This window comes from Macaca mulatta, chromosome 15, assembly GCF_049350105.2.
Source record: "Macaca mulatta isolate MMU2019108-1 chromosome 15, T2T-MMU8v2.0, whole genome shotgun sequence".
NCBI classification, from domain to species: Eukaryota; Metazoa; Chordata; class Mammalia; order Primates; family Cercopithecidae; genus Macaca; species Macaca mulatta.
In genome coordinates, this window is record NC_133420.1 from 46,381,642 (window position 1) to 46,453,730 (window position 72,089).

The following is a 72,089-nucleotide window of genomic DNA, read 5'->3' on the forward strand; positions in this document are numbered from 1 at the left end:
TTATATTTACAAAACACAAGAAGTCTGTCCAGCCATTTTGGTTTTGTTGTTACACTGTCCATAATGAGATCAGCAGAAAGCTAAGTAATACACAAGTTTACACTTCGGCAGTGCAAAGGATGGCATCAACCAAACTTCATTAAACAGACCAACAAGTACAAACATGGTGAGCAAAGTTCAACTCAGGTCATAGTGATTAAAAACAAAACATGTAGTGGGTCACAACCAGACTGGTTTTAACTGTGCAACTTTCCTCAGGGAACAATTCCCATTCACAGAAAGAAAGGAATATGCATCCAAGCCTTTGTTCATAAAGAAAATGCCCTTCAAACAAATTCATCATAAGGCTAAAAAAAAAAAAAAAAAAAAGGAAGAAAAAAGGACGAAGCAGTTTGGCCCAGAGAAAAGCTTAAATACAATGTGTATACACACTTATAGATATGTTGCCATTTAAACCATGGATATAGACATATGACAATTAAATGAATTGGCTCAGTAGAGTGAAAAGTGTTTTCTATGAATATGTAGTTATTGCTAATATGCTACACATTATGCTTTGACATGGAGACTGTAGTAACTCAGAATTTACAGCTGCCATATTGCCAGTATTAGCCCTGCAGTAGGCATTCCTATGGACAACATGCCATCCAATCCTGAAGAAAAAGCAAAACACCACTACTAAACAAAGAAAAGGCTTATGCACTGTCCCTTACATTTTTGTTTTTTTTTTTTTTTAAAAAAAACAAAAACAAAAACAAAACAAAAACAAGTCCAGTTCACCACAAGTTAAGCACAACCTGGTGAGCAAGTTTAGCGGCATGATGGGGAGAAAACAGTGGGGTACAGCATGCATTTACAACCAGCACTGATCTAGTCTATTTTGTCATATAAACTGGAATACAAAAATCCAATTTAAATAAGACTAGACTAACTATAATAGTAAAAAAAAAAAAAAAAACCACACACAGTAGACTTAGTTTGATACTGATTAATTTTAAGAGTAAACTCATCTTATCCCCTCTTAATACTCTACTGCAATTTATTTATTGATGGCTAGAATATTTACTGACTTAAAAAAGATATTAAATACTTGTATCATGAAATTACATTCTTATTAACAATAAGACATACTGTGTAAGAAAATAGCTCATGTGTGAAATGTGTCTGAAATGCATTTTTTCCTTACAACTATCAAAACATCCACTCACACTAAAACAAAACCACTCCCAACCCCCCCCCCCGAAAAAATGTTAAGGGAAGATGGGGTGGGCTGGGGCAGGAGCAAGGAAGGAAAAGATTTAGCTATACTAATTACAGCACAGTGATTAACAATGGTTCAAGACAGAACCAACAAGAGTTGGTCAAAAAGATGCCTTCAATACATGGCTACAATTAAAAACCAAACTCAGCCCCTTTTGGTTCATTGCAGTGAGACCAAAATATCTCTCACAGATTCATATAAATACTAGACTCTAGCTCTTTTATTTATTTATTTTTTTAAGTTTTTCTGTTTGTTTCTGCAAGGCCTAGCTACCTTATTACAATTTATATTTGCTCTGCAACAACTACAAGAGGTAGGCATAAAGCATGAAAAAGTTTCTCAGTTAGTACCTCGCCGTGTGTTGTTCACTGCACTAAACCATTCACTTTGGACATGAATAGTCATTCCTTCTAGTCTCTTCTAAACCCTAAAGCAAAGCTGCTGCCATCCCACCCGTAAATGTTCTAAAAGAGTGTACTCACAAATAAGAAACTTTCTCTACTGAAGGATACTGTCATAGTGTTTGTTGCAGAGCATCTATATATATATTTATTTATTTTAAAAAAATAAACAACAATGAAGAACAAACCCAGGTTCCTAGAACCAATTCTCTTGATTCTCTACTTCCACAAAATAAAGTGTATCATTTGGCCAAGACTACAGATGTGTTTTTTTTTTTTTTTCACAGATGCAAGTGCCATGCAAAATAAATTAAAGAACAGATACCAAAACATACATGTGATAAAACTACAGAAGGTAGATCTTTAAAAGCATTTATATAAACATAATTTATAATACTTCTCTTTTTTCCTTTATATACAGTCACAAAGCTGTAGTTATACATCTAGGATTTCCTCTGCTGTACCCCCACAGCGTAATCTGTAGCGACCAGTTCTCCAGCTTATAGTTGGGTCCCATAATGCAGACAAAAAAATGTATATTGTCATGGATTCGCGGATGAACCAGGCGACTGCATAATCAAGTTTTGAAAAACACAGTGTGCCACCCTACGAATGGAAAAACATTTTTTTAAATTTCACTCACTGTCAAACTAAAGACATGGCTAAAAAAAATTGCATTTCACTTTTCTAAGTATACTATGTAAAATCCAGTCTGCTTCCTTATGTAATTTAACTGCCATGTTATACCATTCAAGAAAACGCCAACTGTTACTAGAAGACGCATGAAAATAACTGCTATCTTAATGTATGATTAGTTTGAATACTCACTGATTTAATTAACTTCATGTTTTTGGAACCTTAATAAAAGTGATTATATAACCAACAGAAAGTTGCAAATCAACTTAAGTTTTGTGTCAACATCCCACTAGAGAAACTGATGTTCAAACCTGAGACTAACTTACAATGGGAAGCTGAAGAATGGCTCAGATAGATTTTCTTCAACTTTTTCTAAATTCAAATAGTTCTAGTTCCACCAAGTGACTGCCAACCTTTTCACGCCTATCCACATACCTGGACACCCCTGAGTTGAATGTAGTCAAATATAAACCATGCCAGGCAATGACACATGAAAAATACCATAATATCCCATCTGAATACATGGTGGGCTGCCCAGCCAATAATTAAACTGGCAACAAAGCATTCTGAAATTGGCTCACAAATTATCGTAGCAGGAAGCATGTTAATTCGTAGTTTGGTCCACCTAGAAAAACAAAAAGCATTTTCTTTAAAACAACATCCTGGTTACAAGACAAATCCATTTTTTTCTCCCCCAAATAATCAGTTTTTTACCTTGTGATAGAAAGGCCATTCTTTTTAAACTCTTTTTTTTTTTTTTTTTTACTTGAGATGGGGTTCTGCTCTGTCACCCAGGCCGGATTGCAGTGGCACACACTGTAGCTTCAATCTCCCAGGCTCAAGTGATCCTCCCACCTTATCCCCACCAAGTAGCTGGGACCACAGGTGCACATGAAAACCATACTTGGCTAATTTTTCATTTTTTGTAGAGTCAGGGTTTCATCCATTTTGCCCAGGCTGGTCTCGAACTCCTGGGCTCAAGCAATCCTCTCGCCTTGGCCTTCCAAAGCGCTGAGATTACAGGTGTGAAGCACCACACACAACCTACATTTTTTTTTAATGACTCTCTTTTCTATTTTTGTCTAGGATGTCAAAGAAAAATGTCTATAAATTCATTTGTATGGCCTACGCTCTGATGAATACAGATTATAAAATTTAATCAGTATAGAAAGTTAGAAAATAGAGATCAGCGTATTAAAAAATTCAGTCTCAACGTCTCTCTATTGAGTGCTTTCAGTGTTATACAGAAAATAAAACATATTTAGACATTAAATTTATCTTAAACACAGAAGTTAAACTCTATTTTCGGGAACTAAACAAAAATCTAACCTTTAGGTATACTTATTTAACTACATTAAACCTGTAAAAATTACTAACCCCCCCACCCCACCTTTCCTTTTAACGAAGTATAAAAAGAAAACAGTTGATTTACCTGATCATTCTGGATTGAAACTGAGAAATTGAATATGAGCCAGAGTTTTGCATTGCAACTTGAGTGGACATTGCAAACCTCCAACCTCTGAAAATTAAGACAATTAGAAAGTAAGTTATGATGAACACATGCAAGCGTAACTGGTTATGCATTCAGTAATCATTATAAAGACCAGGCAATTGCCGGGATGGAGGGTGAGCCCAGCTTTCAGGATTAGCACACTACTTAAGGTCTACCATACGTATGGATGTTTCAGCAATTACGCTAGACCATGACAGCACCATCTAAGAACTAGAATTGTACCCTCCTTACTTTACAGTTTAAAAAACTTAAAATGCAGTCATTTGGAAAAACAATGGAGAGGTTCCATATTTAATAGATGAGTCTCTGATGACTACTAACCAAACAACAAACAAAGTTGTGTGAATATTCAACAAGACATGTAAACAGAAAGTGGCATTATGGGTCTCATGGGAGACACCAGGAAACCATGAACCACATTAACACAATCACGACAGAATTTTTATTTAAAACACACTTTAGTTTTTTTAAAATTAAAAAAAAATTCTCACACAAGGCAGTGATCCCCTTTAAAAACAAGTATTTTAGGTTGGGTGCCGTGGCTCACGCCTGTAATCCCAGCACTTTGCGAGGCCGAGGCGGGCAGATCGCGAGGTCAGGAGTTCAAGACTAGCCTGGCCAAAATGGTGAAACCCCGCCTCTACTAACACACACACAAAAGTAGCTGAGCGTGGTGGCGGGCGCCTATAATCCCAGCTACTTGGGAGGCTGAGGCAGGAGACTCGTTTGAACCCAGGAGGTGGAGGTTGCAGTGAGCCGAGATTGTGCCACTGCACTCCAGCTTGGGCATCAGGGAGAGACTGCTTCAAAAAAAAAACAAAACAAGTATCTTGTGATACAGAAATGCTAAGTCAGTCATATGAATTTTTCAGTGGCTTCTTAGCAAAGTATTGTATAATTCACTGACAAATTTCAAATTTTGAAATGATAGTCTTTAAATTTTCACCTACTGGTTTATTTTTAATAAATAAAAATAACTGATAGTTTTAACTCTTCTAAAACACAGAAATTTATATCTATACAGTAAAAATTCTAATCACAAAGAAACTTCCTTTTAATCACTTTAAAACACATTAACTTGAAAAATGCAGAGGAATCAGAACATTTACTTTCTTCATTAGTACATACCTACAATTCTATAATTAGAATATGAATTACTCTCTAAAATTATTGATCTGCTGGGTGTGGTGGCTCATACCTGTAATCCCAGCACTTTGGGAGGTCAAGGTGGGCAGATCACTTGAGGTCAGAAGTTCAAGACCAGCCTGGCCAACACAAAGAAACCCCATCTCTACTAAAAATAAAAAAATTAGCTGTGCGTGCTGGTACATGCCTGTAGTCCCAGCTACTCTGGTGGCTGATGCACGAGAATCACTTGAATCCAGGAGGCAGAGGCTACAGTGAGCCAAGATTGCGCCACTGCACTCCAGCCCAGGTGACAGAGCAAGACTCTGTCTCAAAAACAAAAATAAAAAAATTCAAATTGACCTATTCTGTACTTACTAGCAAAAAAATAAAATTAAATTAAAAAGCCCTAATCTACAGGTTGAACAAAAAGAATAAACCAACAGAAGTTATGTAATAAAAACACTATGGCTTCATTTAGTTCTTACCGGTCAGCTATCGCTTTGGCCATAAAGTAATCTTCGGCAATGTACTGAGCAAAAGCTATAAGTCCTCCTGCTTGATCTAACACGTCTTTTCTCATTAAACAAGACATTCCTGTCACACATTTGAAGCCAGTTACATTGGCAGAGATATAGTATCTTGGATGTGAAGTTCCAAAATATACCTGCCCAAAAAACCACAAATGTGTACAATTAGAATTTCACATTAAAAGTATGGTGTTTATGAACTGTTTTTCCCAATGTTTTTTAAAAGTATGATTGAATGAATATCCTATTATTCTTATGTAAACTACCTGAATACAAAGTGGTATACAATATTGCTTTCATAGTGCAAGCACACTTAGTAATCTAAAAATGCATCCAAATAAAACAATTTAGAGACAAAATAGGGTAAAAATATCACTCATTGACATACAAAAGATGAACAAATATTGAATGTATCTTATTTTTAGGGTGTTCATGTAAATATACACACACATCTACTTTGTTTACTTGGATCAATATACATATTTGTATGTTACATATATGTGTTTATATATACATACATGCATACACATACCACCCATAGGTCTATCAACCTTCAGGACGATCCTATTTCTTTTTTGGGGGGGGAAGGGACACAATCCTATTTCTTAATTCCTTTTCTTGCATCCTTTTGTAGCTAGCTGCTCCCTCTCCCTTAGTCACTAAGACTCTTCCCAATTTCCCCATTTTTTTCAATGTATTTTTCATAAGGGGGATACTAAAATTCTCTCATCCCCTACTGCCATTTCTCTACATATACTCTGAAGTCGTAAGATACATAAGCTGATAAATCAATGGTAGAAAAGGACTGTTATTACCCTACTTAGCAGACACAAAATCCTATTTATTATTTACACCTCAGATATGTCGCCTTTTCTAATTAGCCTGAAATAAACAGTAGTGATCTTTCTCAATGTCTGGAGTTACACACACAGTGCAGCGCAAGACAATTCTAAGGGGCAATTAAGATTATGATTCTTGCTACCTACCCTGAACCCAGACTCCAGTGAAGTCCTAGTGTTGGTAGGACTGAATCGAACCTGGCTTCTAAGAACAGAGGCACACATCGTAATTCCCTAGCAGTTACTGAGGTCTTAGGAATGAGCTGTTAGTCACTGAGCTGAATGCACCCAGGATTTCTTTACAGCTGAGAATGATTCATTCTAAGTATGGCAGAGTGACTGCCAGAGATTAAACCTACACTAAGGGGATGGGTGTATTTTGGGAGATGTTTATTGACATATACATCATGGAGATGTTATTGACATCTATACCAATTTGGATATTTCTAAGACAAAAATACAATTTGGTATATTAGAATAGATTGTATTTTATTTTAAAGCGGCTACTCAGTTTCTTTTTCTAAACAAAGATTCTGGCATTTAAGACTAACAATTTCTTGCAGTAGAACAAATACATTTACAGGCAATATTAAGAAAGAGCTCACAGTTCAAATTGCCAAAGGTCACACGCAAGTTCCCACAATGTACCTTTACCCCCTCAGATATGTGGCAATCATAAGACTGCAATTCAAGAGAATATAAATGCAGATATGCTTAAGAGCAAGTTGACATATTTAAAGACTGAAATCATGTATCTGTCCTTGTAACATTACAAAAAATTTTTCCTCCCAAATGTTTAACAGTACAGGAATGATTAACTCAAGCATAGGACACACGCAGGATAGCCTACAATACAGCCAATAAAAAAGCTATTAATGATATGGGAAAAGCTTACAAAGTCACAAAAATAAGATATAGATTACTTTTAGAATACTATCTCAACAATGTTTTCTAAAGAGCCCAGAAGGGAGGGGGGGAAATAAAGACTCCAAAGTGCCCAAATGATTTAACCTTTATTTTTAAAGACAGAAACTTCTGGCTGGGCGCGGTGGCTCACGCCTGTAATCCCAGCACTTTGGGAGGCTGAGGAGGGCAGATCATGAGGTCAGGAGATTAAGACCATCCTGGCCAACACAGTGAAACCCTGTCTCTATCAAAAATACAAAAAATTAGCCGGGCATGGTGGCAGGCACATGTAGTCCCAGCTACTCAGGAGGCTGAGGCAGGAGAATGGTGTCAACCCGGGAGGCAGAGCTTGCAGTGAGCCGAGATAGCGCCACTACACTCCAGCCCGGGTGACAGAGCGAGACTCCGTCTCAAAAAAAACCAAAAAAACCCCCAAAAAACAAAAAACTCCCAAAAAATCCAGAAACTTCCTGTAACTGTTAGGGTTCTAGGTTGTTGGTTTTTGTTTTTTTGCATCTTATACTTTTCCATTATTTACAGTTTCCTATGCATGTTACTATTTCTAAGGTGGAGAAAAAATAAAATGAAAACATAACTTTCTCAGACAATTATTAGAAATATGTTTTAAAAGGACATCAAATGGGTTTTATAAGGACTTGTATGAATAAATTTTCTTTTCTGTATATTTGAAATACTTTGTGATATTTTAAAAAGATTCTTTTCAGGGCTGGGAGCAGTGGCTCATGCCTTTAATCCCAGCATTTCGGGAGGGCTGAGGCAGGCGGATCACTTGAGGTCAGGAGTTTGAGACCAGCCTGGCCAACATGGTGAAACCCCATTTCTACTAAAAATACAAAAGTTAGCCAGGCGTGGTAGCACACCTGAAATCCCAGCTACTTGGGAGGCTGAGGCAGAATAATCGTTTGAACCTGGGAAATGGAGGTTTCAGTGAGCCGAGATCATGCCACTGCACTCCAGCGTGGGCAACACAGCAAGACTCCGTCAAAAAAAAAAAAAAAAAAAAAAGCCGGGGGCAGTGATTCTTTTCAGATTGAACGTTTGAAAGAACAATATGAAGAACTGAACTCTAGAACTGGAAGTGAATACTACAAGGCAGGAGGTTAGACTGTTCAGCTGGCAGTAAGACCACAGGCATTTCCTGAGCACAGCTGTTCACTGCCAGGGTACAGTCAGGGGCCCAAGAATTTCCTCACTAATGAAAACAGCTGCTCTCAACTCAGGGCTTCTAGAACATAGCAGGTTCCGAAATGGACTTAATACAGTTAACTTGAGATACCTAATTCTTGCTCCCATAGCCTCAAGCTTCTGGGAGATGAGGGGGCTGATACCACGAACATGATTTATAACCACCATACTCACCTGCTCTAAGGTGGCAGCAAAGCCCTGTCTGTCTGCCACGTAAGGCAGCCCGTGAACCAAGCCTACTTTTTCTGTCATTTGATTCACCATGTCAGTCAGTGTATCTGGAATTACTACAATTTTAAAAAAAGGCAGAGAGGGGGAGAAAAGAAAATTTCTTTTTAGTAGAATGCCCACTAATATAAAATATATTTGGTGAATTGTTATTAAACTCTTAATAAAAACATTATTTTAAACATATGGCTCTAATAAAATGAATCTCCACCACCTTTCTGAGGAGAATACAAAATTTCAAAAGGGCCTGATTCTTGAAAGCTAATTCATACATTTTTTAGCCCAGTATATACCTACTATGTACCAGAGGCAGAATATACTTTGAAAAGTATATACCAGGCGCAGTGGTTCATGCCTATAATCCCAACACTTTGGGAGGCCAAGGTGGGTGGATCACGAGGTCAGGAGATCGAGACCATCCTGGCTAACACAGTGAAACCCCGTCTCTACTAGAAATACAAAAAATTAGCCGGGCGAGGTGGCGGGCGCCTGTAATCCCAGCTACTTGGGAGGCTGAGGCAGGAGAATGGCGTGAACCCGGGAGGCGGAGCTTGCAGTGAGCCGAGATCGCGCCACTGTGCTCCAGCCTGGGCGACAGAGCAAGATTCCATCTCAAAAAAAAAAAAAAAAGAAAACAAAAGAAAAGTATATACCTACTATGTACCAGAGGCAGAATATACTTAGTAAAAGATTACCCCCCTGTCGGAACTTCTAAATTGGAGTAAGGACAATGTGTCCTAGTGGAAAAGGTTCAGGAGCAGAGGTAAAAGGACCTCAGTTCTCGTGCTGGCTTCTCTACTCTCCAATCATAGGAGATGAGACTACTTTCTCTGTGAGTATCAGATTTGCACACCGGAATGGAATGTGATTATATTGAACAGAGATCTGTACACTGAAAAACATACGATAGTGAATAATTGAAGATAGCAAATATGAAGAAGGAACATCATCTCTGACCAGGAGTTGATAGATTTGTAATAGTCCTGATTAACTCATAGGAGTGCGACACTTATGTTCATTTTCTAATTTGCATTTTAAGCTGACAAAATATTTAAATTATTGCCCAATCTTTAAATAGCAAACATCTCATATCATTTTTACATGACTTTATTTTTCATTTCCTCCAAGTCTTTAAGAACTAAATCTACTATATAAAGAGAAGTTGTATTTGGACTTTAAATACTCATTCTAGGTCAGCGCTTCTCAACTGGGGGCAATTCTGCCCCACAGGGGACATCTGGCAACATCTGAAGATATTTTTGCTTTTACTACTGAGAAGGGGATACTACTGGCATCGCATGGGTAGATACCAGAGATGCTGCTAAACATCCTAGAAGACAGCTCCCACAACAAAGCCCAAGATGTGAATAGTATTGGGGTTAAGAAACTTAAGGCAATTAGAATATAACAAAATATTATAGAACACTGAAACTATTATAAGTGTTCACAAACCCAAGTTATAATTTCAGTATATGAAAGGCTTCTTGCTAAAATCATTTAAGTAAAAAGTCATGCGTATAGTCTGGTAAGTGTACGTGTTCTAATAAAATATGCACCTATTAATTTCTGTCCCTGTGTGAGACAGTGTATTACGCAAGCCGAAACACATTAAAGGTAAGTGTCAGGCAAACAAGGGAAAAGTTACACCCATGGGAAAGCTTGTAGATTATATAATGAACCACGACCATTTTTAATTTAATGGTTGAAATTTTCTCTTCAAAATGAAAACATTTTAATACATGCAACATTCTAGTTTAGGATGAAAAAAATCAAAATCTTAGTAAGCATTAACTGGATGTATCACCATGAAATAATGATGAAATAAATTACTCTTTCAGGCAAATAAAAAGAACTCATGAATGTATCTGCAGATTGCTTTTAGTATTTTTCTTCAAATTAATAGTTTCATAAGATAAATAAGAAAAAAACCTCACCTCTTATTCCACTATCACAAATCCATATAAGATCATACTTTGCAACTTCATATCCTGGCATTAAATTATTAATTTTAGGATTAATGCCAACCTTTTTACCACCTAAAAATGTAAAGATACAATAGTAAAAGATTTATGCAACATTAAAAATATAGTATAAAGATACATGATAGAAATGAAAAGTACTTGCATATTTAACAATTCAAATAAACATTCTTTCATATTATGTAACATTCTCTATTATTCATAATAATATATTTAGGAAAAAACTCTCCATTTTCAAAAGGAAACCTGTATCATTTACCTTTGAAAATTCACTGTTTCACTTTTTCTAATTCTTAAGTCCCGGCCTTAATAGTTAAGTATGAGTCAATATTTAACGGCAATTGTACAACATGGCAACTATAGCTAACAACAATGTATGGTATACTTGAAAATGATTGAGAGTAGATCTCTCACCACAAATACAGTATAAGTACATGAGAAAGTATACAACAATGTGTTGTTTACTTGAAAACTGCTAAGAGAGATTTCCCACCATGAATAAATATGTGCAGAAATGCATATGTTAATCAACTTAATAAGCTATTCCACAATGTATATATATATTTCAAAACATCAAGCCGTACACCAAAAATATATACAAATTTTATTTGTCAATTTAAAAAATAATCCTAAGGAAAAAAGCTATAGGTGTCATTTTGAAGCTATAATTAAAACAGTATAAATTCATAAATACAGTGAGATGATATTTAATAAAGACATATTAAATATAAATACACATGGCCGGGCACCATGGGCTCACGCCTGTAATCCCAGCACTTTGGGAGGTCGACAGGGGGTGGATCACCTGCCACCTGAGGTCAGGAATTCGAGATCAGTTTGACATGGTGAAACCCCATCTCTACTAAAAATACAAAAAAATTAGCTGAGTGTGGTGGCACATGAGTGTAATCCCAGTTACTGGGGAGGCTATAATCCCAGCACTTTGGGAGGTTGAGGCAGGTGGATCACCTGAGGTCAGCAGTTCGAGACCAGCCTGACTGACATGGTGAAACCTTGTCTCTGCTAAAAATAGAAAAAAATTAGCTGGGCATGGTGATGCACGCCTGTGATCCCAGCTGCTCAGGAGGCTGAAGCAGGAGAACTGCTTGAACCCAGGAGGAAGGGGTTGCAGTGAGCTGAAGTTGCGCCATTGCACTCCAGCCTGGGTGGTAAGAGCAAACAATCCGTCTTTTAAAAAAAAAAAAAAAAAAAAACAAAGAAACCCCATAAATATATGATAGTAAATAGTTTAAGATCGCACATGTGAAGAATGAGCGTCTCTGACCATGAGTTGATAGATTTGTAATGGTCCTGATTAATCTGCAGGCGTGCTACACTTACATTAATTTTCAAAATTGCATTTTAAGCTAATAAAAAATTTAAATCATTGCTCTATCTTCAAATAGCAATGATCTGGTATCGTTATACATGACTTACTTGTTTTCTAGAGAGATCACATCAGTTCTATGTTAAAAAAAAAAAAAATTAAGGGCAAACACACCTTAATAAGTCTTTAAAATAAGTCTGTAGGCTTTTGGAAAAATACCCTTCTTGTAATATAATAAAAGTGAATTATATCATTCACTCCAATTATAGTCAATAAGATACAGAAAACACCACACATTTAAAATATTGAAGAAACAAAAGATAACAGACCCTCATGTCTGATTAATGGGAAAAATATTATTTTTTGTGTGACTTTGTTCATCTCAGATATGAAAAAACTTTGTTTTTATAACTTTTCTCAAAAGGACATAAACATATTCAGTACTCCACCAAACATGTTTAAAACAAACATGGCTAACACCTTAATCTTCAGTTCAATGCAGAGATTACTGATACTTTACACTAGCAATGGAAAATGGTTACTACAGAATTTACTTACCTATAAACAATCTAGCATCAACATTTGGATATTTTCCAAGAAGCTTCTTACATACATCAATGGCTGGATCATCATGATCTTGTACACAAAGGAGTACTTCATACTAGTCAAAAAGCATTGTATGTAAGTTAAATTCTTTAAAAAACAAAAAAGCACTTACTAGCATTTATTGATTGAACAAAAAGCACAGGAATAAACAAGCAATTGTATTACGCGAAGTTTCAAAAGACAGCATTCACAACGGATGCAAACACTTATGTGTTGCTTTAATGGAATGAAGCTTTAATGGAATGAAGCTTTAATGGAATGAAGCTTCTCCTGATTAGGAGCCTATCTGCAAGCAGAAGAAATAAGGAAGAGACTGGCAGTGCCCACAACTGCAGTCTTGCCATTCCCAGATAGAATCTCCTAGGAATTAACTGGATCTCAAGCTTCTCCATGGCCATCACTACTGAAGATTCACTAACTGCTCACAGGGTGCCTAGCAGAATAAAAAGTGACATTAAAAGGAAGCAAAATAAACACACCCTCTCTGTAGAAGCTTTGTCTCTACACTTAATATTATTTCATGAAGGTACAACAAATTTCATATAAAATCAAATTATATAAATTTAAAGGGCCCTTCCAAATTCATCACATGAAAAGGACAAAGTAAGATTACACTTTTTGTTTTATAACTTTATGAAACAAAAGAGAATTTGATTTGAATGGACATTTACTATCTTGAAATGAATGTTTAGTCTTGTAACTAAGAAAATACCCACAACTTTATTTTGCCCAGTGCTATGTTTAGATTTTTAACAGTAAATTAAGAAAGGCATTTCTTAACACTTGCCTAGCTGTGACAAAATTACCCTGGGGCTGGGCAAGGTGGCTCATGCCTGTAATCCCAGCACTTTGGGAGGTTAAGGTGGGAAGACTGCTTGTGCCTAGGAGTTCGAGAGCAGCCTGGGAAAAAAGGCGAGGCCATGTCTCTACAAAACATTTTAAAAATTAGCTGGGCACGGTGAGGCATGCCTGTGGTCCCAGCTACTTGGGAAGCTGAGGTGGGAGGACTGCTTGAGCCCAGGAGGTTGAGGCTGCAGTGAGCCAAAGACTGTGCCACTACGTTTCAGCCTGGGAGACAGAGTGAGACCCTGTCGCAAAAAAAAAAAAAAAAAAAAAGGAAAAAAGAAAAATAAAAAAAAGAAATTACCCTGGGGCATTTATTTTAAAAAGAGAATTGGACCCTATTCTAGACTTTTGAGTCTCTGGGGTGATTTGACATGCAGCCAGATTTATAAAATCCTGAGCTGAACCCCTAAATTTCCATTAACAATTTTTTTTTTTGTTTGAGATGGAGTCTTGCGTTGTCGCCCAGGCTGGAGAGCAGTGGCATGATCTCAGCTTACTGCAACCTCTGCCTCCCAGGTTCAATCGATTCTCCTACCTGAGCCTCCCGAGTAGGAGTAATTGGGACTACAGACGCCCGCTACCATGTCTGGCTAACTTTTGCATTTTTAGTAGAGACGGAGTTTCATTGGCCAGGCTGGTCTGGAACTCCTGACCTTGTGATCTGCCTGCCTCTGCCTCCCAAAGTGCTGGGATTACAGGCGTGAGCCTCCGCGCTCAGCCAACAACTAAATTTTTTAAGTATTTGTCCTTAACATACAAAAATACTACTCTATTATTTGTAGGATATGTATTCTAAGCAGTGATTTTTTTTTTCCCCCCAGAAGTGGTAATAAATTCATGTTGACTCAATGACAAATTTCCTACCAAATCTTTTCTAAAACTGTTTGAATGGCCAGGCACGGTGGCTCATGCCTGTAATCCCAGCACCTCAGGAAGCCAAGGCTGGTGGATCACTTGAGGTCAGGTTTCTGAGACCAGCCTGGGCAACACGGTGAAACCCTGTCTCTACTAAAAATACAAAAAATTAGCCAAGTGTAGTGGCACGTGCCTGTAATCCCAGCTACTTGGGAGGCTGAGGCAGGAGAATCACTTGAACCCAGGAGGCGGAGGCTGCAGTGAGCCCAGATCACGCCACTGCACTCCAGCCTGGGTGACAGCGTGCGACACAATCTCAAGAAACAAAACAAAACAAAACAAAAAGACGACAACATAAAACTGGTTGAACATTTTTAAGCACAGAAGGGAGGTTAATTATGTCCCTGAAAGCATAACAAAGCTAACTAACTCAAGAGAATGACAAAGTCTGTTATATTTACTTTCACTGATAAGCACACACAAGTAAAAAGTAGAAATAAAATGTTTATAGTGCTTGTGAGCATAATAACAATTGTTTGCCCACTACCTATAATCTCAGCAAAAATTGTCAATAAAAAAATTTGTGGGCCAGGCATGGTGGCTCATGCCTGTAACTCCAGCACTTTGGGAGGCCAGGGCGGGTGGATCACCTGAGGTCAGGAGTTCCGAGGCCAGCCTGACCAACATGGTGAAACCCCATCTCTACTAAAAATGCAATAATTAGCCAGGTGTGGTGGCATACGCCTGTAATCCCAGCTACTTGGGAAGCTGAGGCAGGAGAATTGCCTGAACCTGGGAGGCGGAGGGAGGTTGCAGTGAGCTGAGATCGAGCCATTGTACTCCAGCCTGGGCAGCAAGAGTGAAACTGTCTTGGGGAAAAAAAATAAAAATAAAAATAAAATAAATTTGCAGTTGATCACAAAAGAACCAAGACTAAAGTTAACGAAGAAGGTTTAGCTAGCAAGACTTTTTTTTCAAATGAAAAACATGGGCCGGTCGCGGTGGCTCAAGCCTGTAATCCCAGCACTTTGGGAGGCTGAGGCGGGCGGATCACAAGGTCAGGAGATCGAGACCACAGTGAAACCCCGTCTCTACTAAAAATACAAAAAATTAGCCGGGCGCGGTGGCGGGCGCCTGTAGTCCCAGCTACTTAGGAGGCTGAGGCAGGAGAATGGCGGGAACCCGGGAGGCGGAGCTTGCAGTGAGCCGAGATCGCGCCACTGCACTCCAGCCTGGGCAACAGCGTGAGACTCCGTCTCAAAAAAAAAAAAAAAATGAAAAACATGTTTTAATAATTAAGTCGATGGGGAAAACAATGTCTATTCTCCTCGTACTTTCTACCTACCTACTGCTGTTATTATCTATTCTATCCAATATCCACCTCTAATGACTGACCAAACTTGCCACGCAAGAGGTACTGAAACCAACTTGACAGTTACCTGGTCTCCAGAGACCAGATAAAATCTGAAAATGGAAAGAGCCCTACTTCTACCATCCTCCTGAAATTTCCTTAAGAGCTGACTCTAAGTCACGAAAGTGTCAGCCAGCCTCCCATTCAGACTCACAAAACAATGTTTGGTTGAGCCACCAAAAAGGCAACAACCTTCACAATAATGATTAGAGAGGTTAAGTGACTTTTCAAAGGACAAAAGTAACAATGAGCTTTCCTACTATAGGAGGCTGCTCAGCAAGGCTTGCTCTAAAGAGTTCCTTGTTTTCCCAAACATAGCATAGTTTCTTTAATGCTTTTTTTTTTTGAGACAATGTCTTTCACTGTCACCCAGGCTGGAGTGCAGTGGTGTGATCTTGGCTCACTATAGCCTCAACTTCCCAGGCTCAAGCAATCCTCCCACCTCAGCCTCCCTAGTAACTGCTGGGACTACAGGTGTGCACCACCATACCTGGCTAATTTTTGTATTTTTAGTACAGACGACGAGCTGGTCTTGAATGCTTGAGCTCAAGTGATCTGCCCACCTCAGCCTCCCAACATGCTGGTATTATAGGCATGAGCCACTATGCCTAGCCTTTAATGCCTTTTTAATTCTATTTTGTAAGTATGACTGCATATGATGAAAGGAAATGTTTATAAGTAATACAATTCCATAAAGTACAATAAAAAACTAATCTCAGCTTTTATTTTCCCCAGCAAGAGAAAACTTTGTAAAAATATAGTACTAGATATATACTCAATGGGAAGAAAAATGTTATACTAGTGTTAAGTAGGGAGGTCATAAGTAAGGGAGGTACAGTCTGCCTTTATTCAGATGCAAGGTTAAAAGTTTTAATTTTTATTGATTACAGTGCTTAAACACAATTTTTAATTAAAAACAAATACTTTCTGATTAGCCAGAGCATAAAAGAGACTCTCATATTCATATTATCCAAAATAAGTTCAGACTCAAATACGTAAGATTCATTTGTTTTTCATATTGGAAATTACACCAAATTGGAAGCAGCATTCCAAGTATTTTCTAAAGTATCAGCTTTTAACCAGGAATCGTTTTTCAGCTATCAGCTCTGTGTCTTCACAATTTGATCAGATATTTTATTTGCTAAGAATCCCTGTATTAAAATTGTTAAATCAGGCCAGGCATGGTGGCTCACACCTGCAATCCCAGCACTTTAGGAGGCTGAGGTGGGTGGATCAACTGAGGTCAGGAATTCAAGACCAGACTGGCCAACACGATGAAATCCTCTCTCTAATAAAAATACAAAAATTAGCCAGGGGTAGTGGCATGCGCCTGTAATCCCAGCTACTCGGGAGGCTGACACAGGAGAATCGCTTGAACCCAGGAGGTGGAGGTTGCAGTGAGCCAAGATTGTGGCACTGTACTCCAGCCTGGGTGGCAGAGCAAGACTCTGCTTCAAAAGGAAAAATAAATAAATTAATTAATTCTATAATTGCAAAAAAGAAAAAAAAATCATAGTTATGATAGGTTCACTCTGTTAATAACTCTGATAGTTAATTTAGGTATTCTTCACATGGCCAGAATGTACTGAAGTAAAGCCATCAAGCCCCTTTAGATGCAGATTACTGACTATTCCTGCTACTGCTTAATCTCTCCCCAAATCCTTTCTATGCTGGTGACAAATGAATGTTCAATGTTGTGGAAAATGAACTGCATCGCCTTTTCATTCTTTTATGTCTTCCCAAGGAATGAGTATCAGTACAAAAGTAGATCTGTAAGATGTATACAGCACAGAGATCTTTCAGGGCAACTAGTATAGTCTTACAAAAATTGAAACCTAGAAATTCAGAGCAAGTACCAGTAGTAGCAAATTTTCTTGCACATGTCCAAAATCAAATAAAATTTTAAAACTCCAACATATGTTCTATTATTTCCCCCAAATGGCCTCTGATGGTCCCAACTGAATACGAGAAGAGAAAGTTATGTCCAAAATGAAAACATTTCCATACTCTGGTAAAACGATGTTCATACCAGGCAAAATGCAAATATGAAAGGACACTGCACCTGGCAGTCACGTAAATGTTTATTTTGTGTCTCCTTGACTTCGTGGTGACACAAATGCCTTGTCCGTTCACACTCAGATATGCGTGATTTCAGTGGTTTAACTTTAGTCTCCTGTGGAACATTTGTCATTGTATTTGGTTTTTACAAAGTAAATAAAATGCTGTGAGATCAAACATTTCCCTTAGATTGCAGGTACTTTGCACTTTTCTGCTTTCCAAATGTTCTATTTATACAGCTAAATATACTTTTATAATTAGAAAACAAAATTATGTACCAACAAAGAATAAAATAATCTGCAGATACTATTATTCATTTTACAATGAATGTCAAAATAGCTTTCTCCTCAACCCACTTAAATGATATAACTAAATGGAAAAAGAACTACTACTCTAAGTGAAAACAAGAGCTCTTGAGATCATTCTAAACTGTAATTTCCAAAAAATGTTTTTATTTCAATTTTTTAATTTTTATTTTTTTTGAAGGTGGGGTTGCCCAGGCTGGTCTTGAACACCTGGCCTCAAGCAATCCTCCCACCTCAGCCTCCCAAAGTGCTGGGATCACAAGCACAAGCCACCACGCCTGACCAAAATCTTCGTTCACAATAAATCAGTTATGGAGTCATTAGAAATGTTCATAATCAATGGATACATATATCCCTGGGGCTACTTTTAAAAATTCTTTCAGTACGACATGGTGGCTCACGTTTGTAATCCCAGCACTTTAGGAGGCTGAGGTGGGGAGATTGCTTGAGCCCAGGAGTTCAAGACCAACCCCAGCAACATGGCAACACCCTCTACAAAAAATACAAAAATTAGCCAGGTGTGGTAGCACATGCCCATAGTCCCAGCTACTAGGGAGGGTGAGGTGGGAGGACTGCTTGAGCCTGGGAGGCCGAGGCTGCAGTGAGTCATGACTGTGCTACTATGCTTCAGCCTAGGTGACAAAGCAAGATACTGTCTTAAAAATATATATATATATATTTATACAACTAAACCCCTCACTAATTTCCTCAAGCATTTAAGTCCCATGACTATTGTCTCACAAGCACCACAACATAAAAATTCCATAACCAATTTTAAGAGTGGTTGAATGGGGAAAATGAAAGAGGACAGTTAAAAACTGAAATGCGAGATTAAGCTTCACAATGATAATGCACAAGACTCTAAGCTATGCTCTAAGATTCATTCATAATCAATAAAAAATTTCTTTCATTCATAAACATTAATTCTCCTTTGCATCTACTTTTACAGAGCTTGAAAATCTTTCAGTTTTCTCACTGCAAAGCTTATTTTACAATTAATTTTATTTATATCCTTCTTTCTGAATTACAAAAGGCTGTTTCACATTTTTTAGTCTGAAAAAACAAGTATATACAATTATATCTTATTTTTTAAAAAACTATGTATTTAATTGATTGACGTTAACACATTTAATTCAAATTTCTAAAATTATTAAACATATAAACACAAGCTAGAACATACAATTTTTTTGCTTCAAAACAGCTTTCAATACTCCAAAATTGGCTTCTAAACTCCCAAACTCCAAAGCAGTAATATAAAAACACTAAAAATACAACTGAATGATACTCATGTCTACCTACTTAATAAGTGCTGCATTAAGGCTATCACATCTGTGTCTTCTCTATTCTTTTCATTGGTGCTACCGAGAAAAATAAAGGCTAAAAGAAAAGAAATAAGAGCATGAAAACCAGTCACCATGAGAAGTGTAGTGTGCATATCATCTTCCTTCTGACTATTTGAGCTACCCTGTCCAAAAAAATTAAGAGGGATGACTCCCCAGTAGCAAAAATAGCTATGGAAAAACCGAGGCAATAGGGTAAAAACTGAGGCAAGTGAATAGAGACTGCAAAGGGAAAATTAAACCGTACTGAGAGTCAAGTGGGTAGAAGCTTAAAGACACATTCTTCCCACAAACTGATCTGTTACCACTAAAATGACCTTTCAAAAGCAGTGTCTCAAATAAGCAATTTAATACAAAGCTGCTGTAAAGCTAAGTACGAAAATCAAAGAATATTAAGTTCTTCTAAGAAACTACAGGTGGACTACTAAAGCAAAGTGATTTAAAAAAATACTTTCATCTCAAGAAAACCGGAAGTTCTCCAATTAAGGGAGTACACTGAGTTTATAGATATACAGATTATAAAGACAAATGGCATAAGCAATACAATTAGCTATTAAAATCAGAACAGTAAGGAAATTAAAAATGAGGTAAGATGAAACCCTACCTTACCACTAATTGTAATCTACTCTCGGCTCAAAGCCAGTTTCTCCAAGGAAGTCATGTTGCGTTCTAGCTATACTGCAACCCATTTCAGACCACTAACATTGCTTTCTCCCTCTCCTTGTCTCCTCTTCCTATTGTTCACATCCAACTCTCATGGAAGAAAATTTTTATTTTCAAACTACCAGGCACTTGACATTGTCTGAGTTTCAGGTTTACTCAGGGATCTCTACTTCACACGGACATACAGGTGGTTAGAAAGGGAATTTATACCCCTTCCTCATTACATTTCTGTTCTGTGATGACTACTACTAAAGCTTATATTTTATGAGGCCAACCTCATCATGAATTTTTAATACCTTCACCTTTTACAGTATTAAAATCACTAAAGGTTCATCATGAGGGGAACAAAACAAAACAAAAAACCATAACACTGTACTTACTTTGGGATAATCCAATTCAAAGAATGTTTCCAGGTTGTTTATTAAGTTAGGATCTACTCCTTTCAGTGGTTTCAGAAGAGAGACACCTGGGAGCTTGCTATAAGGCTGTTTGTCAGTTGCCTTCTTGTTGAGGTGTAATCGGCTAAAAAGCAAATAATACAAAAATTATTTCTATAGAATACATTCGTGTCAAATCAAAGCACTTACAAGCTATCAATAAATCACTAAATTCTAAGTTAAGATTTTTAAAAGTTGACATCTTTCTAAAAGAAGATCTAAACATGAAGGGAAGTAGCACCAGGTAAGCATGACTTTGAATGTGGCCCAACACAAATTCATAAACTTTCTTCAAACATTGTGAGATTTTTGTGATTTTTGAAAGCTCATCAGCTATGGTTAGTGTTAGTGTATTTTATATATGATCCAAGGCAATTACTCTTCTTCCAGTGTGACCCAGGGAAGCCAAAAGATTGAATACCCATGATGTACTCTCTGACTATTGCTGTACTCACAGAACTACGCCAGGCACAGTGCAGACATTTCAATAAAATACATGGTGAAGAAACGAATGGCAGTGTTAGCCCAAAGATTAACTCCTCTTCCTCTTAAATTGCCATCGAAGTGGCCACAGAACTATAAAAACAGGTAAAATAAAACCCCGTCTGCAGCAGAAAATTATGAAAGGATAACCAGAACTTTCTGATAAATTTCTTTGCAGGGAGATAATACAGTTAAAAGAAGTATCAAGCAGTGTGCACGGCAAGCAAGATAATGGGACAACTGGAACTCCCAATATTAATAAGGTCAGAATGGCAGAGGTAGAACAGAAGGAAACTGAAAGAAAGAAAAAAAACTAAATGATGAGAAAAATGTCTATTAATGACACTGGAAGATATACCAGTGCCACCGTTTCACAGATAAGTGGCCAAATGGCCAACATTCTCACTGCTGGTCCATTGCAAGGATGCTGCAGCACAGCAAGGCTCCTAATGAGAAAAGCAACGCCAGGTGCGGTGGCTCACGCCTGTAATCCCAGCACTTTGGGAGGCCAAGGTGGGTGGATCACTTGAGGTCAGGAGTTCGAGACCAGTCTGGCCAACACAGTGAAACCCCATCTCTACTTAAAAAAAAAAAAAAAAAAAAAAAAAAGCTGGGCGTGATGGTGGGTGCCTATCATCCCAGCTACTCGGGAAGCTGAGGCAGAAGAATCGCTTGAACCCAGGGGGTGGAGGTTGCAGTGAGCCAAGATTGCGCCGCTGCACTCCAGCATGGGCAACACAGTGAGACTCTGTCTCAAAGAAAAGAAAGCAGCAATGCTGGAGAACAGACAACATGCCCCAGTTAACATCAGGCTGTCGCAACAAGATGCCATTCAGTATAGTGGTGGTTTCTAAAGGAAGCCACTGAAGGCTTCCTCCTACTTCTCATAAATACATGACGAGTACTTCTCATAAACAAGTCTCCAAGCATTCGACAGTAATTAGACACTAGAACAATCATGGGTCCATCTGCAAGATATTCTAAGACACATGTTCTTCCACATTTTAACATCTCTGACATCAATGGTACCTTACAATTGCTGCCAGCCAGATGGCAGCTCTGACTTACTGTGAAAATCAACCAATGAGAACTTTCAGATGATCAAAAAATACTTGCATCAACACATCTTGATTTGATAAAATCCACTATTAAACTGGGAGTGACTTTTGGAGGGACACCAGTACCACTACCCAGACCAGTTAGCCATGGGTTTTGGTCTCTAACTAAGGCAAGTGTGTGCTGTAGCAAATATCTAATGTTTCAGATAAAGCCATACAAACAGTTTTATACACACATGAACAAATGCACGCCCACACACACCAGGTTTACAATGGAAAAACTTAAAAATCAACAAGAAATTTCTAGAACAGGGTGGAATCAATTTCTGATACACCAAGTAACAGAAAACACTGGAGCACCATCTATCGCAGTGCTACTCAAAGTGTGGTCTGATCCAGTAGTTGCTTTTTACTGGTTTGCAAGTGAGAAACAATTGAGTGAAACCTTTTAGAAACTTGTATAGCAATTTAACATTGCCATGACATCAAGCATGTGATCAGCAATTTATTTTTATTGTAGTTACCAAAGTACTGGCTCATGGCAGATTGGAAATTTTTTTTTTTTTTTTTAAAGACAGAGTTTTGCTCTGCCATCCAGGCTGAAGCGCAGTGGTGCGATCTCAGCTACTGCAACCTTCACCTCCCGGGTTCAAGTGATTCCCCTGCCTCAGCCTCCCGAGTAGCTGAGATTCCAGGTATGTACCACCATGTCCAGCTAACTTTTTGTATTTTCAGTAGAGACAGGGTTTCACCATGTTGGCCAGGTTGGTCTCGAGCTCCTGATCCTACGTGATCTGCCCACCTCAGCCTCCCAAAGTGCTGGGATTACAGATGTGAGCCACTACACCCAGCCAGATTGGAAAAATTTTAAAGAACAACTGCTTTGCCATAGATAGTCTGGAAAATATTGATCTACAGAGTTCATCTAGAGGACCAGATGGGCAAAACCATGATCTAAAATGCATATAACCACAAAAGTAATCACTATTCTATTTCTAACAAAATAGCAGACTAGATGCCTGAAACCTACCGGGTAAAGAACATCTAGACTGCTGGGGAAAAAGTTTATATTACACAATTAATTGATTGAAAAGGAGATATATATATATATATATATATATATATATATATGAGAGAGACGGGGTCTTGCTCTGTTGCTCAAGCTGGCATGCAGTGGTATAATTATCTACATCTCCCAGGCTCAAGCGATCCTGCCACTTCAGCCTCCCCAGTAGCTAGGATGACAGGTACACGCCACCAAACCAGGCTAATTTTTAAATTTTTTTTTATGGAGATGGGGTCTCACTATATTGCCCAGGCTGGTCTTGAACTCCTGGGCTCAAAGAATCCTCCTGTCTTGGCTTCTTAAAGTGCTGGGATTACAGGCATGAGCCACCACGTTCAGCCCCTGAACTGGTAATATACTGATATGGCTCAAATCACTAAAAATATTAAGAGGGTCTGATAAAAGAAATCTGCCACCACTACCCCCTCATCTGCCTGTTTCCATTACTGCTTCCCTAGCATTACTAGTTTCTTGTCCTTCCAGAGGTTTTAAAAATGCATATACAAGTCAAAATACATACACATATTTATGGTATACATGAGTTATATATGTACATATTCATAGATATAAACTTTTCTCTCTTCCTTTTTAATACAAGTGTAGTAAAAGCATGTTTTACAATACATAATTGAACCGTTAGGAAAATAAAGAGAAGAGTCTCTAAGGTCAGAAAGGAGAAAAAAATCTCTCAGCGAGTGAGTGCTGGAGTCCATGCTTGCCTCCTGACCATCCACTGGTCCCTGGTGACCTGGAGATGGAGAGAAGCCTGAGATAATACTGACAGTACAACTGTTCTGAGAGCCTTGTGTAAATCTGGACTTCCTGAAAGGCAAGCAGAAAAATCCTGATCCATACAGGGAAGATGCAGATGCTGTCTATCTTGGATTAAGTCCTCAGTGAAATAGAACAAAAGAAAAAAGTCTTGGCCAGGCACAGTGGCTCATGCCTGCAATCCCAGCACTTTCAAAGGTGGAGGCAGGTGGATCACTTGAGGTCAGGAGTTCGAGACCAGCCTGGTCAACATGGTGAAACTCCGTCTCTACTAAAAAAGACAAAATATGGCCAGGCACGGTAGTGTGCACCTGTGGTCCCAGCTACTCAGAAGGCTGAGGCATGAGAATCCCTTGAACCTGGGAGGCGGAGGCTGCAATGAACCGAGATCGCGCCACTGCACTTCAGCGTGGGTGACAGAGAAAGACTCTATCTAAAACAAAAACAAAAACAAAAAAGAAAAAAGTCTTCTTGGAGAACACCTAACCACGTGGGTTTGGGCCAAGAATGCAACCTCCCTGTACCTGAACGAAACCCAAGAGAAGAGAAGGAAATGAGGGAAATCATCATATATGACCACAAATAATATGAAAAGAACCACACAAGTTCTAGAAATGACAGTTATGATCACTGACATCAGAAATTCAAAAGACAAGTAATACAGAATCCTGCATACTCACAGCTTACAAAAGAATTGGAATCTAGATTAGAAGAAGCTACCTAGAATGCAGCCCAGAGAGGGGGACAGGCAAAGACACAGAAATGATGAAAAAGTTTAGAGATGTGGACGACAGAACAAGGTCTAAAATCCCAGTGATTTTTATCTGTTGGTCCCACTGTGTGATCCTTAAGTGCTATTAAACTACCAAAAACATGCAGGTTAACTGCTGACCAAATAACAGAGAAACCTGGCCCACCAATAATCTCAGTGCCTGTGGCAAGGCTTTCGGTTAAAAACAGCAGCAACAAAGACCATCTAAACTGTACTGAATAGTCTAGAGGTGATTACATTTTGGTAAAGTTTAAAGTAGATCCTATTTTTCCCTTCTCCCAAGATGTTTTACTTTAAATACCATTAGATACACCTTCTCCTTTGAAGAACTTTTCGTGTTGAGAATGCAGTATTTTATCATAGACTCATTCTGACTCTCCCAACAGCCACAGAGGTTTATGGATGAAGAGAATTGTTAAGTACTGTGTCTGACATTTCTACTCAAAATAAGCCAGACTATATCACAGGACCTTTAAAAAAACATATTTGTGCCTCCCCTCTGTCCCTGTCTCTCTCTAATATTTTCTTTCCAAAACCCAACGGATCAGTTTGTTGTGTACCCCCTAGGGTACAAGATCCTACCTCGCAGAATACTGTTTCAACTTACATAATGCAACCAACAAGGCCACGTGGTACAAATTACTTGAAATGTTTGTCAAAACAATAAAAGAATATCCATTAGGTCACCAAATGAACAAAACACCTGTAGCACCATGCTTGGCACACAGTGGTACTCCATGACTACTTCGCAGTCACTTACTGAACAACATCTTTAGAGCCCCGAATGTACACTAGTCATTATCATATGCACTAAAGATGCAACAAGCAACAGGTGAATTCCCTGCTGTTGAGGAGCTGTGGCTTTAATGGGGAAGTTGGGTTGCACATGCCCAGAAAATCTTCTCCTTACAAAACTCTTAATAAACATGTCAACAAAGCTTTGCTCTGGACCATCGTTCCACACGTGGAAACAATGCCTTTGGGCATGACTAGTGTGTTGGACGCCAATCTACAGATTTCTACATAGAAATAATGAAAGAGTTTGAGATGTGGATGACAGAATAAAGAGCTCTAAAATCCCAGAGATTTTTTTCAAAAATTTTTATAAAACCCCAGTGATTTCTTTTTCAAAATAATTTTTTAAATCCCAGTGGTTTTTTTTTTTTTCAAATAACGAAGTTTCCAAGGTCAGAAGTAGCCTTGGGGCTGGTGCAGTGGCTCACGCCTGTAATTCTAACACTTTGGGAAGACGAGGCAGGTGGATCACTTGAGGTCAGGAGTTCAAGACCAGCTTGTCCAACACGGCAAAACCCCATCTCTACTAAAAATAGAAAAAGTAGCTGAGCGTGGTGGCACACACCTATAATTCTAGCTACTCGGGAAGCTGAGGCACAAGAATGACTTGAACCCAGGAGGCAGAGGTTGCAGTGAGCCAAGATCGTGCCACTACACTCCGGCATGGGTGATGGGGGGCGGGGGCGGAGGGCACTGTGATCAATTGCCTAGTGTTTCAAAAAGGCCTCAATGGTGGAGACCTTAAAGTGGGGCAGGATTATAAGTGGCTCAGACAGGGTCTTACAAGTTTTACTGGTTTCCAACCAGTTTTTCTTTTAGTGTCTCAGATCAGGGTTTCTGCATTTCCTAGACAGTATGAACTTGAGCCTATGATTCCTACACGTTGCACAAGCTTTCTCATGGGTGTCCATTTCCACCCTCAGCCTAGGGCAGACGACTTGCTTTCCAGGTTCTATACTGGGAATCCAGTTCTTACCTTCCTGTAATGCATTTGGCTTGCAGCCTTGACCTTTTTGTTGGGGAAGTGGTGTGAGGGGGTACTTTTTATTGATACATAATGTACATATGATAAAGTCACATGTAAGTACACAGCTCAAAGAATTTTCTCAAAGTGAAACTGCCATGTAACCAGTACCCAGATCAAAAAATGGTGTTAGTAGAACCCCAGAAGTCCCCTCAGGTCTCCTTCCATGTACTACACTCCCCTCAAGGGTACTCCCTGTCCTGACTTCTAACAGTACAGACTAGTTTTGCTGGCTTTAAATTTTTATATAAATGGAATCCCATAGGATGTATCTTTTCTGTCTGGCCTCTCTGGGTTGCGTTATGTTTGTGAGATTCACCCATGTTGTTACATTTAGCTATCATGTATTCACTCTTGTTACCAGATAGTTTTCCTAATATACCACACTTTATCTACTTTCTGTGGATGGATGTTTGGGTTGTTTACAGTTTGAAGTTATTATAACTAGTGTGCAGCACTGACTCTGTCCTCACACTAATACTAAAAACCCTACTCTTCCCACCACCCACCAAGCCTTCAACTTTTGGACAAGATGAAGAAACACTAACTGGATTTACTCTCTCCCACCTGAAACAACCAAAAAATCAGAAAAAAATACAGGAGACAACAGTTTTGAAGATATTGGACATCAAGCAAAGGAAGAGAGTGATTCCTATGACACAGAAAATAAGGTAGGCCGGGCAGTGGCTCATGCCTGTAATCCCAGCACTTTGGGAGGCCAAAGCGGGAAGATAATGTGGGGTCAGGAGTTCGAGACCAGCCTGGCCAACACGGTGAAACCCCGTCTCTTCTAAAAATACAAAAAATAATTAGCCAGGTGTGGTCTCGTGTGCCTGTAATCCCAGCTACTCAGGAGGCTGCACAGGACACTCACTTGAATCTGGGAGGCGGAGGTTGCAGTGAGCCAAGATCGTGCCACTGCACTCTAGCCTGGGCAATAGAGCAAGACTCCATCTCAAAAAAAAAAGAAAAAAAAGAAAAAAAAGAAAAGAAATTGAAGAACTCAGTCAAGAGTCCAGAAAAACAAAAACATCCAGCACCCAACACGGTGAAATTCAAAATGTCTGGCATCTATTAAAAAATTTCTAGCCATGCGAAGAATGAGGAAAATACGACCAATAACGAGAAGAAATATCAGTAAATTGAAACCTCCCCGGGATTCAAATTAGCAGACAAGACCAACCCACTACTTTGCATTCCCTCTTGGTTTCTGGAATATGCAGATTTTCCTTTCATATTTTCAGGCTCTGGGTGTATAAGTGTCTAATCATTATAGCATTTCCATGTGTTAATAGGAGAGGTGGTTCTCACATGTACACAGGCCACCTCTCATTCAGAAGTAAAGTCTGTACAGGACGCTGCAAATGCAGTGTGATACAGACTATCGTCAAAGTATGTTTAGAACACTTTGAGAGAAGAGAGATGGAAGCATCCAACTATTTCTAGGAGGCAGTCTTTCTAGACTTTCACACTCCAAGTGTGGCCCATGGACCAGCAGCATTGGCAACACCTGGGAGTTTTTCAGAGCTTCGGAATTTCAGGCCTCACCCCTCAGAACTACTGAAACTGAATCTTCAGTTCAGTAAGATCTGTAGGTGATTCACAGGCACACTCAAGCTTAAGCAGCACTGCTTTAAGACTCATCTCCGCTATAAATTCTTCGTGACTTCACAGACAAGGCTGAAAAGGCCTGGAGCTCATCCTCTAGGCAAGAAATAACCATGAAAGACTAAAAGGAAGCAACCAGGATCATTTTTGTATTTATAGAAGTTAAGAGAATAAAGTACAGGCAGGGGAGATGGAAGGCAAGGGAAAAATATTACAAAGGTCCAAAAGAAAGAGAGAGACACACAAACCAGAAAGGTATAAGAAACAAGTGAAAGGCTGGGTGCAGTGGCTCATGCCTGTAAGTGGCTCATGGGAGGCTGAGGCGGGTGGATTACCTGAGGTTGGGAGTTCAAGACCAGCCTGGCCAACGTGGTGAAACTCCGTCTCTACTAAAAATACAAAAATTAGCCAGGCATGGTGGTACACACCTGTAATCCCAGCTAATCGGGAGGCTGAGGCAGGAGACTCGCTTGAACCCAGGAGGCGGAGGTTGTGGTGAGCCGAGTCTGCACCACTGAACTCCAGCCTGGGCAACAGAGCAAGACTGTCTCAAACAAAACAAAACATACACACAAAAGAAACAAGCGAAAGAAGCAAAGTCAAGAGAGGGTGAGAACTCACAATCAAGGAGCTTAGCCAACAACTGATGAGGGTGTTGGTGGAGGGGGAATGAGGGAGAATGAGGGGTATATCTGGATCAGGTTATGGTAACTAATGGTGCCATTCATAAAATCTAGGCACAATGAGAGATGGGAGAGAGTAATGAACTTTTGAACGTACGAACTTTAAGTTACTCTTAAGACATCAAGTGGTGATGTCTCATCTAGGAGACCACAGGTTTGCAACTTTCGGTATAAATAACGCCCACAGGTAGAGATCACAAGTGAATGAACCAGATGAAGAGACTAGGAATCTGCATTTTTCACAAGCATCCCAAACGATAAAGGCTGGCAGTAACCTACACTTGGAGAAACACTACAGTAGAATATAAATTCTCCAGAGCCCAGCAAAGCAACAATACATAGTATGTTCTCAATTTTTAAAAATAATTGTGAATAAATGAAGAGTAAATAAGTAAACAGATACAGAGAGCTCAGCAAGTAAGGTTAGCCTAGAGATAAAAATATAGAAGCCATCCACTGTAAGGTAAATACACAAGCTCTCCGAGGCACAGCATTCTCAGAAGATGGCCAAGGAATATAATATTATTGAATCAGTAATGCATGAAGGAGAGGCCAGGCACAGTGGCTCATGCCTGTAATCCCAGCACTTTGGGAAGCTGAGGCGGGTGGATCACCTGAGGTCAGGAGTTCGAGACCAGCCTGATCAATATGGTGAAACCCCCGTCTCTACTAAAAATACAAAAATTAGCCGGGCATGGTGGTGCGCCTGTAATTCCAGCTACTTGGGAGGCTGAGGAAGGAGAATCACTCGAACCTGGGAGGCAGAGGTTGCAGTGAGCCAAGATTGTGCCACTGCACTCCAGCCTGGACGACAAGATCGAAACTCCCTCTAAAACAAAAAAAATAAAAAAATAAAAAAAAATAAAGAGTGATGCATGAAGAAAACTAAAAGTGGGGATCAAAGAACCAGAAAGACAGCCAGGGTGCAAGTAAAATGACAGAAGGGTTTATCTGGCCAAGCTGTTTTCTTTCTCAAAGGGTTCAAGAAAGAGTAACACTGAATGCTGCTGGAGAGACCAAGATAAGAATGGAAATGTTCGGTAGATTACATATGTACTTACTGCTATCTCTGAGCACTTTTGGCAAGAATTGGGGCAGTTCATGGAGGATAACGGTAGAGAGCTAAAAATGGGTTAAAAAGTAAATGAATGGGAGCTGAGATGTGATAACAGTAAACAAACACTAGTTTCTACTGAAACCTGCCACTGAGTGAAAGGGCCAAAGAGTGGAACAGAGGGCTTCTACTTTAAATTTTTCTAGTTTTTTTTGAGATACAATCTTGCTCTGTCACCCAGGTTGGAGTGCAGTAGCAGTCATAGCTCACTGCATACCACCGCCTCTGGCTAATTTTTAAAAATTTTTTCTGTGGCAATGGGGTCTTATTATATTGCTCAGGCTGGTCTTGAACTCCTGGCCTCAGGCGATCCTCCCCGCCCTGGCTTTCTAGTCGAAACTCCCCCCCACCCAGATGAAGTTTTGCTCTTGTTGCCCAGGCTGGAGTGCAATGGCACAACCTTGGCTCACTGCAACCTCCGCCTCCCAGATTCAAGCAATTCTCCTGCCTCAGCCTCCGGAGTAGCCGGGATTACAGGCGAGTACCACCACGCCTGGCTAATTTTTTGTATTTTTAGTAGAGACAGTGTTTCCCCATGTTAGCCAGGCTGGTCTCAAACACCTGACCTCAGGTGATCCACCTGACTCGGCCTCCCAAAGTGCTGGGATTACAGGCGTGAGCCAACACGCCCAGCCTCTAGTTCAATTTTTTAAAGACTACTTGAAATTCTTTAAAAATTCAAGAAGAGCTAGCCGAAGGGCAAAGGGATAAAAGGAAAAAAGTAATTTAAGCATGATGGGATCCACAGTATGAAGTAGGAGCTAAGGTCATCCACCAAGAACGCGGTAGAATGAAGATTTAGAAGAGGTTTTTTAAAGTGATGGGTATCAGAGCAAACTACAGAAAAAAAAAAAAACACTGCCAGGCAGCACTGCATGCAGGTTTAGCTGAGCCCTGAGACTACCAATGTGTAGTAGTATTAGTCCACATGGCTGTGTGATTACCCTCTGTAGGATTTTCAAAGTTGAGCAGCTATCATTATTGGATGGATTCAGGATAACAGGGCAGACTGACACGAGGTGAGGCAAGAGGCAAGATAATGAAGTGATGAACTGTGGGCTCTGGGCTAAATGGAGAATTAAATAAAGCCAAGAGGTGGCAGGTGCTGGACACAACTGTGGACAGACAGCCCGTGGCAATCATTCTCAGTCTAGGCTGCACATCCATGTCACCTAGCGAGTTTTGAAAATACTGATGCCTGAACCAATTTCACCTTGTCTGTAGGGGTGAGCCCCAGGCAGCAGTCGTTTCTTTTTTTTTAAGCTCTCGATGTGACTCCATAGTGCAGTCAAAGTTGACAATCACAGGTCTAGAAAGACTAGGTGACTGAAGAATGGAAAAGGCCTATAATCCTAGCACGTGTGGAGGCCGAGGTGGCCAGATTGTTTGAACTCAGGAGTTCTAGACCAGCCTAGCCAACATGGTGGAACCCCATCTCTACAAAAAAAATACAAAAATTAGTCAGGCGTGCTGGCATGTGCCTGTAGTCCGAACTACCCAGGAGGCTGAAGTAGGAGGATTGCTTGAGCCTGGCAGGTCAAGGCTGTAGTGAACCATGATGGCACTACTGCACTCCAGCCTGGGTAACAGAGAGAGACCCTGTCTCAAAAGGAAAAGAAAAAAAGTCAAGGTGGGAACTTTTTTTTTTCCCTGAGGCAGAGTCTCGCTCTGTCACCCAGGCTGGAGTGCAGTGGCACGATCTTGGCTCACTGCAACTCCCGCCTCCAGGGTTCAAGCGATTCTCCTATCTCTGCCTCCCGAGTAGCTGGGATTACAGGCACCTGCCACCACACCTGGCTAATTTTTGTATTTTCAGTAGAGATGGGGTTTCGCCATATTGGTCAGGCTAGTCTCGAACTGCTGACCTCAGGTGATCCACCTGCCTTGGCCTCCCAAAGTGCTGGGATTACAGGCGTGAGCCACCGCGCCTGGCCTGTCTCATTTTTAAATAACTTCTTCTACAGTTTTGTTGTCAAATTTGGCTTTTGCAAGAGGAAAGCCCGGGATGCAGGGAAACCTACTGGAGGCAGGTAAAGGTTAAACAAGGAGGGTGGACTCCTTCCTCTTCAGATGGCGGGAAGAAGCCTCTGCAGTAACCTTAATACAGCTCTTCAGAAGTGAGGCACAAGAATTTCACTCGGCTGGGTACAGTGGCTCATGCCTATAATCCCAGCACTTTGCGGGGCTGAGACGGGGGAATCACTTGAGGCCAGGAGTTTGAGACCAGACTGGCCAACATGATGAAACTCCATCTCTACTGAAAGTACAAAAATGAGTAGGGCGTGGTGGCGCGTGCTTGTAGTCCCAGCTGCTTGGGAGGCTGAGGCACAAGAATCACTCGCACCCAGAAGGCAGAGGTTGCAGTGAGCTGAGACCACACTACTGCACTCCAGCCTGGGCGACAGAATGAGACACTGTCTCAAAAAAAAAAAAGAAAAAAGACAGAATTTCCCTCTAGGTTTCTAAGGAAGACTATGAATTCCACAAGGGCAAAAGTTCACCCTGCTTAACAGCCCCAGAATGTGTTGTTTTTATAATTCCGCTGTGTGGTTCTGCTGAACCAATTTATCTGACTCTAGGAATTTATCTTCCCTGCTCCATGTCACAGAGCTTGTTAATATTTCGTGTAAAATTAGGTTCACTGCTATATCAGCAGGTCCCTAACTTCACATAGTCCATGCCAGCAATTTCCAGTGACTAATGACCTTTGTTATGTTATCACTCATGACTGTATTACTGTCTGTTTATAATCAGTATGTCATGACCAATTTACTACATATAGCACGTATTTCAAAAATGGTATTGCTTCAAAATGGGCTTCATAAGCAATAAGTAATGCATGTAAGTAATGTAATAAGTAAAGCACACCTTCTTCTGCAAGCTTAACTTTGCTAACACAAATTCTCTCACAGAAGGCAAAATAACCAATAGTGAGTTATCTCTACAGGAAAACAAATTCTGCCCACTGGACAATGGGCTTACCACACTACAGAATGTAAAAGATTCCACCACCATAGAAAACAAATAGGAGATGGCTGGGTGCCATGAAGGGCACCTAACCCAACAAGGAACTAAAGTCCAAAATGACCTGAATGAGTAGGAGTTAATCAAACAAGAAAAAAGGAAGGAAAGAAGGAAGAGAAAGAAAAAAGAAAGACAATTCCAAAGAAAGCACACTGCACGTTTGGGGAAATGCCAGTTAACACAACGTTGCTGAAGAAACAGGAACGCAGGGATGGCCCAGCTCCTACAGAGCTGTGCTTGTCTCATTAAGGAGTTTGAACTGTAACCTGCAGGCAATGAGGAATCATGGTAAGATTTTAAGCTACTGTGATCCAAGATTAGTAATCCAGAAGGATAAAGGCTACAATAAGAAATATAAAATTGAAGGGGCACAAGGCTGCAGACAGAGATACCAGTGAGTAGACATAGTTTCAATATCTAGGGTAGATATGAAGATGTACTGAACTAATTAATGTCAGAGAGAAAGGGAGGGATAATGAATCAATAGAACCATCACTGAATATGAAAATCTTACAATTTCCACGTTGCTCTTTTTCTTTCCTTCAACTTTCAAGTTCAGGGTACATGCGCAGGATGTGCAGGTTTGTTAACACAGGTAAACATGTGCCATGGTGGTCTGCTGCACAGGTCATCCCATCACCTAGGTATTAAGCCCAGTATCTATTAACTATTCTTCCTGATGCTCTCCCTCCCCTCACTGCCCCTCACTTTGCTCTTTAAAGCTATCACACTATAGTCTAATTCTGTATCTTCCCAAGCTCAGGTTAAACGGGCAACTGCTGAACTGCCTTAGTCATTTCCCTGAAAGTAGCCCTGTAGCAATGATCCTGACTGATGAACGTTTGACCACAGTCCAAGGGCATCCTCAGGACTAAACCCAAAAAAGACGTTCTCAATTTACATTCCACTAAGGCTCAGAACACCAAGTATTCATGAATTTAAGGCAAAGATCATACTAACTAAAAATAATATCCCAAATGCTAATATTTACATTAAAAACACAACCAGTTTTTGACAGGTCATTTATCGCAGTTATCCTGACACAATGAGTATGCAAATTCCATTCAAAAACTATGCATTGGGTATTGAAGTTGCTGTACATTAGAAACAGCATATTTGGGCTGGCTGCAGTGGCTCACGCCCGTAATCCCAGAACTTCAGAAGGCCGAGGTGGGGGGATCACTTGAGCCCAGGAGTTTGAGACCAGCCTGGGTAACAAAAAGTAGCCGGGTGTGATGGCATGCACCTGTAGTCCCAGTTACTTGGGAGGCTGAGGTGGGAGAATTGCTCGAACCTGGGATGTGGAGGCTGCAGTGAACTGTGATCGAGTCACTGCACTCCAGCCTGGGCAACAGAGAAGACTGTCTCAAAAAAATAATAATAAACAAAATAAAGGAAATATGTTTGCAGAAAACAGAATTAACTTTAAAAATCTTAAAAAATCTCCAGGGGGCCAGGCACGATGGCTCACACCTGTAATCCCAGTACTTTGGGAGCCAAGACAGGTAGATCACTTAAGTCCAGGAGTTCAAGACCAGCCTGGGCAGCATGGTGGAACCCCATATCTACAAAAAGCACAAAAATTAGCCAGGTATGCCTGTAGTCCCAGCTACTTGAGAGCTACTTAGGAGGCTGAGGCAGCAGAATCATTTCAGCCTGGGCTGTGGTGGTTGCAGTGAGCCAAGATCGTGCCATTGTACTTCAGCCTGAGCAAAAGAGCAAGATCCTGTCTCAAAGAAACACACACACACACACACACACACACACACACACACACACCTCTCCAGGTAAAAGGACCTCTGTTTTACTTGAGGGTAGCTAATATTTAAGGACACACAAATTATTTCCACACTAGCCTAGCACCTCCAGTAGAAAGATAAAGCCTGATGCTAAACATTAGGACCTTATGTACACAGGGAAATAATAATAATCTGAGGTGGATGGGATAGGGGAGAGAGCATGAAGCAAGGTTTCTGCTCAGATCATTTCATCATGCAGCAACATGGCTCCCAAGGGCTAAAAGGGAAAGACGACCACCAGTTCTAGACTTTTACACAATTTCGGCTCAGGCCCCAAGCTATCAAGCCACACTAGCGCTCACAAAGAAATAAAAAATAATTAAGAAAAATAACCCATAAAGGCTATTCAACTTGCCAAGGCTATAATCTTTAGTTACTTTCAGGAAATCTTCAATCTCAACAATAAGACTCTTGAATATGAAATGTATCTAATCTGAATGTTACCTTTAACACTGTAGGCAGAAATCCTAAAAACATCTGCCATCTAAAATAGGTTAAGAAAGGGCAATGGAAGCTTTGAAACATACCCAAGTAAAAAGCAGAATTTAGTCTATAATAAAAATATTTCGAAACAGTGGAATAATCAAATAATCATTTGATAAGTAATTTTGGACAAGTCTCTAAATACTTAGAAGGAACTATAATTAGGGCTCTAGCTCTCATAAAACGAAGTAAAATACTGGGTGAATTAAGGGTAATATGTGAAAAAATTAAGAAAAAATAAAAATACTAAGAGGAAGCGGAGACTAACATATATAGTAATTTGGAGGAATAAGGAAGATATAAAAATTGTAAGTTAGAAAACGTAAAAGAAACAGAAAGACAGGCCAGGCGCGGTGGCTCAAGCCTGTAATCCCAGCACTTTGGGAGGCCGAGACGGGCGGATCACGAGGTCAGGAGATCAAGACCATCCTGGCTAACACGGTGAAACCCCATCTCTACTAAAAAAAATACAAAAAACTAGCCGGGCGAGGTGGCGGGCGCCTGTAGTCCCAGCTATTCGGGAGGCTGAGGCAGGAGAATGGCGTGAACCCGGGAGGTGGAGCTTGCAGTGAGCGGAGATCCGGCCACTGCACTCCAGCCTGGGCGACAGAGCGAGACTCCGTCTCAAAAAAAAAAAAAAAAAAAAAAAAAAGAAACAGAAAGACCTATCTACCTAAAACACACATGCGCAAACACTGTTCTCCATGTCAAATATATGTACAAAGTTAAAAGACAAATAACAGATTGGGGAAAAGAATGCTACATATGACAGATAACAGAAAAACAACCTTTATATCACAAAGATGAATTCAGCAACAGATTGCAGCACAGGCAGGATTATGAGTATGTAATTTACATCTAAATGTAACTAGCATATAAACGTATTTTAAAAGTGCTCAATGTAACTTTAAAGGAATGAAAATAAAAACAGTGAAATGCCTGCTACTTAGTGTTTGTAAGGCACAACGGGGCTATCATACAATGTTACCAGGACTGTGAATATATATAACATTTCTATGGGGCCAATATGTATCAAAGTTTAAAATGTGCACCACTTCTGGCCCAATAATTCCTCTTTCGGAAATATAACTAAGGAGATCATTTCTCAAAGATGTATGCATACAAATTCATCACAGTGTTGTTTGTAATCTAGATAAATTGGAAACAACCTACACATCCATCAATAATAATAAATTTCAGTACCTGGTAAACTAAAATATCATGCATCTATTACAAATGATGTAGAGATCATACAGATATTGACATGAAAAAAATGGTCATGACATTTTACAGGATAGTTCCATGTGAACAGGGGCCTTGGAATGTTTGCTCTTCATTCTTCCAGCAACTAGAACAGTGCCTTGCACAAAACGGCTTTTCAATAAACATTTATTAAAAAATGAACTTTAAAGCAGGTTACAGAACAATAATCATAATATAGCCCTTTTCTCTCTTCCCCCTTCCCCTCCATCCTTTGCTCTCTCTCACACACACACACACAAATTGGAAGGACAGTCACAAAAGGTTGACAAGGTAATGTACTTTTGGTGTGTGCATGTTTTATTTTTCTCCATCCCTATCTATTGCATAAATTCCTTACACGGTAAGCATTTTTTATTTTTATGACTGTAAAAAGTAACAATTTTTTTTAAAGGAAAAGAACTCACATATTTTAAATGAATTCCAGAATGTGCTCAGTGACTAAGCTCACAAACTCCAAAAACTAAAGTCAACAATATCCAAGTGGCATGTTTTCTTTCACTTTCAAAGAAATATCAGTATAACTTGTACCAGCAGCATCTTTCTTAGTACCAGGAAATGCCACACTGTACTAATAAAATACAGTGTTTCCAAAAGCAAAGGCACACTTCTTCCGCAGTAAAAAGGAAAAAACAAAAACAAAAACAACTAAAAGTAACTAATTTCTTAAAGTCTCTTCCACTAACATACACTCTATTCTAGTTCATGGTAACGATTACTATATACAATTGTTCTTTTTCTCACCCAGACTAAAAATCCAAGTGAATCGATATCAGTAATGTGCTCTATATAATTTTTTCATTTCTTTACAGAGGCAGACTTCACCTTAAACAGTGGATATACCAAACTAGCCACATACCCCATGTCTCTATTCATGCCATCACCCAGTTCTATTTCACTTACATGCTTCATCACAATCTCATAACCTTATTCAGATTTTATCTGCTTCTTCCTTCTAGAATGTAAGCCCCATGAGGACAGGAATTGTGTCCTGCTCACCACCGTGTCCCCTGGCCAAGAATAGTGAATGGTATCTAGTAGGCCTCAAGAAGTATTTGTTAAACAAAAATGAAAAGATGTGGCGGGCGGGGGGTGAGTACAAATCTACATAAGACAGTAAGACGAGGAATTGAAAAAAGGAAAGAAAACCACGCTGATATGTACAAGCTACAGGACTCAAAGCTATCATGCCAGCTCGCAGGTTTGGTGGACATTTTTCAGGGTGGACAGGTGCTTCACACCTATCTAAGCGCACAGAGCTCTTCCAGGAAGAAGAAAATCCACAGGGAGGTGTCCAGAGAGCTGTGAGCAGCTCCCAGAAAAGTGGACACAATCACCACCCTAACAGAAACGTGGCCCAGGTCGGAAGAAAAAAACAATACACCATACATCTCGGCCCAGATGAAAAATCACACGAATCCCCAGCACAACCAAACCGATCCACCACCTTCATTCAGCCTGACATGTAAGAGCAGTCTCCTTTCGCCTGGCTGGGCAGTCACCGGCAACCCAGCAAACCCCTCCCTCGCCCAACACTTTTCCCTCTCAAAGACCACCGCCACTGCCGGTCCGAGGGGCGAGGGAACGGGGGGGGGAACAGCCTGAGGATCAGCTTTCTCCACCCCCGCCCGAGCCCAGTCCCCTTCAAAGCACAAACATTTCCCATTCTCGCCTGTCCCCGAGGCCCGGACCCCCGCCCGAGCCCCTCCTGCGGTCCCTCACTCACGTGTAGATGATGGCCATGAAATGCATCAGCCACAGCACCAAGAAGAGGACGAACCCGAAGACGGCCATTCCCTCCAGGGCCAGGTCCAGCAGCGCCATCCCCCGGCCCGCCGGCCCGGCCCGGCCCGCTGCGGCCGCCAACACGGACAACCCTCCCGCAGGAGGAGGACAGGGTGGGCGCCCGGTGCGGGGGCGCGGGAGGCGAGAAGAAGGTGGGGAGAGGAAGGGGCGGAGGGGGGTGGGGACGCAAGGGGCGGGCAGGGCCTGCGCGCCCCCGCCCGCGCGCTCTCGCCCGCGCGCTGCCTTCGGCGCGCTCGCGGGTGGCTGCGGGTGCTGCGGTCTCCCGGCTCTGGTCGGGGCAACTGCGGCCCCACGCCCCGGCTCGCCTCTCCCGACCCTCGCTGCCGCCGGCCAGACCCTGCGCTCCGGCACCTCCGCCGCCTCTCCGTCTCGCCGCTGGGCTCCCGGCCGAGCAGCTCCGCTGCCTGGCTCCGCCGCCGCAGCTCCGCGCACTAATCAAAACCGGCGGCTCGCGCCCCACTCCTCGGCGCGTCCCGCCCCCGGAACCGCGGCGCCCGCCTCTCCCAGGGGCGGTGCCCCCGCCGCTCCACGCCCACCCTGCCGCCCGCGCGCCCGCTGCGGCGCCGGCGAGAGCGCGCCGGGGAGATAGTGTCCTGCTGTCCGCTGGACGCCGGCCGGGCTTCCTCCGGCTCCTGGCTCCGGCTGCCGCCCGCCTAGGCGGGAAGCGTTGTAGCCCTGGGCCGAGCTCCCTTGGCGGCGGTGGCGGCTCGGGACCCTGTGCATGGCCCGGAGGCTGCTCTCCCTCCGTCCGGCCCTGCTGTTCCCGGGTGCCCCAGAAAAAGACGCGGGTTCCGGGCAGCTGCCGGAGCTTGTCTCGAAATCCCACTTCCAACGCCGCGTCTGCAGCCTCCCCGCCGGGCACTGCTCGGAGGAACCAGGCCCTCCTCCAGGCCACCTTCCTGGGCGCAAGGGTTGCCCATTGCCTTCCCTCTTACTGCTTTTAGTGCTGTGAGATATTGGATCAAAAGGGACCTGAGAGTGAAATAATCTCCATGCGCCTCACAGATCTCTAAGCGCCTTGGCGACCGTGTGTATTATAAAAAGAAAATCTCAAACTCAGAATTAAAGAATCAGTTGATTCTGAAATCCCCTAAGACTGCTGTCCAATACGGTAGCCACATGTGGCTAAGTGAGGGTTGTTGGAAAGGCAGCTCGCCACTCTGTGGAATACAGTGTAAACAGTACACCAGATGTGGAAGACCATCTCGTTAGTAAATTTTATATTGATTGCATGTTGAAAAGATAATATTTTGGACATATTACATTAAATTAGATAAATTATTAAGTTAATTTCTCTTTTTAAAGACTTTAACTGTGGCTAACTACTAGAAAATTTTGATTGTATATGTGGACAGCACAGCTCTAAAATGGAAAGAAATGCCACTTGGGTAGTAGGGTAACTATTTGTCCTAATTTTAAGTAATTCCAAGAAGATGCTAGTACTCCATGTTTCTGTTTCTTCAATCTAGATGAGTTTATGCTATTTCTACATTGTTTTATGTTTATTGTTTCAAGTAATTTCCTTTTAAATAATCCACGACCTCCCTTGAGAGATTTCAGAATTGAATTCAATTTTGAAAAGAAGCTGTGGCCGGGTGCGGTGGCTCGCGCCTGTAATACCAACACTTTGGGGCCGAGGCAGGTGGATCACGAGGTCAGGAGTTCAAGACCGGCCTGGCCAAGATGGTGAAAGCCTGTCTCTACTAAAATTACAAAAAATTAGCCGGGTGTGGTGGCGGGCGCCTGTAATCCCAGCTACTCCGGAGGCTGAGGCAGAGAATTGCTTAAAGCTGGGGGGCGGAGGTTGCAGTCAGCCGAGATTGCGCCGCTGCACACCAGCCTGGGTAACAGAGCGGGATTCCGTCTCAAAAAAAAAAAAAAAAAAAAAAAAAAAAGACAGAAAGAAAAGTTGTTTATTATTGCTGTTTATGATAGTTAATAGTGACTGAATGATCTACCTCAATCTGCAAATAAATGACAAACTACAACTAGAAGAGTTAATGTCCGAACCATTCCTCGATTAACATCCTTGGTTCCACTGGTGTAGAATCAGTGGGAAAGAACAATGCTTCGAAATCAAATTCCCGCTGTTAAGAGTTTCTGGTTGATAAAAATAGCAGGATTGAGGGCCAGGCGCAGTGGCTCATGCCTGTAATCCCACCAGTTTGGGAGGCCCAGACAGGAGGATTGCTTGAAGCCAGGAGTTTGGGAGATCAGCCTGGGCAACATGACGAAACTCTGTCTCTACAAAACAAAAACAAAAACAAAAACAAAAACCAAAGCAAAACAATTAGCCAGGTATGGTGATGGCACCTGTAGTCCCAGCTACTGGGAAGGCTGAGGTGGTAGGATCACCTGTTCCTAGGAAGTGGCGGATGCAGTGAGCTGTGATCGTGCCACTTGACTCCAGCCTGGGTGACAGTGAGACCCTGTAAAAAAACACACAAACAAACAAACAAAAAAACCAGAATAGAATCCTGATACTGAAATAACATTCCAAACAAAAATTTACTGTTGTAGTTAATTCTAAAGCACACTTCAAAAAAACACTAATAAATTTTAATTTCTCTGAAATGGAAATGCATCTCATCGTCAATGCCATATTACAATTAATTAGCGTGTGTTTTATCTTTTTCCCTTTTTTTTTTCTGAGATGGAGTCTCGGTCTGTTGCCCAGGCTGGAGTGCAGTGGCATGATCTAGGCTCATGGCAACCTCTGCCTCCCCGAGTTCAAGCAATTCTCCTGTCCCACCTTCCCGGGTAGCTGGGACTACGGTGCATGCCACGACGCCCAACTAATTTTTGTGTTTTTAGTAGAGACAGGGTTTCACCATATTGGTCAGGCTGGTCTCGAACTCCTGACCTCAGGTGATCCACTGGCCTCAGCCTTCCAAAGTGCTGGGATTACAGGCATGAGTCACCGCGCCCAGCCAATGGCTTGTGGGTTTTTTTTTTACTCAAATATAAAATAATAGTGCATCTTAGTGATATATAAAATAATACTGCATCTTATAATTAAATGCCCTCTTAGATTTAAGGAACTACACCAATTGCTTAATTTAAGCATTGTTTTATATTCTGCATTTTTTGAAAAAAATGTTTTCTGAAACCTTACAACAAAGGATTTTATACAGTATGACCAATAACACAAAAAAATGAGGCCAAAGAAATGTGAATGTAGATATTCTTAAGAGTTAACAAATTTGCTAAATTGAGTATAATCAGTAGATTAAAGATCAGTTATATTATACTTGACCCTAGTTAAACTATGTTTACCCAAACTTCGTTTTAAAACAACAGCTTTAGCAAAGGGAAGAGTATGAAAACAGTATAAGGATCTGTGGTTGCCATGGAGCAGAGGAAAGGGACAAATAGATGACAGAGGATTTTTAGGGCTGTGAGTGAAACTATTCTGTATGATCCTATAATAGTGTATACCTGTGAATACGGCGCTCTGGTGCAGGATGTTGATACTGTAGGAGGCTTGTGGAGGGAATGGCAGGGGGTATATGGGAACCCTCTGTACTTTCTGCTCAGTTTTGCTGTGAACTTAAAACTACTCTGAAAAGAAATTTTTTAAAAATTTAGTGTACAAATATGTGTATAAAATTGGAAATGCCACAAATGTCTGAATAAGATGTACCAGTTTGTGGCTGGGCACAGTGGCTCAGGCCTCTAATCCCAGCATTTTGGGAGGCCAAGGTGGGAGGATCACTTGAGCCCAGGAGTTTGAGACCAGCCTGGGCAACATGGCGAAACCCTGTTTCTACAAAAAATAGAAAAATTAGCTGGGCATGGTGGCGGGCAACATGGTAAAACCCTGTTTCCACAAAAAATACAAAAATTAGCCAGGCATGGTGGTAGGCACCTGTAATTCCAGCTACTCGGGAGGCTGAGGCAGGAGAATCACTTGAACCTGGGAGGCAGAGGTTGCAGTGAGCCAAGATCTTGCCACTGCACTCCAGCTTGGGTGACAGAGTGAGACTCTGTCTTAAATAAATAAATAAAAAATAATTACCAGTTTGCCATCAAATTCCAGGGTTTAGCACCTTGTGGACACTTAAATATTTGTTGACTGAATGAATAGATAAAATGCTTATTTATCCATTGACAGAAGTCACTAGAAAAATTTCAGTGGCTTCTGAAATTTTCTGGAAAAATTTCTCAGCTTTCTCCTTTATAAAGATTTTTAAATGGTTTTTCTTTGTGAGAAAAATACACGTTAACTTCCGTACCTCCTCCTTTACCTTATAAAATTAAGCCAAAGAATTAGAGTAATTACATAGTAGTTCAACTAATCACGCCCTGAAGACCTACTCCAAAGCCCATACTCTACTTGACAGTCAACAGCATAATTTTTGGCTCAATATCAGACATATTTTCCATCTTTGTCATTGTTATAAATAATTTTTCATATAAACATTGTAAAGATCACAATTCAGTTTTCTCTGGTGAGTGTATTATTATTTTTAAAAGATAGGCATACTGCAAATTTTCAGCCCTATAAAAGCTGAAAAAATAAGGTGAAAACAAGGTGATCCTCCAGAAATGGAGTAAATTTGAAGTTTCATAAACAAAGTTAGAATCAATTAACATGAAATTTGTGGTGCTAATGCCAAGAAAAAAATAATTCTTGTCTTTTTTCTAAGCATGTTTAGAATTAAGTAGAAAAATAATTATCAGCTCAGGTGATTAACTTACATTGGTTTGTTATGCATGAAATGGTAACTTTGTAAAAGCCTTCAGATCCTAAGATACTGTGTTACTGTAAATTGCCTTTAAATGATACAAAGGTTCCGGGCAAATTATCAGTTCAGCACCTAATCTTGATAAACCACTGGTATCCTGTATTTATATATGTGGGTGTGGTCCAGGGGAGTGACTAGAGTTGACTAGAGTTTACTAGAGTTCATGTTCTTCTCAGCTGCTATGCTAACTCATATCCAAATGCCTAATTAAAATCTTTTTTTTTTTTTGAGATGGAGTTTCGCTCTTGTCGCCCAGGCTGGAGTGCAGTGGCGCAATCTCAGCTCACTGCAACCTCCATCTCCCAGGTTCAAGCGATTCACCTGCCTCAGCCTCCAGAGTAGCTGGGACTACAGATGCACACCACCACGCCCAACTAGTTTTTGTATTTTTAGTAGAGACAGGGTTTCACCATGTTGGCCAAGATGTTCTCGATCTCCTGACCTGTGATCCGCCTGCCTCAGTCTCCTAAAGTGCTGAGATTACAGGCGTAAGCCACCGCACTCGGCCTAAAGTCTTTTTGTTTTAATCACATACTTGGCCAGACACGCCTGTAATCCCAGCACTTTGGGAGGCCATTGTGGGTGGATCATGAGGTCAGAAGTTTGAGACCATCCTGGCCAACATGGTGAGATCCTGTCTCTACTAAAAATACAAAAATTAGCCAGGCATGATGGTGCGTGCCTGTAATCCCAGCTACTCAGAAGGCTGAGACAGGAGAATTGCTTGAACCTGGGAGGCAGAGGTTGCAGTGAGCCGAGATCACATGCCACTGCACTCCAGCCTGGGAACAGAGTGAGACTTTTTCAATAATAAATAAAAAATTAAATTAAATTAAATCACATACTCATTTTTCTTTTAAAATTTCATGCTTAATCTTGTTTTAATCCATACTTTCCTCGATCGAACCACTAATGTTTATTCTTAACGGAAGCTAAATTCAAAAGATGTTCAAATATGCCCCATGTAAATATCAACTGTTTTTATCTTTTCGTTTTGTTTTTTTTTGAGACAGGTTGCAGTGAGATCACACCACTGCACTGCAGCTTGGGTGACAGAGCAAGACTCTGTCTTAAAAAGAATTACTAGTTTGCCATCAGATCCCAGGGTTTAGCACCTTGTGGGCACTTAAGCACCTTCTGTCACCCAGGCTGGAGTGCAGGGGCATAATCACGGCTCACCGCAGCCTCGACCTCCCAGGCTCAGGTGATCCTCTCACCTCAGCCTCCCAGTAGCTGGGACTTCAGGCACCTACCACCACATCAGGCTAATTTTTTTTTTTTTTTTTTTTGGGCAGAGTCTCGCTCTGTCACCCAGGCTGGAGTGCAGTGGTGCAATCTTGGCTCACTGCAAGCTCCGCCTCCCGGGTTCACGCCATTCTTCTGCCTCAGGCTCCTAAGTAGCTAGGACTACAGGCGCCCGCCACCACATCCAGCTAATTTTTTGTATTTTTAGTAGAGACAGGGTTCACCGTGTTAGCCAGGATGGTTTTGATCTCCTGACCTCATGATCCGCCCGCCTCGGCCTCCCAAAGTGCTGGGATTACAGGCGTGAGCCACCACGTCCAGCCTATTATCTTTTTAAAAGTGTTTTTGGAAATTTCTTTCATTTTAGGTAGATAGTTATGACTCATTCTAGTTTATTTAAGCTCATAATGTTAAAATCTTCACCTAGACTATGCAGCTTGTGTATGTGTGTAAACAAACTCAGTAAGTTTATTATGGAGAGAGATTGACTAATATTTACGGAACAAGGGAACATAAATGACATGCTAGGGAAATTATTTAACCTATTAACTTGATTTTCACAACAGTCATAAACTGTACAGTTAGAACCCAAAAAGATTATGTTAAATGCCCAGATGACATTCAATAAGTGAGAACGATGGGAGTTTGGACCCGGCTCTATCAGACTCCAAAGCCAATGCTATTTAAGTAAACAAGTACAGTATTGAGTTAATTTAAACAACATATAGTAGATGTTCAACTCTCAAAATTCAATTTGCAAAGTAGATTTTGGTCTAGCATTATTTAGTTTGATAACCAATGTAATGTATACTTCATCATCTGAGATTTAGGAAAGTCAATTTCACCATCTGAGACTTAGGAAGGTATATCATGTTTTTCTGCTAAGATGCGCTGGAAATTTAAACATCTTGCCCTTTCCTTCGACCATATAATTTGTTTCAGTTAAGAGGAATTTTATGAAACATAATGTCATTGCAGAACAGTTCATTAAGGGCACAAAAAAAAAGTGGAAGAATTTAAAAGAACAATCTTTTTCGTAAGTGCTTTTTTTCTCACAAAATAATTCAGGAAAATTCCAACAAAATCTGTTTATTATTGTATCATTTTACAGAATCACCAACAATATAATTAAAACTTGAATTTAACATTTACTAAGAAACAAAGGCTGTTACGATAAACTAGACCTCCTGGCTTTAGAATCTCTACAAAATACTTTATCTTAAGAATGCTTTGCTTTAGGTTACAGTATAAACTATTGGCTAAGCCTGAATACTGTGAAAGCAAGACAGGCCGAGTTTGAATTCTAGTCCACCATTTACTAGCTATGTGACCTAAGCAAGCACTTAACCTCTCTTGCCTCAGATTTTTTATTTTTATTTTTATTTTGTAGAGAAAGGGTCTTGCTATGTTGCCCAGGCTGGTCTTGAACTCCTGACCTAAAGCAATCCTCCTGCCCTAGCTTCCCAAAGTGCTAGGATTACAAGTGTAAGGCTCTGTGCCCAGCCTCTTGCCTCAGTTTCTTTGTCTATAAATAGGTTGTTGTGAGGACTAAACAAGTTAACATACGTAAAATATTTATAACAATTCCAGGGACATGGATATAAAGTTTTATTATTATTCCTTAATTGAGGAAGTACATTCATTCTGTCTCATTTCATCTACATTACTAACTTTTGTTTTCGCTATTTCTCCCTTTACTGTTTCAACCCATAAAAAATAAAATTACCTATTAGAAGGATTTATCTTTGGCAAATTATTCCTTGTGACAGAGCATACAATACTTTACAATTCTCAAATATTACACAAACCATATTATATTGTAGATCTCATCTTCTTGCTGATATACCTGGAGTAGTCAATCAGAAACAAACGCAATTAGATGACAATTGTCGGAAATAGGAGAAATATAATTAAATAGTAAAGTGCAAACCAAGATACTTTTATTCTATGGGAAAAATACATTTCAGGCCTTGAAAGAAAATATTTGCTACAAGTCAGCATAATATTAGAAAGGTACACAAATTGGCCTTCTGATGTTAAGAAAGTGATATCAAATAGTCTTTAAACTAGTTTTGGTAATAAGTACCTCATAAAATATAATTAAATGCATCAAGATTAACATGAGGCAAAGTTTTCAGAGTCAAGTTTACATAAATATATTATTTTTTGAAGCTCAGAATTGGCAAAAGGTGTTATAACATTTACACAAATTGGTACCAAACTAACAACTAATTTGTGAAAAAGATGCATCCTCCCCTAGTCTAATAATTTTATAGTTTGGAAATCACATCTGATTGTTTTTAGCCTTTTATATCATTGTAGGTATAAATTTGAAGTGTTGTCTAAAACGTGAAAAAGCACGAAGCAATGCATTTTGCAATACAAGGAAATATAAACAACTATTAGGGCCTACCCTGTCACATAAGCTCATGCCTAAATTCAATTGCCAACCCACCTTAACTATTTTGGGATCCCTCATTAACAGTCATCAACAGTTAATGATGGGAGCCATCATTAACAGTCATTTCCTCTATAATGGAAAACACTGAGCAAAATTATTAAGACTGTTAAGATGACAAAGTAAACAAATTAATGGATTTTCTGTTTATTTTCCTTTATTCCTCAACAAATATTAAAATATACAAGGCAGCCAGGCATGATGGTCATGCTGGTAATTTTAGCACTTTGGGAGGCCAAGGTGAGAGGATCACTTGAACGCAAGAGTTTAAGACCATACTGGATAACATAGTGAGATCCTGTCTTTCTTTTGTTGTTTTTTTAGTAAAAAAAAAAATACACACACACACACACACAACCTATACATACATGTATACACACATGTATACACACATGCACATATACACATGTACACATGCATATACACGTACATGCATGCACACATGCATACACATGTATACCCATGCATACACACATGCACGCACATGTGTATACATGGCATATAGCCACATATATACACCTACATGTACACATACATGCATGCACCCACGCATGCATACAAACATGTATGGATGCATGTATACACACAGATATGTGTGCTTGTATATGTACATGTATGCATGCATGTATACATGAGGCTGAGAGCACCATGGCTCATGCGTATAATCCCAGCACTTTGGGAGGCTGAATCTGGCAGGTTGCATGGGCTCAGGAATTAGAGACCAGGGTGAGCAACATAGTGAAACTCCATCTCTATAAAAAATGCAAAACAGCCTGCACCTGTAGTCTCAGATACTCAGGAGGCTGAGGCAGAGATTGCAGTAAGCCAAGATCACTTGAGGTCAAGAGTTCAAGACCAGCCTGGCCAACATTGTGAAACACTGTCTCTACTAAAAATACAAAAGTAGCCGAGATCATGCCTCTGCACCCCAGCCTGGGCGACAGAGTGAGACTGTCTCAAAATAATAAAATAATAATACAATAAAATATGTGATGTTCCAGATACACAGTATTCTCATGCTTTGGATACAAAGTTAAAAATAACATAGTTTTTTTCCCCCCTGGAGAAGTTTCACATTCAGCTAAGGAAGAGAAATGCAAAAATGTATCATTGTAATGCAATGAGTGTTGATATAGAGGTATGAGAAAAATTGGGAGTTGGGAATGATAACTTTTATTACAGAAAGTCTAGAAAGACTTCATGGAGAAGGTCATCTGGGTCCTGAAGAAAGACTAAGACATTGCCAAGAGTGAGGAAAGTGCAACTCAGTGCCTATAACCCCAGCATTTTGGGAGGCCGAGGTGGGCAGGTCACTTGAGGCCAGGAGTTCGAGACCAGAAGTTCAAGACCAGCCTGGCCAACAGGCAAAAACCCATCTCTACTAAAACTACAAAAATTAGCTGGGCATAATGGCAGCTACTCGGGAAGCCGAGCTACTCGGGAGGCTTGAACCCGGGAGGTGGAGGGTGCAGTGAGCTGAGATCGCGCCGTTGCACTCCAGCCTGGGTGACAGAGCTAGACTCCATCACAAACAAACAAACAAACAAATAAACAAAGCTTGGATGGCCTTGAGAAACAGTTGACCTGGGTTAACTAGTAAATTCATTGATCTGTAACTGAAAATCCGGTTATGGGGAGTATGACCTTATGAATGACCATCTAAAGCAGGACTCTTTTGAGAAAGGAGACACTATTAATCAGGCTAGGAGAAACTGAGGCTGTCACAGGGTCACACCCTATATAAAGGAAACAAGAGTCAGGCACAGTTCAAAAATGGAGTTCTTATTCCATTTTTCCTTGATAGTCTTGGCTCGCCCCTTCTCTATGCGTCAGTTTTGTCTTTATTTTATTTTATTTTATTTTTGCAATAGAGTCTCATTCTGTCTTCCAGGCTGGAGTGCAGTGGCAAGATCTTGGCTCACTGCAACCTCTGCCTCCTGGGTTCATCGATTTTCATGCTTCAACCCCCCCTGAGTAGCTGGGATTACAGGCGTGCGCTAATTTTTGTATTTTTAGTAGATACAGGGTTTCACCGTGTTTGCCAGGGTTGTCTCAAACTCCTGACCTCAAGTGACCTGCTGCCTTGGCCTCCCAAAGTGCTAGGATTACAGGCGCAAGGTACTGCATCCAGCAGTTTTGTCTTTAAGCTGACCTCTCTCATGGTTTTAAGTCAGCTGCCAACAATTATCAGTACTTCACATCCAGGAAGAGAGAGCAAGTGTTAGTTATGACCTAACAAAAATCTTAAGCCTTTTTATTTTTCTAATGGTTACCCTTGAATACCATTTGTTAGGTTATGGCAAGGCAGACTAGAATAGTCAAATTAGAATGTATTGAAGCTGGTAGTAAGGATAATTCCATCCAAACTGCAAGACAACTTTGTAATGAATGGGGGAGGAATAGAATTGGAAAGATAACCACAATAGCCACCACACTGAGTTTTTCCAAAACAACAGAAAATTTCCAGGACATCTTAAATATGAAAGATTCCAGGTTAACTCTTCCAGCTTGTTATTTTTCTAAATAATAGTTTTATTGAGATATAATCACACACCATAACATTCACTCCTTTAAAGCATACTGTTCAGTGATTTTTAGTATCTTCACAGAGTTGAGCAACCATCCCTACCCAACCTTAGAAGATTTTCTCACTGCAAAAAGAAACCTCACACCCATTAGCAGTCATTCCCCATTTCCCCTTCCCCCAGCTCCTGACAACTACTAATTTAATTTTTTTCTATATAGGTTTGCCTGTCTTGACTATTTCATAAAAATGGAATTGATGGGCCGGGCATGGTGGCTCACACCTGTAATCCCAGCGCTTTGGGAGGCTGAGGCAGGCGAATCACCTGAAGTCAGGAGTTTGAGACCAGCCTGACCAACATGGAAAAACCCCATCTCTACTAAAAATACAAAATTATCCGGGTGTGGTGGCGCATGCCTGTAATCCCAGCTACTTGGGAGGCTGAGGCAGGAGAATTGATTGAATCCAGGAGGCAGAGGTTGCAGTGAGCCGAGATCATGCCATTACACTCCAGCCTGGGCAACAAGAGTGAAACTCTGTCTCAAAAAAAAAAAAAAAAAAAAAGGAGTTAACTTATTATGCAGCCTTTTATGACTACCTTCTTTCACAGCATATTTTCAAGGTTTATCCATGTCCTAGAACATATCAGTACTTCATTACTTTTGATAGCCAAATAATATTCCATTTTATGGATATTGTTTCTCCATTTATTAATCGAGTTGGATTTGGGTTGTTTCCATGTTTTGGCTATTATGAATAAAGCTGTTATGAACATCATGTACAGGTTTTTGTATAGGCGTATATTTTTTTATTTCTCTTGGGTATATACCTAAGAGTGCTGAGCTGTATGGTAACTTTATGTTTAGCTTTTGGAGTTACTGCCAGACTCTTCTAAAGTGACTGTACCATTTTACAATCCCACCAGCAATATATGCCAGTTCCCGTTTCTCCACATCCTCACCAAAATTTGTCGTAACTGTCTTAGTAAGTGTGAAGTGATTTCTCACTGTGGTATTGATTTGTATTTCCTTAATGGCTAATGATGTTGAGCATATTTTAATGTTCTTATTGACCATTTGTATATATTCTTTGAAGGAATATCTATTAAAAATCCCTTCTGATTTTTAAAACTGTGGTTTTATCTTTTTATTATTTAGTTGTAAGAGTACTTTATGGGCTGCTTGTGGTGGCTTATGCCTGTAATCTCAGCACTTTGGGAAGCCAAGGCAGGTGGATCGCTTTAGCCCAGGAGTTCGAGTCCAGTCTGTCACATGGTAAAACTCCATCTCTACAGAAAAATACAAAAATTAGCTGGGTGAGATGGCACACACCTGGAGTCCCAACTACTCAGGAGGCTGAGGTGGGAGATCACTTGATCCTAGGAAGTCAAAGCTCAAGTGAGCCATGAGTGTGCTATTGCACTCCAGCCTGATTAACGGACAGCACAAGACTCGGTCTCAAACAAAAACAAAAACAAAAAACAAAAAGCCAAGAGTGTTTTATGTATTCTAGGTACAAGTTGCTTATCAGATATATGATTAGCAATTACTGCCCCTCATTCTGTGGATTTTCTTTTCCCTTCCTTGATAGTGTCATTTGAAGCACATTTTTTTTTTTTTTTTTTTTAAGATGGAGTTTTGCTCTTGTTGCCCAGGCTGGAATGCAGTGGCGTGATCTTGGCTCACCACAACCTCTGCCTGCTGGGTTCCAGCGAGTCTCCTGCCTCAGCCTCCCAAGTAGCTGGGATTATAGGCATGCACCACCACACCCAACTAATTTTGTATTTTTAGTAGAGACAGGGTTCCTCCATGTTGGTCAGGCTGGTCTCGAACTCCCAACCTCAGGTGATCCGCCCACCTCAGGCTCCCAAAGTAAAGCATAACATTCTTTATTTTGATGGTCCAATGTATCTATTTTTTGTTTTGTCACCTGTTCTTTAGAATCATGTCAAAGACACCATTGGCTAACTCAGGTCTCAAGGTTTATGCCCATGTTTTCTTCTAAAAATTGTATAGTTTTAGCTCCTGTATTTAAGTATTTGATCCAGTTTGAATTAAGTTTTGTATATCATGTAAGATGGGTGTCTATCTTCATTCTTTTGCACATGAATATCGTGTTGTCCTAGCACCACTTATTGAAAAGACGATTCTTTTGACAATGGTGCTGAGAACATTGAATGATGTCAACATCATCGTCAAAAATTGACTACAGATGTATAGATTTATTTCTAGACTCTTATTCATTCATCTGCATGTCTATCCTTATGCCAGTACCACATGGTCTTGATTATTGTCAATTTGTAGTAACTTTGTAACTTTGAAACTGGGAAGCCTGAGAACTTTGTTCTTTTTCAAGATTGTTTTTGATTCTTCTGTGTCTTTTTTTTTTTTTTTCCTAAGGTGGAGTCTCGCTGTGTTACCCAGGCTGGAGTGCAGTGGTACGATCTTGGCTCACTGCAACCTCTGCCTCCCAGGTTCAAGCGATTCTCCTGCCTCAGCCTCCTGAGTAGCTGGAATTACAGGCATGCACCACTATGCCCGGCTAATTTTGTATTTTTAGTGGAGACGGAGTTTCATCATGTTGGTCAGCCTAGTCTTGAACTCCTGACCTCGTGATCAGTCTGCCTTGGCCTCCCAAAGTGCTGGGATTACAGGCATGAGCCACTGTGCCCAGCCCATCTGTGTCTCTTGAGCTTCAATATGAATTTCATGGTTAGCTTGTTAATTTTTGAAAAAGAAAAGCTGAGATTTTGATAGAGGTTGCATTAAACCTGTAGATCAATTTGGATGCTCTTGCCATCTTTTTTTTTTGGAGACAGAGTCTCACTCTGTCGCCCAGGCTAGAGTGCAGTGGTACGATCTCAGCTCACTGTAGTCTCTGCCTCCCAGTTTCAAGCAATTCCCCTGCCTCAGCCTCCCGAGTAGCTGGGACTACAGGCGCCCACCACCATGCCCAGCTAACTTTTGTATTTTTAGTAGAGACAGTATATCACAATGTTGGCCAGGCTGGTCTCGAACTCTTCACCTCAAGTGATCTGCCTACCTTGGTCTCCCAATGTGCTGGGATTACAGGCGTGAGCCACCACGCCCGTCAAGTATTACCATCTTAACAATACTAAGTCTTCTGACCCATGAACATGGGATGGCTTCCCATTTATTTATGTCTTTAATTTCATTTAGCAATGCTTTCTAGTTTTCAGTGTACAGGGCTTGAAGTTCTTTTCTTAAATTTATTTCCGGGTATTTTATTCTCTTTTATGCTGTTGTGGGCTTTTGTTTGTTTTTGTTTTTGAGAGCAGAGTCTCATTCTGTCACCAAGGGTGGAGTGCAATGGTATGACCATGACTCATTGCAGCCTCAATTTTCCTGGCTCAAGTGATTCTCCCACCTTTGCCTGCCAAATAGCAGGCACTACAGGCATGCACTACCATGTTTGGCTAATTTTTAAATTTTTTGTAGAGATGGGTCTTGCTGTGTTGCCTAGACTGGTCTCGAACTCCTGGACTCAAGCAATCTCCTCACCTTGGCTTCCCAAAGTAATGGCATTACACGCGTGAGCCGCTGCACCCGGCCTCTTTGATGCTATTGTGAATTAAATTATCTTCTTAATTTTATCTTTAGATTGTTCATTGCAAATGTAGAAATACAATTGAATTTTGTATATTGATCTTGTATCCTACAGCCTTGCTGACTTGCTTGTTCTAATAGCTTTTGTGTGTGTGTTTGTGTGTGTGTGTATTTGTTAAGATTTTCTATGTATAAGATCACGTTATCTTTAAATATAAGTAGTTTTACTTCTCTCCTTCCAATCAGGGTGTTTTTTATTTATTTTCCTTACCCAATTGCCCCCAGCTAGACAGCTAGAACTTCCAGTAAAACGTAAATAGAAGTGGTAAGAGCAGACATCATTGACCTGTTCCCGCTTATAAGGGGGAAAGCTTTCAATCTTTCACCATTAATTATGCTGTTGGCTATGAGTTTTTCACAGATGCCATTTATCAGGTTGAGGAAGTGCCCTTATATTCCTCAATTGTTGAGTGTTTTTATCATAAAAGGGTGTTGAATTTTGTCACAAGATTTTTCTATGTCTATTGAGATGATCATACAGTTTCTTATTCTACTAATACAGTGTATTATATTGCTTGATTTTCAGATGCTAAACCAACCTTGCATTCCTGGAACAAATCCCACCTGGTCATATTGTGTAATTATTTTTATATGTTGCTAGATTCAGTTTGCTAATATTCATTGAAGATTTTTGCACCTGTATTTATAAGAGATGTTGGTCTCTAGTGTTATTTTCTTGCAGTGTCTTCAGTTTTGGTATCAGGGTAATACTAGCTTTATAGAATAGTTGAGAAATGTTCCCTTTTCTTCCATATTTTAGGAAGTTTTTGAATAATTTGTATTAATTCTTCTATTTTTAAATGCTTGGTAGAAATCAATATGGAAGGCATCTGGGCTCAGGCTTTTCTTTTGGATAAATTTCTTTTTTAATACTATTTCAATGTCTTGACTTATTATAGGTCTATTCAGATATTCTGTTTCTTCTTGAATCAGCTTCAGTAGTTTGTGTCTTTCTGGGAAGTGATCCATTTCATGGAAGTTATCTAATTTGTGGACAGTTGTTGTAGTATCCCCTGGTAATTCCTTTTATTTCCATTTGGTCGTAATGTTTCTTCTTTCATTGCTGATTTTAGTAATATTATTCTTCTGTTTTTTTCTTTTGGTCAGTCTAACTAAATATTTCTCTATCTTGTGGATATTTTCAAAGAACAAACTTTTGGTTGCATTGATTTTCTGTATTGTTTTTCTCTCTTCTATGTCATTTATTTCTGCTTTAATTTTTATTATTTTCCTACTGCTGCTTATGCTGAGCTTAGCTTGCTCTTTTGCTCCAGTTTTTTAAGGTGGAAGTTTAATTTATTAATTTGGTATATTTTTCTTCTTTAAAATATAGGCCTTTATAGCTATACATTTCTTTCTGCACTGATTTAACTATATACCATGAATTTTGGTAAACCGTACTTTTGTTTCCATCTACTTCAAAGAGTGGAAATAGGGCACATGGAAATTCCACAAAGCTTACTGTTTTTACCTAGATGCACCACTTTTGTTTTTCTTTTCTTTTCTTTTCTTTTTTTTTTTTTGAGATGGAGTCTTACTGTGTTGCCCAAGCTGGAATGCAATGGTGTGACATTGGCTCACTGCAATCTCTGCCTCCCGGGTTCAAACGATTCTCCTGCCTTACCCTCCTGAATAGCTGGGATTACAGGTGCCTGCCACCATGCCTAGCTAATTTTTGTATTTTTAGTAGAGATGGGGTTTCACTATATTGGTCAGGCTGGTCTCAAACTCCTGACCTCAGGTGATCCACCCTCCTTGGCCTCCCAAAGTACTGGGATTAGAGGTGTGAGCCACCGTGCCCAGCCTCAACCATTTTTCTTGAATAAAAGCTTCTTGGATAGTTGTGGGTCTTTCGTTAATTTCTAGAGTTCTGAGAAAAGTTAATTTTGACAGTTTTTGCAAAGTGTTCACATTGCTTATATGGAGGAGACGATTTTCAGAATTTCTTCATCTGCCATTCATTCTCAAGTGCTGCCTTCCAGCTTTTGTTTGCCATAAAGCATTTTTATCCTCCCTAGAATTCACTGGCAGTTCTGTTCAACTAGGCATAAGGTGGGGATAAACTGTAGATAAAGAGAGTTCAAAATGGTTAAAATAAAAATGATTCAAAATGATTAGTCATCCATTGATAAGAAATGAGGACAAGCTTTTTTTTTTTTTTTTTTTTTTGGAGACGGAGTCTCTCTCTGTCGCCCAGGCTGGAATGCAGTGGCCGGATCTCAGCTCACTGCAAGCTCCGCCTCCCGGGTTTACGCCATTCTCCTGCCTCAGCCTCCCGAGTAGCTGGGACTACAGGCGCCCGCCACCTCGCCCGGCTAGTTTTTTGTATTTTTTAGTAGAGACGGGGTTTCACCGTGTTAGCCAGGATGGTCTCGATCTCCTGACCTCGTGATCCGCCCGTCTCGGCCTCCCAAAGTGCTGGGATTACAGGCTTGAGCCACCGCGCCCAGCCAAGGACAAGCTTTTTCGTTGAGACACCTGAGATTTTTAAAGTCCTTGGAAGCCATCATCAATTAAATTTAAAATCTGCTCTGTTTATTTTTACTTTTCTCAGCCCTTTAGTCTCACCGTTTCCACGCTGACCATGAATGGGCCTTCGGAAAGTTATCCTAAGGGTTAAAAATAATGGTGATAATGATTTTCTACTTGTTTGAAGCCACTATGCTAAGAGAAGAGGAACTAGTTCTTATATGACCTGGGATGCTACTCCTTCCGTATATTAGTGATTTCCACCAAATTTATTCTATGTGCAAGCATTAAGCATAATTAATACATTTGTTGAGCAATTTTCCAGTTAGATTACCTATTTATAGAGTTTTGTTCCAAGGGAGGCAAACGTCTCATTCCTCACAGCTAGAAGCAGGGCCCTGTCGGAACCATCATTAGTATTTATTAGCCAGTAATTTGTTAACTTTACAATAGGGTAGAACAAATACATAAAAATTAAAATGAACTGTATGACCACTTGACAGGGCAGTGCAAGAGGAGGAGGATTACAAATAATTCGTAGAGTCAGCAGTTAGAGTTTTTTGGATACCTTAGTGACAGCAGAGCCATATTAATGAAGCATGGGGAGCTAAATAATGTATCCAAGGTCAAACGGCTAGTAAGTGGACCTAAACCCTTCCTTTTTGGAATCTGGAAAGTGAGAGTAGAAAGGACAGTCTTATTTCAACAATTTGCCCTACTACTGAGACAGCTTTGAATTCACTTTGGCTCCTCAATCCTCATTACCACTGCTCTAGGCGAGAGACTCTCAAACTTTATTGTGTATGTTAATCAGTTGGGAATCTTGTCAAAATGTAGATTCCAATTCAGTGGGTCTGGGGTGGAGCCTGATATTCCACATTTTTAATAAGCACCCAGGCAATGCCCATGCTGGTGTACAGATCTCACTTTGAGTGCCAAGGCTCTGGCCATCACAGCATCCATATCTGGCAGCAATATCTTTCCTCTTTTTTTTTTTTTTTTTGAGACGGAGTCTTGCTCTGTCACCAGGCTGGAGTGCAGTGGTGCGATCTCGGCTCACTGCAACCTCCACCTCCTGGGTTCAAGCGATTCCCCTGCCTCAGCCTCCTGAGTAGCTGGGACTACAGGCGCACACCACACCTGGCTAACTTTTTTGTATTTTAGTGGAGATGGGGTTTCACCTTGTTGGCCATGATGGTCTCAATCTCCTGACCTCGTGATCTACCCACCTCGGCCTCCCAAAGTGCTGGGATTACAGGCATGAGCCACCGCACGCAGCCAGCAGCAATATCTTTCTAAATATTCTTGCTGCCCTCCAGGCGGGTAGCAGAATTTTGCAGGAACTTTTTCTGTTTGTTTTTGTACTTTCTCAGAGTTGTTACCAGTGCTCCACTTATTCTTACACTATACATATCCTTTATCCCTCCATCCTTTATCCCTCTTGTAGCTATGGCAATTTAGCATTCCAAAAAGAGAATTTAGGCTGGGCGTGGTGGCTCCTGCCTGTAATCCCAGCACTTTGGGAGGCTGAGGTGGATGGATCACTTGAGGTCAAGAGCTCAAGACCAGCCTGGCCAACATGGTGAAACCCCGTCTCTACCAAACATATAAACGTTAGCCAGGCATGATGGCATGTGCCTGTAATCTCACCTACTTGGGAGACTGAGGCAGGAGAATCACTTGAAACCAGGAGGTGGCAGTTGCAGTGAGCCTAGATCATGCCACTGCACTCCAGCCTGGGTGACAAAACCAGACTCCGTCTCAAAAAGAAAGAAAGAAAGAAAGATAGAACTTAATATTTTTACGTTAACTCGAGATATTTTATTGACCACTTAGCCTATGTGGTGCAATTGGAAGCAGGCTATGTCCTAACTTAAGACTAACTAGAAAAGGGAAACTTTCACTAGCATGTATAAGTTCCTATCTTACAGTGCCTTTCCTAATCTCTTCTCACTTTTATGCCCTTCCATCACCTTGACCAACTTATCTGGTTCATGCGTCTTGATTTACTCTATGATTTATATCATTAACTAGCCTTTGCTAGGTACACACATGTGTTAGTAGAACTAATTCCTGTCAGGCTATAAAATGTATATGCAAGAAAGAGATAGGCAATAACTTAATATTCTAAAGAAGGAACAAAAGTAAAGTACTTGTATTGTTCAGCAATTCACAGCTATTCCAAGAGGGACTATTATTAGATCCCTCAGAGAGAATGAATGAGAGGCAGATTCAAAAATTGCATGCGTTCCATTGATTTGCGATTGAACCACATCATGGTTAATATTGGTGAAGGTGCTGCTCCACACTGAACCAAATTACCCCCAAGGTTTTAGTAAACATCCTCTTTTGGCTCCTAGTGTTGGAGCACCCAGTAGGTAGACTAAACATATTTATTTGTTTATTCAACAAACATTTATTGAACACTTATTATGTGATAGGCACTGTTTTGAGGGATGGGGAAATAGTAGTAAACAATACTAAGTTTCTGCTTTAATGGAACTTATATTCTACCACAGAAGACAAGTAATAAAAAAACAATGCATAGGATAGTGTGATAGAGGGGATAAAGAGTAAATGTGGCCTGGATGTGATGGCTCACATCTGTAATCCTAGCCCTTTTGGAGGCCAAGGTGGGAGGATCACTTGAGCTCAGGATTTCAAGACCAGTCTGGGCAACATGGTGAGACCCTGTCTGTATAAACATTTCAAAAATTAGCGGGACGTGGTGGTGTGTGCCTGTCGTTCTGGCTACTTGGAAAGCTGAGGTGGGAGGCTTGCTTAAGCCCAGCAGGTCGAGGCTGCAGTGAGCCATAATCGCGCCACTGCACTCCAGCCTTGGAGACAGAGGGAGAGCTTGTCTCAAAAAAAAAAAAAAAAAAAAAAAGAGTAAATATAGGTGCTGCAGTGATAGACAGGGCTTCTCTAAATAAATGACATTTGAGCAAAGACCTCAGTGAAATAGGGGAGTAAGCCATGCAAATACGTAAGGAAGGGGCGTTCTGTGTATTGAGAAGTGCAACTGCAACGGCCTTGTGGAAGAGCACATTTGGCTTCTTTGAGGAAGAACAGATAAGCCAGTGGGGCTGGACTGGAGTGAACGAAGGGAAGAAAGGTAGGAAATGAGATCAGAATAGTGGCCAGGATTTAGATATTATAAAGTCCTCGTAAGAATTTTGGATTCTGCTTTGAGATATGAAGCCACTGGAACATTATAAGCACACTGATGACATGATTTGACTTACATTTAAAAGAATCTCTTTGAAGACCAAGGCGAACAGCTCACTTGAGCCCAGGAATTTGAAACCAGCCCGGGCAATGTTACAACAGGGCGGCTCGTAAATGTACCTAAACTCTTGCATTTTTGGAATTTAGAATGTGAGAGTGGAAAGGAGGGTCTTATTTCAATAATTTACTCTACCACTGGGACAGCTTTGGAATTCACTTTGGCTCTTCAATCCTCATTACCACTGCTCTAGGCCAGAGACCTACAAACCCTGTTTTTACAAAAAATACAATACTAAGCTGGGTTTGGCGGCACATACCTGTAGTCCCAGCTATTCAGGAGGCTGACATGGGAGGATTGCCTGAGCCTGGGGAGATTGAGGCTGCAGTGAGCTGTGATCACACCACAGCACTCCAGCCTGGTCAACAAAGCAAGACCCTGTCTCAAAAATAAATAAATAAATGGATCTCTGAGACTGTTGTGTGGAGGAGTCATGAGGACAAGAGTGGTAGCTGATAATCCAGTTGGGAAACTATGAAAGTAGTCCAGGAAAAAAATGATAGTGGATTGGACTAGGGTGATAGCAATAGAGGTAGAGAGAGTGAGCAGTCAGATTGAGGATGTATTTTCAACATGGCGCCAGCAGGATTTGCTAACGAATAGAATGTAGAGTATGGAACTAAGAGGACGGTCGAGGATGACTCCAAGAATTGGGGCCTGAGCAATTGGTCCAATTTACTGGGAGGGTGATCACCAGAAAGGAGCAGGTATAGAGAGGAAATTAAGAGTTTTGTTTGGTCATGTCACAAATGAGATACTTATCAGGCATCTGTCGTAGATTAAAGATGGCCATAGCGCTGTGTTTCTCTTCCCTTTGAGAGGTGGTGTCTAATTTCCCTCCTCTTGAATCTGGGTTGATTTAATGACTTGCTTGACCTGCAAACAGTGGTAAAAATGACAATCTGGGACACCTAGGGTTGGGCCGTGAGAAGCCTTGCCGTTTCTACCCAGGCCTCTTGGAACACTCATGGTGCCCTGAGCTCCCACATAAGAAATCTTACCTCTCGGCTGGGCGTGGTGGCTCACATCTATAATCCCAGCACTTTGGGAGGCCAAGGTGGGCAGGTTACGAGGTCAGGAATTCGAGACCAGCCTGGCCAACATAGTGAAACCCTGTCTCTAGTAAAAATACAAAAAATTAGCTGGGAATGGTGGCGGGCACCTGTAATCCCAGCTACTCAGGAAGTTGCAGTGAGCCGAGATCGCGTCATTACATTCAAGCCCAGTGACAGTGTGAAACTCCGTCTCAGGGAAAAAAAAAAAAAAAAAAAAAAGAAAAGAAAAGAAAAAAGAGAAATCTTACCTCTCTGAGATCACCATGCTGGAAAGGATCCATAGGTATTTCAGTCAATTGTCCCAGATAAACCCAGCTTTCCAGCCATCACTGCCGGGGTGCCAGATGTGTGAGGGAAGCTGTCCAAGCCTCCCCAGTCATACTTCCTGTATAGCCTCAGAACCATGAGCCAATTAAACCTCTTTTTTTAATAAATTACCCAGATGAGGTATTTCTTTATAGCAGTTCAAGAACAGACTAGTACAAAAAGGAAGTCAATTATATTGAAATGACATTCTATCCATAGGCCCAAAAGATTAAAAAGCCATCAGCACCAATAAAGTGTGGATGAAAAACAGATTGTTAAAGCCTTCTTGATAAAGAAGAGATCTCAGACTGAACTCTAAGGCACTTAAACGCAGCTGTTTAGACACTAACAAAATGAATTAACACAGGAAATTGAGACAGAATAACCAGTGACATGGAAGGAAAACCAGAAGACTTCAGAGTCATGGAAGCCAAGTGAAAAAAGGAGTAAAAGGGAAGGACATGACTAATTATATCGAATTTTGGTGAGAGGTGCAATAAAATAAGTCCTGAGAATTGACCATTAGATTTGGCAAAAAGGAGGCCATTAGTGACCTTGATCAAGTGGTTTCACCTTTTGTGGAGTGGATATAGATAACATTTTTGAGTGCTCTGATGGGGAACAGATAAACAAGGAGCTATATAAAAAGGGCATGGAGTGCAGGAAGATTTTTGTTTTAAGAAATGAGATCCTATATTAGTACGTTTTCACACTGTTATGAAGATACTACCAAGGTTGGGTAATTTATAAACAAAGGAGATTTATTTGACTCATAGATTTGCATGGCTGCAGAGGTCTCAGGAAATTTACAATCATGGTGGAAAGGGAAGCAGGCACCTTCTTCACAAGGCGGCAGAAGAGAGAGTGCAAAGGGAGAAGAGCCCCGTATAAAATCGTCAGATCTCATGAGAACTCACTATCACTGGAACAGCATGGGGGAACCTCCCGCATGATCCAATCACCTTTCTCCCTTGACACATGGGGATTACAGGTTGAGATGAGGTTTGGGTTGGGACACAGAGCCAAATCGTATCAAATACTAAGCAAGTTTTCTGACTAATGTAAATGATTCAATAAAGAGGAGTGCAGGTGATTATAGAAGGAAAGTACTAACGTAGAAGTGAATGAATGAGATACAGTTGACAAATGGCAGAATTGACCTTAATGCTTAGAACTCAAGCAAAATGGAATCACCCACAACAAGAAAATTTAAACTATTTTATTTTTAATATTTTCTTTAAAATCTCAATTTAGTCATCATGGAGTAACATCTAAAATTTACTATACTTCTTTAGATATAATTCATGGCTTGGGATTTTTTTCTTATTTTGAATTGCATTTGGTAAGGACAGAGGAACCACACTTCTAATGTTTAGGGCTTCCAAATATCTTAATTCAACCCTGGGTGCTCCCCAAATCTGGGGCTAAGGAGGAATAAAGGTAATTCAGTATTTATTTCTAGGATATCACTCATTGCCTGAGCTTTGTTTTCAACATTTTCAGCAAACTTTTGTTTCATTGTGATATTGTGTAAGCAACAAAGGTAGATGTTCCAAACTGTAACTGATTATTTGAAATTAAGTTACTTCTCACTAGAGCAAGTCTATCTACTATATTTGTAGTGACAGGACATGTTCTGCATAGGGAAAAATAGAAGAGAAGTCTCCTAAAAGTAAGAGGGGTCACTGTGTCACTCTAAGATCAGAACAGAATGACACAGTGACCCTCCAGGTCACATATGGCAAACTCCGGAGATATAGAAACTTTGTCTCCATAGATTTTTTTACTTATGTCATTTGATTTTCAGTAAAATTTTAAAAGAAAGAAATATAGGGCATATTACTTCTAGACACTGACTAGGTTAATGAACAGCAGAATTTATACCCCCATCCAAAGAGAGACTATTTGTGTGTATATAATGGTGTTACTTTCCATGTAAGAAAATAATTTCAGAATACATGATCTTTAATTCAGTGAAATTATTTTTCTGATTATAGCAGTGGTACAACATATAAAGTTACAATTTTCTCTTTTTTACCTCCTTTTTTATTGTTTGAATCTCAGCCTGAATACCACCTCCTCAGACCATCAGTTATCACTCAGTTTTCATTTTCTGGCAAGTATTTATCATGTGTGATTTTTTAAAGCGTATTAATTTATCTCCTTTTTTACTGAGTCTCCCAATTCAGAATTGTTGCAGATAGTGACTATCTGGGGCTGGTGGTGCAGGCAGTAAAAATAATTTACCAAGACAGTTATAGGTAAAGAAAGGCAGATCTGCTAGAGAAAATCCATCGCAAGAGAGCAATGGGCAAGTCAGCAAGAGAGGAGCTGATTGCAAGGAGACAAAGGCTTGCTGGGGATTTCATAGGATGGTGCTTGTGCTGGAGAGGGATACGTGCAGTTCTGATAGCGCCAATGTTGCAGGAGCTAACTTGCATTTCCCTATCAGCCAAGGGTCTGGTGATAGCTGGCACAGGAAGATTATGAGTTATTTGTGCAGGGAGGGCTTTGTGTCCTGGACCATGAAGAAAGGCAGACTTATAGTTTATCTGATTTTTCTTTTTGCTTTCCCCTGGTCCTGGCAGCCTGACTCCTTCTCCTTAGTTAGGACTCCACAAGAATGAAAGCTGTACTCCATGGATATAGGCACTTTGTCTTTCTTATTTATTGCTGTAGCCTGTCTCAGTCCACCCGGGCTGCCGTAACAAAATACCATGGACTGGGTGGCTTATAAACAAGAAATTTATTTCTCACAGTTCTAGAGGCTGAGAAGTCTGAAATCAAACAACTGTAGATTTGTCTGGTGAGACCTCATTCCCTGCTTCACAGGGGACATCTTGCTGTGTCCTCACATAGTGGAAGGAGTGAACAAGCTCCCTTGAGCCTGTTTTATAAGGGCACTGTGAGAGGGGGGAAAAAAAAAGTTCTATCCTCTCACTCTACAACAACAATCAACACAGACTTCCGTGACCAAATGTGTGGGGGTTCCCCCACCCCCACAGCACACAAGCAATCAATTCTGCAGCAAACATCAGCTGGGTGTCCTCCAAGTCAATTCAATTCTGACCTTATCTAGATGAAGAGAGCCTCCGAAACCACAGGTTCAGGGCTCAGTCCCACAAGACCACCCCCTCCTTCCCACCAGTCCCAAGTCTGGGCCTCTAGAATGTCTGACCAACTGGTTTCAATTTGAGGTTTCCACAACCTCCTCTTCGAGTTGATTAAGGGCTCAGGGAAACACTTATGTTTACTGGTTTATTACAAAGGATATATTAAAGGATACAAACAAACAGACAGATGAAGAGATAAATAGGGCAAGGTCTGGAAGGATCCTGAGTCCAGGAGCTTCTGTCCTTGCGGAGTCGAGGTGCACCACCCTCCTGGCACATCGATGAGTTCTTGTTCACCTTTCTATAAGCCTCTATGTGTTCAGCTATTGGGAAGCTCCCCAAACCCCATCCTTTTGGAGTTTTATGGAGACTTCACTATGTAGGCAAGGTTGTTTCAATCATTAGATATTGGTGATTGACTTAATCTTCAGCCCCTCCTTAGAGATTGAGGGATGGGGCTGAAAGTCCCAAACCTCTGATCTTGCCTTGGTCTTTCTGGTGACCAGCCTCCATCCTGAAACTGCCTGGGGGCTGCCCACCATCAGTCTACATTAGCATATGAAAAGACATCACTTTGGAGATTTGAAGGATTTTAGGAGTCGTATGGCAGAAAATGGGTTGAAGACCAAATAGATATTTCACACTATCACAGGCACTAATCCATTTCATGAGGGCTCCACCCTCATGACCTAATCACCCCCCAAAAGCCCCACCTCAAAAAACCTCACATTGGGAATTAGGTTTGAGCTTATAAATTTTGGAGAAACACAAACACTCAAATCATAGTGGCCCCCAAACCTGTAATTATGCCCAACATGACATAAAGATTTGTTGACTAAGTAAATAAATGAATTAATGAATGAGTACTGAAAAAAGTTGGTAAACTTCTCATTTTGTTAAATAAACCTAACATAATCCTTAGACCCAAACCAGAGTCAGCACATACAAAAAGAATACTAGCCAAACCAAGCTTATTGATGAAAATAGATATGAAAATTCTAGGCGGGGCATGGTGGCTCAGGCCTGTAATCCCAGCACTTTGGGACACTGAGGCAGGTGGATCACTTGAGGTCAGGAGTTCAAGACCAGCCTGGCCAAAATGGCAAAATCCTATCTCTACGAAAAATACAAAAATTAGCTGGGCGTGGTGGCATGAGCCTGTAATGTCAGCTGCTTGGGAGGCTGAGGCACGAGAATTACTTGAACCTGGGATGGGGAGGTTGCGGTGAGCCAAGACAGCACCACTGCACTCCAGCCTGGGCAACAGAATGAGGCTGTCTCAAAAAAAAAAAAAAAAAAAAAAAAAAAGAAAGAAAGAAAGAGAAAGAAAAAGATGTGAAAATTCTAAACAGAATGCTAGAATAACAAATACAACCAAAAATTAATAGAATTACTCACCATGACAAAGGGGTTTCTTTCAGGCTTCAATATTTTTCTTTATTTTTATTTCTTTAAAAGTTATCACAGTAACACAGGAAGACGATTTACAAATTTTTTAAAATGGGACAGACCACAGAAAATTAAAAGTTTATGTCTTGAGCCCCCTCCCTACTCCCCGCTTTTCCTTTTCTTAAAAAAAAATCTTTTATAGATTCTTACTACTAACCCTAGTTCTACTTTCTAGATTTCCTCCATTTTCTCTTCCCCTCCATATCCCAACTTTGGCCAGGTACACTGATACTGAAGTGGCATCGTTGTCTGGGATAAATACCCGTGATTCATTGTCTCACGGCTATAGAAAACTAGGATGCAGACACACCAGAATAAGGTTAAGAGTGGAAGTTTAATAGGCAAAAGACAGAGAAAAGCTCTCTCCTGCAGAGACAGGGAGTCCCAAGCAGTGCTTCTGGTCTGCGGTGAAGGGCAGGAGGTTTTACAGATGAGCTTAAGGAAGAGGTGTCTGATTTACATACGGCAGGAAAGATTGGTCAGACCAGGTGTGTCATTTGCATAGTGCGTGAAGAACTGGTCAGGACTAGGTGTGCCATTTTGTATAGTGCTTGAAGCTGGCCTTCTCACATAGTTTTTTATTATGCAGAGGGGTTCTCTACCTGGCTGGCACCATGTTGCTTGCTTTTTTCACTGTACACGTGGTGACAAAGAAAAGGGAAGATGGAGCCTCCAAGTTGAAGATGCCTGGCCCTCAGGTAGCCCTTTTCTATTGGCACAGCTGCTGGCATTCACCTGTGCAGGCTTCCAGCTTGCTTATCTATGTCTGCAGCTCAATTTTTCAGGCTTCTCTTTGTTAGAAAAGAAATGATTTGGGGGCTGCTTTTTGTTAAAAGGGAAATTCTGCTGAGGATTCTGTTGCCCTTACAATCTGCCTAAATAATTTCTATCATCTGTATCAATATTACCCAGGTTAATATCATTTCATCCCTTTCATTGTCATAAATAATACTGCTGTGATCTGTGGCAGAAGGGAATATAGGTGTAGCAGGACAAGCCTCAGACAAAACTCCTCAGTTAAAGAAGGAACGGGTTTATTCAGCTGGGGGCATCGGCAAGACTCCTGTCTCGAGAGCGGAGCTCCCAGAGTGGGCAATTCCTGTCCCTTTTAAGGGCTCACAACTCTAAGGGGATGCGTGTGAGAGGGTCGTGATTGATTGAGCAAGCAGGGGTACATGACTGGGGGCTGCATGCACCGGTAATTAGATCGGAACAAAACAAGATAGGGATTTTCACAGTGCATTTCTGTACAATGTCTGTAATCTATAGATAACAGAACCAATGAGGTCAGGGGTCGATCTTTAACTACCAGGCCCAGGGTGCGGCGCCGGGCTGTCTACCTGTGGATTTCATTTCTGCCTTTTAGTTTTTACTTCTTCTTTCTTTGGAGGCAGAAATTGGGCATAAGACAATATGAGGGGTGGTCTCCTCCCTTATTGGTACAATATGAAATAGAGTGATAGACAGTGGTCAGATAATTTAGGGCTTAAATAACTTTTAGTCTACATTTTAATATAGATCTGAAAGTTCCAGTCAATACTGCAAGACGCAAAATAGAAATGAGAAGTGTAACTCTAAAAAGAGATCAGAGAAATGTATAATTATTTGTAAATAAATTTATTATTTATAAAAAATTATAAAATACATATTAGGGTACAAATTATATTCTCATTAGTTTACTCATATTTATTTTATCTAAATTCTCAAACCCTATTTATTTTTATCTTGTATAGACTGAATGTTAATGTCCTTACAAAATTCATATGTTGAAATCCTTACCCCCAGTGTGATGGTATTAGGAGGTAAGGCCTTTGATAGGTGATTAGGTCTGAGTGCAGAGCCCTCATGAATGATATTAGTGTCCCTATAAAAGGAGACTCCTGAGGGCACCCTCATGTCTGCTGTCAGGTGAGGACACAGTGAAAAGACAGCCATTTATGATCCAGGATTGTCCTTCACAAGACACCAAATCTGCCAGTGCTTTGCTTTTGGATTTCCCATCCTCCAGAACTATAAGAAATAAATTTCTGTTATTTTTAAGCCACCCAGTCTAAGATGTTCTATTATAGCAGCACAAATGTACTAGAACACTGTCTACTTAATGTTACTAACTGATAGTGTTGAATTGCAATTCCTATTACACCTGTTGTTTCTTGCCATTTTGTTTTGTATTCCTAATAGTTTTTATTTATATATTTTGTACAGTTATATAGGACATGAGGTTCTAAAGTCCAAGTTCATTACAAACGTAATACATGCCTTGATTTTATTATACTGTATAGCAATGTATCTTGGAGTTACTTTCACATAATCTAATTCAAGTTTTAATCAGTCACATAGTTTTCTAGTTGCCCACCTTCACATGTATATATCAGATGTTCGCACTCCTTCTCTTTGCCTGGAATACTCTTCTCTCAGATATTTGGATGGATGACTCACTTCCTTCAGGTTTCTCGTCAGATAACATTTCATTAGAGACTTGTTTCCTGACTGCTGAGCACTAACGTTAGTGAGATGCGCGTGCATGTGGGGACACACATACCCTCTCACACACTAGTTCTCTTCATTTCCTTTTTCATACATACAGACATACATATACACAGAGTAGACATCCTTTTATCTAATGAAGTCAAGATGATCAGTTGGTTGGTTAATCAAAAAGTTAGTAAAAGCACCCCCAGGAAATCCTTTAAAATGATACATTTTTGAATGTAACAATTTAATTTTAATTTAAAACCTTTTTTTGGTATAAATTTATTGATTAGTTTCACATTTTCTTTCTTACATAAACAACACATAAAACGCATTTTTATGCTTTTCTTTTCTTTTTTTTTTTTTTTTTTGAGATAGAGTCTCGCTCTGTCGTTCAGGGTAGAGTGCAGTGGCACAATCTAGGTTCACTGCAGCCTCCACCTCCTGGGTTCAAGTGATTCTCCTGTCTCAGCCTCCCAAGTAGCTGGGATTACAGGCACCCACCACCACGCCTGGCTAATTTTTGTGTTTTTAGTAGAGACAGGGTTTCGCCACGTTGGCCAGGCTGGTCTGGAACTCCTGACCTCAGGTGATCTGCCCATCTTAGCCTCCCAAAGTGTTGAGATTTCAGGCATGAGCCACCATGCCTGGCCCTAAGCTTTCCATTTAAAGTAACACTCTAATTTTAATAACATTATTTGTGATTTTCCAAGTAGAATGAAGACTTAAACACCCTTAAAGTAATCTCAGCATAAATTTTTTGATTTTTCAGTTTTTCCCCAAATAATTTGTAGTTGTTTCTTCCACAGCTAATTTCATACATTTTTTGAAAGAACTCACCTTTAGCAAGTCTTTCCAAAACGTTTTGTACAAATAATAGTTTATTTTGCACTCATTTTCATCAGTTTGTGTAACATTTCATTGAATTACTTAAATATCATAATAACCACAATTGGCATAAATGGGCTTAGAATAAACACACTGACTTTTTTTTTTTTTTTTTTTTTTGAGACAGGGTCTCACTCTGTCACTCAGGCTGGAGTGCGGTGGCAAGATCACAGCACACTGCAGCGTTGAACTTCCGGACTCAGAAGATTCTCCCACCTCAGTCTCCTGAGTAGCTGAGACTATAGGCATGTGCCACCATGCTGGTTAATTTTTGTATTTTTTGTAGAGACAGAGTTTCATCATGTTGCCCAGGCTGGTCTTGAACTCCTGGACTCAAGCAATTACCCATCTTGGCCTCCCAAAGTAGTTGGAATACAAGTGTGAGCCACCATGCCTAGCCAACATGCTGACTTTTGATAAGCATATACTCGCCTGGTAGAAGCAGACATATGGATACCATAGTTATTCATTGTGTGTTTTACAGAGAAAGTGAAGAGTGTTGGTGAATCCTATGAGTTAGTTAAGTGGAGGTTTGATTAAGAAAGCATCTATTTCAAGTAGAAGTATGTGTTTGCATGTGTGTGTGTTTGTATATGCAGAGACGCTTTCTGGTTAGATATTCCAGAAATTGCTAACAATGGTTGCCTCTGAGGATGATGACTGGAGTATGATTTTGGAGGAAGAATTGTTTCTCATCGTAGACTCCTTTTATACTGTTTGAATTTTTTGCCATGTACATATGTTGCTTTTTTCATTAAAAACTGGTTTTATAAATCATCTGTATTTATACTATTAGGTGACTATTTTTGTTTATTAGACATTTTTTTTAGCCCCTTCCTCTGGTAAGAGATCCCTAATCTCCTGCCCCCATCCCAGGTGAGGCCAGCCATAGAACCATCCTCTGTGAGGAGTGATTGGTGTGGGAAAGAGCATGTGATGAAGACCAATTGTGACTAGGCCAATCAGATTCTTATCTGGGGGCTTTTCCTAATTGAAGCATCCTGCTGGTGAAGAAGCTATAGGAGAGAGTTCTGTTTCCACTTAGAATGCAGAAAGCCTCAAGCGAACACAACTCCCAGTATAACAACACAAAAAAAGCCAGAAAATCTATAAAATCGTGACCTTTCTTGAGCCTGTCACAGAGCTAAGATTGTAAGGCAACCAGGCAAACTAAATTCCAAAGAGTGACAAGCTACTCCAAAGAGAGGTGGGACATATAAACTCTTTTTTTTTTTTAAATTAATTTTGTTTTATTTCCATAGGTTATTGGGGAACAGGTGGTGTTTGGTTACATGAGTAAGTTCTTTAGTGGTGATTCGTGAGATTTTGGTGCACCCATCACCCAAGCAGTGTACGCTGTACCCAGTTTGTAGGATTTTATCCCTCACCTCCTTCCCACCCTTTCCCCCTGAGTCCCCAAAGTCCATTGAGGACACATAAACTTTTTCACTTTTGACAGATCATGAGAGAAAGAGGTTACTGCCATAAAAACAGGTAGGAGAAAATTAGCTAAAATGTTAACAATTCTTAAAGGTTAAGTGTGATCTAGTGTGCTAATTTGCTGTGGTTGTGGGCTTTTTGGGGGGGAGTGTTGGGTTTTTTCTCTTTTTTGAAACAGGGTCTTGGCTCTGTCACCTAGGCTGGAGTGCAGTGGCACAATCATGGCTCACTGTAGCTTCGACCTCCTGGGCTCAAACAATCCTCCCACTTCAGCCTCTTGAGTAGTGGCACCACAGGTGTGCGCCACCACACACGGCTAATAATTTTTTTCTTTTTTTCGTAGAGACAAGGTCTCAGTATGTTGTCTAGGCTAGTCTTGAGCTCCTGGGCTAAAGTGATCCTCCCACTTCGGCCTCCCAAAGTGCTAGAATTCTAGGCATGAGCCACTATGCCTGGCCTTGTGCATTAATTTGGAATGTCTAGAAACCCCAGATACAAGGGGAGTTTGCACTGAGTGCCAAAGTGCTGGAATTACAGGCACGAGCCACCATGCCTGGTCTTGTGCATTAATTTGGAATGACTAGAAGCCCCAGACACAAGGGGAGTTTGCACTCAGTGCCAAACTCTATTCCATGGCCTCCACTGGGTACTCATAAGAAAGATGGAAACAGGAGAGGATACTCAATGGGAGCCCCACCCTTGGGGGGTGCAGACATGAAGAAGGTGAGGTGATCAGCTGCTATTGGGAAACAGACACAAAAGCCTACCCAATTCCCCAGACCCTTCTCTCAAAGGAAACAAAAGCCTTAAAACACTGGAGAGGGACAGTAAATCTTTCCAATCTTAGGGCCAGGCAAAATTCCATTCCTTTGGGAGAGGAGTGGAGGCAAAATTGGTTGCTTCTGCAGTGGCAGAAGGAACTCTTACCTGTCTGACAAAGACAAAGACCTATTGCTGCTGGGGGAAGTACAGAAACAAAAATCCTTTGCCCTTGAGAAAGGAATAGGAAACTTTTTGAGGGCCCAGAATTCTGTACCAAAACCAAGTAGAGGTCACCTGCCCTAAAGGAAGTGTAAGAAGCTCTCATGGCCAAGACCAACCACAAATACAGGGCAGAGTTTAACTGACATAGGAAGCTGATGCAGAAACAGGAAGAGAGGTAGACATGCTGAGACACTAAAACTTTGAGCACAGGGCCTGCCTAAGACTTAGGCTGGATCAGGATGACAAAGAACCCTCTTGATCCTGTAAGCCTAGTACCAAGTAACAAGCAACAGCAGTCTACTACTTGGAGAGGTATAAGGGCATGGAGAGAGACTCTGTGGCATAGGCATATAAGAACTCCTGAAAGTTGAGAGAGGAGCAAGAAAATGGAGAGAAATTTTCTAGCACCCTAGATCTCCCTATAAGCATAAGGTAACAACAGCCAATGCTGGAGGGTGTAAAGCCTATGGTGCACTAAAGGTTAAAAACAACAAAATCCTAATCCAGCTCAATTTATGACTAGGTTGACTCAATACCCCACCATATTAGCCTGACAATAGAAAACTATACCTATTTCTGGTCATAAACACTATTAACTCAGTCTTTTCTGTTTTTCTGTGTACAGTGTCTAACATTCAATAAAAAAATTTGATTATATAGAAATCAAAACCCAGAGATAAAGTACTCAGCAGAACCAGATAGAGATGAGCCAGATGTTGACACTATCAGATAGGGACTTTCAAACAACTAGGGTTAATATGTTAAAAGATCTAGTGAAAATGGTAGACAATATGCATGAACAGATGGTAAATTTCATTAAAGAACTAAATAATATAGTCAAATGGAAATGCTAAGAAAAAAATGAAAGAAATAAAGAATTCCTTCAACAGTCAGCCTTTCATATTGGATACGCCAAAGGAAAGAATGAGAATTGAAGATAAGTCAGTAGAAATTGTCCAAATTGAAACCTTACAGAAAAAAAGTGAAAAATACAGAAGAAAGTATTCAAAATATGATATCAAAAGTCTAATATATGTGTAATTAGAGAAACAGAAGGAGAAGAGAGAACAAGGCAGAAGGAATGCTTGAAGAGATTATAGCAAAGAATTTTCTAAAATTAATGAAAAACCACAAGACATAAATCGACAAAGCCCAGAAAAATTGCAAGCAGGATCAAAGAAACAAAACAAAAACAACAACAACAACAAAAAACAAAATCACCCTAGTTTGACTGACCCATAGTCAACTGTTTCTGAGAATAAAAGTTTAAAGAGCAAATCTTGAATGCAGCCAGATAAAAAATTGCATTCAGAGTCAAAAATAAGAATTACAACAACAAAAATTATTTATTTATTTAATTTATTATTATCATTTTTGAGATGGAGTCTCACTCTGTCACCCAGGCTGGAATTCGGTGGCACAATCTCAGCTCACTGCAACCTCTGCCTCCCGGGTTCAAGCAATTCTCCAGCCTCAGCCTCCTGAGTAGCTGGGATTACAGGTGCCTGCCAACAAGCTCAACTAATTTTTGTATTTTTAGTAGACACAGGGTTTCACCATGTTGGTCAGGCTGGTCTTGAACTCCTGACCTCAGGTAATCCACCCGCCTTGGCCTCCCAAAGTGCTGGGATTACAGGTATGACCCACCATGCCCAGCCTATTTATTTTTTAAAACATTTTCACACAGGGTCTCACTCTATCACCCAGGCTGAGGTGCAGTGGTGCAATCATGACTCACTGCAGCCTCCACCTCCTGGGCTCAGCTGATCCTCCCAATTCAGCCTCCTGAGTAGCTAAGACTACAGGAG

The 72,089-nt window shown here is 40.5% G+C and overlaps 1 protein-coding gene across 1 annotated transcript; it reads right to left on the reverse strand.

Moving 5' to 3' along the window:
- Positions 1-2,005: 2,005 nt before the first annotated feature.
- UGCG (UDP-glucose ceramide glucosyltransferase) lies at positions 2,006-38,307 on the reverse strand. The gene is given in 9 exon segments (NM_001257723.1): positions 2,006-2,268; positions 2,734-2,923; positions 3,731-3,817; positions 5,425-5,603; positions 8,592-8,704; positions 10,580-10,681; positions 12,510-12,612; positions 20,416-20,557; positions 38,139-38,307. Coding segments are annotated over 9 exon segments (1,185 nt in total). The 5' UTR covers positions 38,237-38,307; the 3' UTR covers positions 2,006-2,097.
- Between the last annotated feature and the right edge of the window lie 33,782 nt (positions 38,308-72,089).